This window comes from Haliotis asinina, chromosome 15 (genome assembly GCF_037392515.1).
Source record: "Haliotis asinina isolate JCU_RB_2024 chromosome 15, JCU_Hal_asi_v2, whole genome shotgun sequence".
Taxonomy (NCBI): domain Eukaryota; kingdom Metazoa; phylum Mollusca; class Gastropoda; order Lepetellida; family Haliotidae; genus Haliotis; species Haliotis asinina.
Genome location: NC_090294.1, coordinates 47,162,193 through 47,234,281, shown reverse-complemented (window position 1 = coordinate 47,234,281; position 72,089 = coordinate 47,162,193). Strand labels below are relative to the sequence as shown.

At 39.1% G+C, this 72,089-nt stretch overlaps 3 protein-coding genes across 7 annotated transcripts; 1 reads left to right on the top strand and 2 right to left on the bottom strand.

Annotated features, from left to right (window-relative positions):
• Positions 1-5,950: 5,950 nt before the first annotated feature.
• On the bottom strand, positions 5,951-8,326 carry LOC137265386 (uncharacterized). Its single transcript, XM_067800785.1, has one exon. It carries the CDS (start codon positions 7,933-7,935, stop codon positions 7,042-7,044), a length of 894 nt encoding a protein of 297 aa, XP_067656886.1. The 5' UTR covers positions 7,936-8,326; the 3' UTR covers positions 5,951-7,041.
• A 13,652-nt stretch (positions 8,327-21,978) lies between these two features.
• LOC137265382 (uncharacterized) lies at positions 21,979-43,084 on the bottom strand. Its single transcript, XM_067800778.1, has 6 exons — positions 42,887-43,084; positions 33,780-35,728; positions 32,825-32,939; positions 31,585-31,683; positions 25,205-25,370; positions 21,979-22,075 (listed from the first exon to the last, which is right to left on the bottom strand). The coding sequence occupies exons 2-6, from the start codon at positions 35,670-35,672 to the stop codon at positions 22,021-22,023; spliced, it is 2,328 nt and encodes a 775-aa protein (XP_067656879.1). The 5' UTR covers positions 35,673-35,728; positions 42,887-43,084; the 3' UTR covers positions 21,979-22,020.
• On the top strand, positions 38,382-71,037 carry LOC137265385 (uncharacterized). Of its 5 annotated transcripts, XM_067800781.1 has the most exons (11): positions 38,382-38,421; positions 41,766-41,857; positions 43,328-43,408; positions 51,869-52,035; positions 63,153-63,267; positions 63,522-63,682; positions 64,432-64,503; positions 64,947-65,108; positions 66,752-66,872; positions 68,162-68,286; positions 68,750-71,033. In XM_067800781.1, the coding sequence occupies exons 2-11, from the start codon at positions 41,786-41,788 to the stop codon at positions 68,982-68,984; spliced, it is 1,311 nt and encodes a 436-aa protein (XP_067656882.1). In that variant the 5' UTR covers positions 38,382-38,421; positions 41,766-41,785; the 3' UTR covers positions 68,985-71,033. The 5 variants fall into 5 exon arrangements, with proteins under 5 accessions (XP_067656882.1, XP_067656881.1, XP_067656883.1 ...); XM_067800780.1 differs by lacking the exons at positions 38,382-38,421; positions 41,766-41,857 and having other exon boundaries at positions 43,239-43,408; positions 68,750-71,037; XM_067800782.1 differs by lacking the exons at positions 38,382-38,421; positions 41,766-41,857; positions 43,328-43,408 and adding an exon at positions 46,505-46,670 and having other exon boundaries at positions 68,750-71,037.
• The last annotated feature ends 1,052 nt before the right edge of the window (positions 71,038-72,089 follow it).

The window sequence follows — 72,089 nt, the reverse complement described above, 5'->3', positions numbered from 1 at the left end:
TATATACCTGGCTAAAAATATACTAAATTCACTAAAATTCACTATAACATAAATATTCACTTTTAGCCGATAAAGCGATCAAAGTTCAAATTTACAATAAATTACAAAGCTTTCTCCGATATCGATCAAGGAAACAAAATTCTCAAATAAATCAACTATTATGAATTCTACCTGTCACCAAGTTGGTTTGCCCGACCGGGTCCATGTTACATATTGCTGCCTGGCGTCAAACATCATCTGTCAGTGAATGAGGACTGTGGTGTATACGACGCGAATAGATCCTTTGGCATTCACGGATTAGATCTTAGATATCGACGCTGCCTTAGACATTCAGTCCCTAGAAATGCAGTTATATTGAATACACAATGTCATTTAGAAAGTAAAGAACAGACTGTAGCAATTCAGAACATATTCTCGGAGTCAGGCAAAGTAGGTGATCTGGACTTTAATGTAAACCACGGTGGCTGAGTGGGTTTGATGGTTGACTTTATGGGCTGACGATTAGATTCTTTACTCTAAGAGTATGGTCTCGAATACCTGATGGAACTCAACCAACTAAAGAACTTGAGTCTATACTACGGAGAGGAAGTGTAATCTAAAATATACGGTTTATTTGGGTTATCTTGTTGATAAATATATTGCAATACTAGTTTATCTACACATACACGCCCATATACACACTCATACTCACAGACAGGCACGCGCACGCACGCCCATTACATACACGTGGTCCATCGTGTAAGATATATACACCTGGAAATTAATCAAGCAACACCCCAATTTTTTCTATTGGAGCAACTTTGAAGTGTTCTGACAATCAAAATATGCCGGGTTGATATAGTTTGACACTTTTTTATTCAACAGACGATCTCTGACAAACAACTTAAAGGGAAAAAGTATCAAGACTTTGCTTTATTGCAACGAAATCCAAATTCTTAAAACTGTCTTAAATTCATGAAAAAATGGACACAATTTACTATTCATCCACAGACGTTGTTGTCAGGTGTATTAACACAAATGTCACATGGAAAGAAAGAACAGTCATCTGAGAGTCTGCACACCGACTTTCATCAATATCTAGTGTGTCCTCCCTGCGCACGCACCACCGATTCCAGACGCCTCCTCATTCCTTGGATGAGTCTCCGGATCTGATTCTGGGGGATCCTGTTCCACTCCTCATGCAGGGCAGCCGTCAATTCGTTGAGATTATGGACTGGTGGGTCTCTCTGCCTCACACGACGGCCAATAAAGTCCCACAAATGTTCAATGGGGTTGAGGTCAGGGCTCATGGCAGGCCATGGAATTCTGTCAATTGCATTTTGCCGCAAAAAATCATTTACAGCATGCGCCCTGTGAGGTCTAGCATTGTCGTCCATAAATATGGGTCTCGTTGCCAGAGGATGGTTCTCAAAATGAGGTACCACAGCCCTGTCAAGAACCTCCTGTTGGTAACGAACACCGTTAAGGTTGCCACGGATGGTAATGATATCCAACTTGCAGTTCATGGAAATGCACCCCCATACCATAACGGAACCTCCCCCAAAGGCCACAGTCTCCTGGATGTTCCGTGGAGCCATTGCTGTGTTCCTCTGCCTCCAGACCCGAGTACGACCGTCCACCATGTGCAGCAAGAACCGGCTCTCATCTGAGAAATGGACCTTCCTCCAAGAGGCAATGTTCCAGTGCAAACGGTCATTACACCAGGCCAGTCGGGCTGCCTTATGGGCTGGAGACAGTCTGGGTCGCTTGATTGGCCTCCTTGCCCGGTATCCTGCAGCTTTCAGACGATTCCGAACAGTCCTGTTCGAGATGGGTCTCCCTGGAAGCCACTCCTGTCTCAACCGAGAGCTCGAGTCGAAGGACCTGCGCCGTACAAGTCTCAGTAAAGCTCTGTCCTCCCGGACTGTGGTCTTCCTGGGTCTTCCTGGTCTAGGCAGGTCTTTAACTTCATTAGTGGCCCGGTATTTTTTCAAAAGTTTTGAAATTATGGAATGATGTCGTCCGATTTGAGTCCCGATTTGTCTTAGAGACATACCAGCATTCCTCATGCCGATTATTTGCCAACGAGTGGCCTCTGATAATTTCCTACGTGCCATGACATTGAAATGAATGAAAAACCGAATGCAATCGACAACCTGCGCTTGTAAACACCCCAGGGAAAAAGTGCATTTTTCGAAAGTTGAGGTTAAAGCAATGCACGTGCGCTGTGCAAGCTTCACGCGCGTCATATCAACCCATGAAAAGCTCATGCTGTATGTCAATACATCAAAATTGAATAATCAATCATCAAAATTACTTCGTTAAACTTTGTTAAGTTTTTATGTGTCTTTGAATTTGGTGTTGCTTAATTAATTTCCATATGTATACATAAGAAAACCTCAGTTAAGGAGGCGGAAAAATTACAGGCGTGCAATTTAGCTATCAGACATTTCCCGAGGAGGAAGCTCGTGTGAACGTTTATATCCGTCTATCAAAACTTGATAAACAGTGTTCGTTGTAGACTGCCGTGGCTGCTTTTTATCGATCTCTAAAATCACCAATAATCCAGATAATCTTCTCCTGACACGCCGGCTCCGTGTTATAAATCTCCCCATACTGGCGTTTCTTTAATTTCGGTGCAATCTATGGGAATTGTTTGTTTCTCAGCAACCTGTCGGCGGGGTCGATACCGGGAAACAAACAAGTGCCTGGCAATTAATATTCTAAGTAGGAGTTGGATATCTCCAGTACAAAAACTTTGGTGGCATCGGAGAGAATACCTGTTTACCAGGAGATAACACTCGAGATATAGTAGTATTCAAACATGTTTTTTTTTCAGTTTTTATATAAGAAAACATATCTGAAATGTGTTGTGAATGTCTGGGAACTTAATCAAATGGTATTCTCAAATAGTAAGTACATTTATTTAGCATGAAAATAAAACGAGTGCACAACCAAATTGCTGTGTACTCAGGTAACTGTTCAATAATAAAAAAACAAGGGTTTTGTAAGAACTAATGCAAGTTCCTGTCGACTGAGGTAGCATTGTTATGTTGCTTTTGCAATATTCAAGCAACACCCAGGGAGGACCAGAAGGGGTGTTTATACACTGTATCAGTGTGATGAATCAAACCTGGGTCTATCGTTTCAAAGTTGTGTTTTGTTGGTTTAACTGATTCTGCGGTAGCGTCACCTGTTGATTAAAGACTGTCTCTAATTTTAATCGATGTTTGCTAGTACTTAAACCCACTGTGGGATGCCTTGTCTTTGGATTCATTGATTTTCTGTTAATTGACAAACACGGAGTTTGAGCTACTGCATTGATTGATTGATTGATTGATTGATTGATTGATTGATTGATTGATTGATTGATTGATGTCGCATTGAGCAGTATCCCAGCTATATAACGTCGGTCTTAAATATTCGGCTCGAACAGGACAGTCTATGATCAACAGGATGAGCACCGATCTAAGCAATTGGGGTGACATGTGTCAACAAGTCAGAAAGCTTGATCGCCCGTTCCCGTTGGTCACCTCATACAAGAGATTCCTTTCACTTCGTTCAGATGATGTAGGGTTATGAGACAGAAGACATATACATATGAATCGTATCGTGAGAAAATTAGAATAATTCATGGATTATAAAGTTGTTGTATTTAATTAGTCAATCATACCTTCTTTCCTCCCACTTCTAACTGACAATATTCAAAAGAGAAGAAATTCATCCAGTGATAATGATGTTTATTAGTGATCATGTTAAAAAAGACACGTGCAGTTACCCGCGATACATTCATATAATTTATGTGCGTATTGGAAAATCTACCTGAGGGTGTGTGGTTCAGAAGGATACCGGTATCGGCACAGTGAATGTGTTAACGTACGAGGGGTTAGGCACACATGCAAATGGCGAATAGAAGGCCGCCATGAATGGCTTTTGGAGTCCTGTAAATCTCTCATTTTCAAACCTTAGAAACAGGTTCATACACGTAAACGTACCTATTGTGAGTTTAGTTTAAATATGCTACGAACTATTAAAATGGCTGCGTCATATCTCACGCTGTGTTTTCTGAGCTGCAGACACGTGAATAAGAATTCCTGAGAATGGTTTTAAATTTTCAAGAAAGTTTCCTACAGTGCTACATTGCCAGCATGCTTGATGGCCAGTGAAGGATTGGTCCAGTCTTTGGTGATTTTTGTGTCCTATACGTGGCATGCATTCAGTAAAAGACTGATAAAAATAATTGTATCCTTTCTGGTTTGTCAGTTTTTACGCTTAGTTATTGTTAGTGGGTAACCCGGTGGGGACAGAAGCAGTTGCACATATATACCATTGCTTACTGAAAAGGTCGTTTGGATGTTATGTATGGTTAGGGATTGAGTGACGTGACACTAAACAATAGGGCTGGAAGGTATCCCATATTCTGTAGATGTATCGTATACATTTCATATAGGACATTAAATTACATCATAGCAAATACAGGATCTCGTGATGAGAAATACAAACGAGTGCTGTCCTTGAGGAAACCTGACGTCCTACAATAATGAGGCTGACAACCACATGTCATTTCAGTTTGATCATGACATATCATACTTAACACAGTGACATATCATACTTAACACAGTGGCTAATTACTACTCTTGCTGTTTGATCATGACATATCATACATAACATAGTGACATATCATACTTAACACAGTGGCTAATTACCACCCTTGCTGTTTGATCATGACATATACTTAACACAGTGGCTCTTTACTACTCTTGCTGTTTGATCATGACATATCATACTTCTACCCCGGGACCTTCACGGGTCTTGTGTACTAAAAGGTAATCACGTTATTTTTATAGTGTTAGATATTAAACAAAACATGACAATTCGCCTCAACAGTCAGATTCAAGTCCTGTATATTTAACAGTTCATCTTATTGTTGGGTACACTTTCAGCGCATGCTGACACAATGGCAGCTCATGGTGCACGCATTTGCAAGTTTGTGTTTTATAAATGCTTATTTTCCAAGAGCAAATATCCTTACGATATTTCCCCCTTTCCAGATTTTACAGACGTCATTGCGGGTATATACAACATACACTGAGCTAGAATACACGACAGTAGTAAAAGAACATTTTGTTAGGACATTTGGGCACACCGAACATGTGACGAACAGTAGTTAAGATGAAAAGTTCATGAAGATGATGTTTATAATGGAGGTCTGCTGGACGCCGGCTCAAGTATACAGCGTAGAAACGTTTTTATAACGAGTGTAAATCTTTTGCATACATCAAGTTTTGGGTGTGAGATTTCTCTACCGGACATTTAACGTTCTTGTTTTACAGACTGTCTTGGTCAATATATCAAGGTGAAGCGCGTTAAGTTTAAAATGGCGTTTAACACTGTTACCTTTACATAGCGACATCAACATGAAAGATATATACAGCACTTGCTTGGTGACGGTGTTGACATCTACATTAAAACATCGCTTCTGTCTATCCGTAAAACATGGCTCGTCTTGCAGATTAGAAACGTTTGTTTTTCTAAGATGGCAGTGAAGTTGGCTTTCAATTATTTTCCTAAAACTGTCTTGAGCAAATTTGGGTGCTGCTTCTACAGTTAATCTGTTCATAAACTCCCGGTAAAACAGAAAGCACGCGCTCAAGTCGAGCGTAAATGAAACCAGCACGTAATGTTTAATCGATGGTGATGTATTTAATGTGTGGTGAATTAAAGTGACGTAGGGTTTGGGGAACTGCATTTCCGCTGTTCAGGCAGTTTTCAACTCAGTAACTCAGTGTTGATAACTTTGGTTATATTTTAACAAAAAAATATTTTTTAATAAGAAACCCAGGTCTAGAATGTAAGATTTCCTTAGTCGCGCAGTTTAGGTCAATATTACACATGACATCTAATACAAGATCTGATACATGACTGAAAGTTGGCAGCGGGCAGGGTTGCAATGTCAAAACAAACAAAAACATTTTTCATCATAGTTTTACTATAAATGTTTCAATTATTTTTGGTTCGTTTTTAAAGCTGAGTTGATCGTCAGTAAAATAAGAATGAAAACTGGTTGGACTAAACATTCCATGATAAGATCTATTGACAACAAATTAAATACAACGATAATTTCATTTGCCCGTTGTGATTCTCAACAGGTATATGTTTGGGGGATATAAACATTAAGATAGGCATACAGTTATATAATATTTATAACGTATAACAGGTAACATTTACTACATAGCACATGGAAAGTCAGTGAACGGTATAACATTACATAACTACGCACATGTACACCCTGTGTGAAGTGGCCTATTGTGAACCATTACCACAATCATAACAGTGACGCGCGACGACAGAACAGAACCGGTCTATCTGTTCATCTGAACCTTTCCACACGACTAGTCACAATGGGTGGTAATAAAACACGGACGTTACACGACACATTGTGGTTGACTTGTTGACATACAATATTGCGTACAAGATATTGTGGTTTAAAAGCGAATTGCAGTGTAACCACTATATAGTTTCTGTGGTTTTGCATCATCGTAGACAAAACAGTTGGACGAATTGTTCCAGTTATTGTGATCGGTCAGTGTTAATCCCGATTCGTAGGTTACTACGTTGAATTTAAAAAAATGAACTAAATTGAAATGTTGTTCTGCTTTGGTGAGTGAGTATGGATTCATACTTACTATAATTCCAGAAATATCAGGGCAGGGGACACCAGAAATGGGCTTCACACATTGTACCCATGTGGGGAATCGAACCTTCGGCGAACGTTTAAGTCATTAGGCTACCCCACCGTCCCATTGTTCTGCACTGAGGTATGTGCACATACTTACGATACTGACGCTTAAAGCGCGCGTCCCTCGGCGAGAGTCACCGATTAGACAAAGCGCCAACTGTCGAGTCCCGAATGCCCTTATGAAAAGACCCGAATCCCTCAGACCAGAAAGGGTCGGCGGTCTCATCCATGGAGACAAGAGAATCGTAGCGACACACTGACTTAATGTGTTGTGGTTTAAGTATTTCTACAATACTATCATGTACACTGATGACTTAACTATGTCATGTTTGTCTAAGCCTCCTAGATCCCACGGCAGATTTCCTCCCTTCCTCGTAAATCCAAGTCTCGTACGCTGCTGGTGCAGGGACGGTATCCTCCCTAGCGACGTTGCCAAGTCGGTACAGTGGACTGTGGTAGGACCGTTTTTCTGTCGGTATCTGCTTCACCCACTGTTCCGTACGGGTCCTGGATGGAACCTTCATCTTATCCAGCTCCTCGATGACACCTGGTGTCAATGGTCTATGTTTCATCCACTTCTGACTTTTGTTCTCCTTGATCTTCTTGGACTTATCCCACATGTGTGATAACGTCTGCATTATATCCTCCCCGTTATAAATCACATCATCCGAGGACGATAAAGAAGCACTGTCGTCCTTTTTATGAGAATACAATAAACTTGTATTAAGGTCGTGTATGAGCTCCGGTAGGTTAACACCACTCTTGTCCTGACTAGAAGATTTAGAAATCCTGGAATTAACACAATGTTGTAGTTCCAAGTTGGGTGAATCCAAACTCCCGTCAGCGTCTTCCCAGTCATCATCAGTTCTCGGTGTCCTGCTGTGCCGTTGTCTAGGGTCATACTGTAATCCTATCAAGTCCTTTTTCCTTATGGAAATGTCCGGGCCGGACTGTCTCAGTGCAGATGGAACCTTCCTCTCAATACACGGGTAGGACACACTCCGAGATCGTGACACCATCACTGGTCTTTTTGCGGAGAGGGTGTCCACTAAATTACGTCTGGCCCTCTCCTTGTTTCTTGGACGTTTGTCGGAATCCTCGCTGGACACCATGGTTCTTGATAGAGGTGACTGATCTCTGCTGAGGTCGGGAAGGTACCTCTGGGTGTCAAGGAGAACTACTTTCTTGGGTGTCCGCCGACCCGTCCAGTCGGACATAGTCTTCCGTTCTCACTGGACAAGACTCCCCTTCCCATGAACATGACAACACCTGCTCCAACGACAGCAGTATTCACATCCTACACATACGCAGTCAGGAATTCAACTGACAAACGCTAGGCGTTAGTGTCTGTCCACACGGTATAGCTACTGCCCGTGTAATCTAACTATAAGCACGACAAATCGTTCACCTGGTCTCTCTATCTTCTCTTCGTCCATATTTCAGCTGCCAAGTCGACAGTGGTGAAATAAAGTTATATATTTTCTATTGCTAGTTCTTAACTCGGTGTGACCCCATTTGTTCGGTGAGAAAGCGCAGCTGAGCGGACTGTTCGATCGGGGGAAGTGTCCTGTGATCGACTGGGCGATTACATGTGATCCGCTCCCCGCCTATCTGACAATCACCCTTGGAATTCACCTCCCTATTTACCACGCTCTCAACTTTCACGGCGCTTGCGAAAACCAATGCAAACACCACAAGTGACTCGCGCATGCGCATGTGTCATTTCAAAACTGTCGTCTGCGTTGTTACTTCATTTCATTAGCGATACAACGACCAGACATGAGCATGTAGTTCTCATTGATCAATACAGAAAACCTTGTGAATTATTTTGAAATTTGAAAGCAGTTTTATACTGTTGAAATGAGGACCACATTGAAATCAAGACGCCAACTGTGATTTCAATGGGAGATATCAACACCATATCAACATATTGACATAAAGACTTGTTTGCTGTGTCGAGAACGTTAACACTGTGTTCGTGCTCTTAAGTAAAACCATTTTCACAATGACAAATACCCCGCGAGGTAAACAACGAGAATCAGGTTTCGAGACACGAGACTAGCTTCCAACTTGGATCACTTTTTACACCTTCCATTTGCAGTAGAAGCACAAACGACAATGGTTTGATCGTTCACCCTCATTAAACTCCGAGTCAACAGCAGAGGCGTACCCCTCCAGGACTACCAAACAACCCCCAGTATATATCAGCCATTGTGCTGTTTACAATGGAGCCTGGACCGAAATTGGATTAATGTTTCTCTGCGGGTATATTTGCGTGAAAGTAATTTAGATATAGAACACCGAGAAAGGTAATGCCACGAAAACAGGGGTGTGTGACGTGGTATGTACCGCTGTCACTATGGGAGACACAACGCTACATTAATCGGGTACAATTTGCTAGTTCAGTAATGGAATCAGGGAGTAGCTTGATATATAAAAACACTGCCCGGGACAATTTATTCCTATTACTAGCAGACCAGCAGATATTTCAGTGAAACCTAAACTCGGGTACAACAATTCATATGTATTAAAACGGTAATGTCCACGTCGTTCCTGATATGAGACAAAGCACGCACGTACGCACGCACGCACGCACGCACGCACGCAAGCGCACACACACACAGTTACTACCTTGCGAACTCGAAACCTTAGTATGTCACATAGAAAGTAAACGTTGAATGACAACATAACCTTTTCAAGTTTGTCTTAGGGTCTACCAAATTATCGATGAATGAGTGTTATAACAAGGAAGGAGGAGGAAGGAAATATTTACCAATTTGGCCACCTTTAGGTCCACGCTGGTCCACTGTGATGCTCCAGCATCAGAATATCGGCAACTGAGCCCGCATACGTACCCAAGAAATCCCATGCAAACACAGAATATATGGCAATTCCTGAAATTTCCGAAAATGAAGAATATTTGTTGATGCCTTTTTATTACATTTTAACAAGTTAATTTTAGAACTGTTTTTCTTTTTAGAAATAAAAATAAAAAATAATGAAAATTTTTTTTAAAAAAACATCAATGTAATTGGATGATGAAAACCACTGGTTCCGAGCTTAAAAGTGTTAATTTTATCTTAGGGTTAGTAGTAGTTAGGATTTGTAGTTTGGACAATATTATATAACCAGTAGCATATATCTATAAATGTAAGGTCTCAGTCAGCATTAGCGATTTAAAGAAGCATCCCTGTCGTTTCATACAGGTGAAAATTACTTTAATGATATTTTGATGTGGTGTTATTGATAGGATTATGATAATCGTATTATGCCTTTAAAACGATCTCGTTAATGGGTTAGTTCTTGTATGAATAAACTAACGTCAAACCGTCCTGACGAAAGGTATTTCAATGACTGCTAACGGTGAGCGACAAATCCCATTAAGAACACATTACAAAACAGGGTATTATTGTGGCAGTAAAGGCAGGGCATGGCGCTTGTCAGTACAAAGTGATAACCTGATTGAACGGGAAACGATGCAGCGGCGGGTTAGTGCGGGTCTGTGATCGATCACTTATCGATCTGTCTGTATATGATTGGTCTAATTGCCAGTGGTGTTTCTCTTTCTCAAACACAGCGTAGTATTGGGTCACAATCACTGGATGAGTAAAGCTATAGCTTGTTTCCAAATAAGCGATAGCCACGACAAGACTGTGTGTATGTATACTGCCAGGAGATATAAAGCAACTATCTGTTGACCTCTCTGGGCAAGGATTGAGTATTACCAAGTATCTTAAGTTTAACTTAACAGCATTTGAGTTCCTACGGATCGTGAAACATTCTCATAAGTTCCAATGGGTGAACCGGAATCACCCAACTCCCGATGGGTGAAGCTTTTTCCTGTGACCACATGGGTAAAACGTTTCTCGTAATCTATTTGGGTGAAACTTTCCATAGTATCTCTATAGGTGAACCTATTTGATTCCCAGTGAGTGAAACCTTCCCTTGGTTCCCCATGGGTGAAACCATGCCCGGATTTCTAATGCCTATATCTTCTCCAGAATCCTGTCAGGTTAATCCTCACAGTGTAAAGCTTCACTTGAGTCGCCAGGGTGTCCCAACGATACAAGGGTCTGCACAAACAGCGAGTCCCGGAAACAGACAGCATTCGGTGTCTCTTGAATATACAACAGTATAAATATAGTGCTGGGAATGGTCTGATCCCACGACCGTAAGGCGGGTGACGTAGGCCTACTCGACAGGGATCAAATACCTTCTGTTGGCGGCAAGTGTGTAAGGAAATCTCTGCAATGTCATTTACTGTCAAATAACGTTTACAGTGAGATATATCCTATATCATTAGATGTTACTCATAGATGGGGGAGGGTATCAGTGTGCGTGTTAAGGCCATAAACCCTTCAGAACACCAGTCTGTGACATGAATCACTGTTACCTATTCAAAGTACTAGGTGTTTGTGGGGTGAGTGTATCCTTCCCACTATTGGCACCTATCACAAATGCATGCAAGTCAGTTATTTATTTGAAGAAACATTGGAACATATGGTACTGGGCATTAAGTTGTGGTCCTCTCTAAAATAAACTGACGAGCAAAAGAAAGTCCATATGTGTAATTGTTGCTGCAATCCCAAATATATGTTCTAACTAGTAAAAACTTATTGAAGAACAGTGATTGTAGAGACAATAGCCATCAGGTTTCATTTGCCAAAATGCAACCCAAAGTATTTGTAGTGTTTTGCACGCAGGTTCACAAAATTGTGATTATTGTCCCATTCACGAGCACTTTTCGTACAGAGAGAAAATTCTAACATTGTGGTCGGCGCAACAGGGACGAAAAAAATGTCACAAATGGATACTTCCAACAGCCATGTTGCAAGGACCTTGGGTTGCACAAGACAAACCATAATTCGACTGTTTAACCGTTTCAGAATGACAGGCCAGACAAGTGATCGACCCGTAAGTGGACATCCCAGAGTCACGACAAACCAGGAGGGTCGCTATCCACGAGTTATTCACCTACGCAGCCGGATGTTGTCGGTGACGCCATCAGCTGCCTCATCATTGAGTCACTGCGTGATCCGATTCACAGTGACCTGGGCCCTGTTTCACAGAGCTCTCGTAAGCTTAATATCTCTTTCCTCGTAGCACCTGTCCGTCCTATACTGTAACATAAAGAGTGCGACGAACGCTACGAGAAAAGTTACGAGATCTTAGGCTTACGAGAGTTTTGTAACACGGGGCCCTGATGACTTCGTGCTGTTGGCCAACTAACCGCTGCGTGGAATGGCCTTGATCTTCCACCGTCTGCAGTGGTCATCACTACATGACTGTTTATTGTTACAATGTCATCTTGCTGATACAACACCTGTGTTGCAGTGTGCTTCAACATGCATTTTCCATTTCATCGAAAGGTTTTCTTATTTTGATCTTATTTGAAGAACCACAACCTGTGTACTTTCTTTTGCTCGTCAGTTTACTAATAATAATGATTAGTATCTTTGCGTTATATTTCTGCACTTTTGATAAAGTAATGTAGATAAAAGTATTGCATGTTCACTTCTGTTGCATGTAGTCAAATTTTTCAACAGGACTGGTGTCGACTTTTCTCCAATGTTAAATGTTATTAATGTTGTAACAGACGTTGCAGAAAGGCAGATATGGTCGTCACAACACCTTCATCGACCCGAACTACAGCCTTACCCTGTCAGATCTAACGTGGGCGTTATCGTTCAGGCCGACATGTGCCGACTGAACACATGGAAGTATGATAAATGGTTGTTGAGGTGCCAGACCTGAAACGGGTGTCGTGTTCTGATTCATCCGGGGTATGGGTTATTGTATAAGAGGTCTATCGCGCCATACCCATGCAGATGTGGTGAACGAAGAATAATACCGCATTTCCTCAAATAATCGCTTGGTCTATCAAACATCAGGGAGTATTTACGCACGGACTTCCCTCTAGTATTATCAGGACAATTCAACGCGGGAGTGGGAGGGAGGTATAGAATGTCAGAAAGAAATACACATCTATGCAATTTATCAAGGAAATACCGTAGTCTTAAATAGCATCCAGTCTGACGCTCGAACTGCTTGGAGTACATATACACATAGGTATTGATGTGTCGTGGCTTTATAGCAAGTTCACAGTCCAGGCGGTATAGATACAGAACAAACCTCTACGCCTCTGAGCTGTGTTGACAGTGAACTTCTCCACAAATCTGGAATCAGAGGAGAACTATTACCGATGGCATTAATTCACTTTCATATTTTATTCACATTACTCCAGTTCCATAAGCAGTACGCGTACTAGAATAACCCTGCTTGATTAATCGGGAGGAAACGGGATGATAGTGGAGACGTCATTCACCTTGACCTTGGTATGTAGTTCACCCTGAATCTTTTTCCAAAATTATGTGCCTAATGGCATTGACCTACAGAAACGTGGCTGCAACTACAGGTGAATAAAGGCGAAAAACCCAGTGAAGATACCGTCTTTATCATCTCTATCAAGTGGATGTGATATCAGTTCTAAACTCACAATCAAAAGAAAATTGTCACCCACTTTAGTGGTCTTAAGTGGACTCTAAAGTATGAACGAACATTCAAGTTACGTACATGTAGATGTAAACAAACATTTATATTCCATTCATGCGTTGTCAGTCTTGGACAATATCGAGGTGATGGACATATTAAATCACCATTAACAGTTACTGTCAAACACTGGGGAAATGTCGGTTTTCTTTTACACATAACCTGTAAAAGCAAGTGTGGTCATTATCCTGGTGAGTCCTGTGACTGGCGACTTGAGAGACGTCATCAATACGGCGTGTGACCTCCTCTGGAGAGAATGCATGCTGCACAACGCCTTCTCATCGATGACATCAGCCGGTATGCACATCAGGTATCGTTTAGGCATTCTCCGGGTCCTGAAGATCAGCTAGCTGATTGGGACGTCACAGCTCTCCATCAAGATGATGAGGTGTTCTATGAGACACATGTCGGGGGAACGTGAGGGCCAAGGCAAGACGGTTACATTGTCGTCCTGAGTGATCCTGGATTGTGGGGACGTCTTGTCAGGGTTGTTGTTGCAGGAATGACACTGCTACCGGTCTCAGGACGTTGTCAGTATACCATTGCCGTGGATAAAAATTCTTGCGCCATCCGGTCAAATCCAGTCCAACACCATGAGACCACCTCCTTCTTTGGAATCGACGTCTTGGAAACAATATGGAGCCAATCTTACTTTTCTACGCCGGTACCCCTATGCGTGTGTGGTGGTGGGGGTTGGGGTAGGGAAGAGAGGAGGAGAAAGAGAGCTGCACGTACGGATGTACTAAAATTTTGTTCAGCCATGACTGAAACTCAGGTGTAAATGAAGCTTGCACCCCTTCCTCAAAATTCTGTATCCGCCCCAGCACTTACAAGAATAGTCAGCTTTTACCCTACGAAATGTTCTCCATGAACTCGACAGTAAACCAAAAGGCTGTTATGTAAGTGATTTTAGTTTTATGCTGCACTCAGCAATATTCCAGATATATGGCAAGGGTCTGTAAATAAATGAGTCTGTTCCATACAATCCAGTGATCAAAAACATGAGCACCAACCTACACAACTGGCAAAAGATGAGGTGTCAACAAAGTCGTGTAGTTTGAGTATTTCACATACAGGAAACCTATTTGGAGTCTGTATATAACATAAGATATGAAAGAATAAAGATTTTTTGACATGCATTACAAAAATAAACTCAAACAAAATATAATATAAGTATTCTAACATATTTATTTTGCTGAGATAGATTGATAAACACATACAGGGGCAATAACAGACACACAGATATACCTACAAATTTACCTGTCTATCCAGGTAGGTCAAGACACATGTACAACATGTTTAACAAGTAGACCCATACACCTGTACAGACAGGTATAACAAACACATATATGCACGCACGCACGCACACACACACACACAAGACTTAACAAGAAGACACAGGTACACCTGCCAGGTATTAACATAAGTATAAACATCAGATATGTCGGGACTTGTAATGAACAACCACAGCCAACCTGTTGGCCCACTTGTTGCTTCAAACAATGCAGCAAAAGGTCAACACAACATTGCCAGCAGCATCAGGGTATTCTCAGCAAGATAAGATGAGGTATATCACAATAACAAAGTAATATCAAGTATTCATGATCTACAAGATGTAACATACATATATCTAACAATATGCCATCGATAGCTACAAAGTGTAAAGTCCATTTCTTGTGTCCAAGTTGGGAATCGAACCTAGTCATTGGCATGACCAGTGAATGCTTTAACCTCAACCCTACCCCACCATCTTGTATTCAAGGTTACTCCTTGGCCAAATGTACGAAATGTGCCAATCTTTCAGGATCTCACAGAAGCAGTGAAAGTGTCATGTCACCATTGGTACAACACATCCCACCTTCAAGAAGTTCTGCTGTAGCCATAGAATGTAACATGTTACTATAAACAAACAAGTTTGTCCCTGCTGTTTAACCCAGATACAGTCTTATGTAGTACTGCTGTAGAAGAGGAAACAGCAATATATATATATATACACAGAGAGAGAGAGAGAGAGAGAGAGAGAAAATACAGTTCCATTTTATGTTAACCCTGGAAGAGGCAAGACAGTCAGAATTAGTTACAGACCAAGGACCAAGAAACGGAGGTAAATGCAGTGAAGAATGTAGATGCTTCACAGAACAGACAGAGCCACAGCAGGTCTAACTTCACCAAACCAGAACGTCATGATAACAGAGCAGGGGAGGCAATTCTCCCAGTAACAGGTGACCAGATAGGGGAAGTAATTGATCTTGACAATCTGACAGACAGGCTTGTGGTAGGTGTCCATGTTTTCATCAGATGTCTGGCTTCAAGACTTTAAGAAAGATGTGAAATTCTTTTCACATAATAGGACATTTCCATGTATTCTGTGGAGGTAGACAAGTGCATAATTTTGACACTAGTCCTTGTACATATGGTCACCATGACAATGATTCTACCTGCGACCTGTAGATTGTGATGATAATGACAAGCCATGGTTTACCCTTTTCAAGAATCCTGTGACAGTGACACATTACATACTGAGTGAAACAATAAGAAACACTGGAAAATTCAAGCGTTCCCTATATGTTCCATTTTCCATCACCTGCTTTGAATAGTGCTGTGGGAGGAAATCTGTGAATAAATAAAGGAATTGTAATCACAAGATGGTGGACTGTCAACTGTTTAGGTATTCAAGGCATTTCAGATAATATAACAATTCCTGTTATTTGGCACTGTTTGGAGTAGCATTCCTAATTGCATTTTACTGAGGTATTAACACTTACCAAGGTTTTTCTTTATTATTAAAATGTTTATCTCACACTCCACAACAATTCCTGGTTCTTAACAAACTTCACTGTAAAGGAAACTGTGAAGAGTTATGGACTGAAAGATTGGAGGCTTTAAGTTCCTTTGGAGCAGTTGAAACTGTTACCCAGTTACACTACCTATCCTCAGACAGAACAACAAGCATAACGTGCCAGTTCCACAGATTGTCTTTCTTCATTCAAAAACATTACACAAGTATTGATGCTCAAATTGTTAAGAAAATAGATTTTACAAATAGGAACTATAACATGATTTTTATGGCATCTCAGAAGTTTCAAATATTGACCAAGACGATGTTGAGGGATGAACAATACAGGATAGCTGTGACAGGTATTGTGAAGAATGTATCAAAGATGTCCAAAAACAGATTCATCATCCATTGGATTTGAAGGACTTCTCTCTCACCAGAGAGTGGTATCTTTTCATATCTCTTCCTGTTCAAATATTGCTTTGCCAATTGTTTATCAGCAAGGATAGTGTCGACTGGTCACAAAATGCACAGCAGCTGTACCAAAAGAAGTTGCAAAGATTGTACTGTCTAACTGACATCAGTCTCAGTGCCTGTGTCAGAAACATGTCAGCATGATAGGAGGGATGAACGCAGCTGAACTTCTCACCAGTCATCAATCCTATTCTGCAGTGCTTTCAGTAACCATCGAGAGTGGTATTTCACAGAGCATATGTTCAGCTGCAAGGTGGCTATAAACAGACGCTGATGCAGACAAATGCTTCTATCAACCCTTCATCAAGCAGTACCATATCCTCTATGCTAAGTTGTCAGCAAAATGTTTTTGCTGTTTATTTGTAAGGAAATGTTTTACTTTCATATGTTACATATCTTCTTTTTAATCAAAACATATATTCTAAGATTCTATAATTTATTTGATGATATGTAGATAGTAACATTCAATATTTAGATCACATTAAGGTATGAACATCAGTGTTAGTGCCAGGCAGTATACTGGAGATTGATGACTGTGTCATATCCGAGACAGCAAGTACTCCTGTGAAAACAGAAAAATCACTAGCAGTGGTAAGTTGCATGAGACTGTATTTCATCAATCTCTATATACAGGAAAATAAACTCATGAATTCTTTAGATTTTAAGATAACAATACTATCATACTAATACTCTACGAGTGGTCAGAATTATATTTTACATCACCTGAGCAATATTTCAGTCATACGTGTAAAACAGAATTTGCACCCCCTTAATGCTCCCTATTGTTTGAACATTTAATATGGATCTGATTATGCAGTCCACATTAATACCCTTTAAATTAGCCTAATTCTGCTTTCTAATCCTGTTTTTATAGTTTTAGTCTCTGATTAAATTGCTGCCCAGATGGCAGGTCAATTGACCATGTGCTCTGAAGTTTTCCATGTCACAGATTCCATTTCCTAGCCGCTGTCCAGTCCATATGCTGACCTAGCCACCAGGACCCAATCCTACTACCCACTTTTACCTCTTTTTAAAGGTCCCGCGTGGCAGATATCGATTCCACCCCACAGGTCAGCACCATCAGTGACACTGATTCCCAGACTAGTCACACTCATAGTAGTGTGTGTGATTCAGAGCCTAGCAGGCCTGAATCATGTGATGATGGAGCCAAATGACAAGTACACCAAGCTTCCTTTGATACTGATATAGCAGCTAAGGAAGCTTAGTTGCAAGGGATCTGGTCAACACCAGAATGAAGGAACACCAGACCTCCATCAGCAAACTCGACCAGAAATCGGCCATCTCTGAGCACATTCTCAAGAACCCTGGACATTCAATTCGATGGGAAGACACTAGGATACTATCTACCACCAACAACAACTGGCGCTAAAGGAAACTGCAAGAGGCCATCGAGATCCGGAGACAGAAACCAGCAATCAACCGTGACCAAGGAGTGTACCTACCAAATGCCTGATAAATTAATCTCATCTATCTGTGTACATTCTATCTATGTAATTCATGTATAACCAATCTACCCGTGTACATCCTTATCTACTTGTGTTTGTACATCATCAACCCTCATGTAAACATCCTCAGGTAAACATGTTCATCAACTCGCAGGTAAATCATGTACATCATCCTTAATCCCCAATCATGTGTTATGTAAACATCATCCTATCATGCGTAATGTATCACCTTAATCCCCAATCATGTGTTATGTATACATCATCCTATTATGCATAATGTATCACCTTAATCCCCAATCATGTGTTATGTATACATCATCCTATCATGTGTAATGTATCACCTTAATCCCCAATCATGTGTTATGTATACATCATCCTATCATGCGTAATGTATCACCTTAATCCCCAATCATGTGTTATGTATACATCATCCTATCATGCGTAATGTATCACCTTAATCCCCAATCATGTGTTATGTAAACATCATCCTATCATGCGTAATGTATCACCATTGGCCTCCATCCTTATCCCCAATCATGTACATCGTCCTTATCCCCTATCTGTGTTATGTAAACATGTCCTATCATCTGTAATGTATTACCATTGGCTTCCATCATTGTTATCATAACTGTCGGCTTCCTATCAGTGCTTGTTTACACTGGCTTCCATTAATTCATTCCACTTGTTACTTTGTTATTGTTTTATCTGTACATATAAATATAGCTCTGTACCCCATTCTCAATCACCTGATGAAGGAGTAAGCATTAACTCCCAAACGTTGTGTCCTCATATAAAGAAATTGATATCCATAAAAATCTCCATTCTTATGCATTTCACTTCTAAATGCCCTTCAAAGAATTGCTACTGTGATCATATACAGGTGAGAGGCTCACCATGTTGGGGGTCATTGATGTTGTTGTTGGGTACAAAAACAAAGATGTGTCGTCACACATTCCGACTGTTGATGCAGATCATGCTAGTCTTTTGGGTCAAGTCTTGATTTTGTCGCCGTCTTCATATCAAAACCTAACACTGCACATGATGTCACCAATGCACATCCTGAAATCTTTGAAGATGGTATTGGTGAATTCAACCGAGGCTAAAATCCATGTGGATCCTGATGCCAAGCCATGTTTTTTTAAACCAAGGTCTGTACCTTATGCCTGGAGAAAAACGGTGGAAAACAAACTTGACAAATTGGTCCGAGAAGGTTGAGCCTATATTATACTATTAGATTTATAATTTTCAGATTCCACAGATGATGACTAGTCAAATACAGTCCACAGATGATGACTAGTCAAATACAGTCCACAGATGCTTCCAAGATGGATTGGAGTTTGTGCGTATTTTGCCAGAAATGCTCAAAGGATCCTCTTGTTTGCCCTCCCAATGCTAACAATCAATCTGGAAACGGTTACGCCACAATGGCTAGTAAACTTACATTCCTTTTCCGAACTTCGACACCTACCAATGCACACAAATTTGAGTTGTTTTGGAGGTGTTCCAAATATTTTCACAACCTCTGAATCTAACATAACACGCTGGCACAAGTCATGTATTCTCAAATTCAACAATAAGTATAACATGCTGCAGAAGGCAAACAAAAGACGATTATCAAATCAACTTGAAACTTCAAACAGTGAATGCGGTGACTGCATCTTATTATAGTAACAAAACCCCAGATGACAGCAACCCATGCTTTGTGAACAATCAGTGACCACTTCTGAAAGCACTTCATGAATTACACGTACTACCTGTCAAATCTTCAGTCAACCCAGAAGTTGCAGAAAGACCGTAAGAAGCTGAGCAAGGGCAAGGTCATGATGATCAATGATCCCCAACTAGTCTGATTTGTCGCACATGTCACCAAGATCAACACTTGAGAGCACTGTTGTGCCGTGAGTGTGGGCTTACGGGATTCACTCAATAATTGTTCAAGTCGCATAAAATTTCTCAGTGCACCCTCATCGGCTGTGTTCTATTTCTAAAAAAAACTTCCTTCAAAAACAGACAGTTGTCAATTAACGTTATTTTGTGCCTGCAATACTCGAAAAAAACCACCACGATGGTTACGCTGCCATTTTGAATAAAACTCATGAGAGAAAGAGACCTTCAAATGAAGAAACATTACCATCAGTCCACAATTCCCCCACAAAAACTGACTTGCATGCTGACACGAAGCGGAAACCCAAAGTCTGATTTTACCAGGCCCACTGGTTACATCAATATTAGTGGGTTTATTTTCATTTTGGAATGAAATGCAAATTGTGTTGTGAGAGAAAATCAAAACTGAGCAATCCATTTGTGACAGATGATGGTCGTTGAAACTTTCCTACAAGCACTCTGGAGAGACATTTTGAATCCGCTGATCACAAACATTATTAACATGCAGTTTTAGCCGAGAGCCACTTTGGGATCAAGAAGACCCTGTCTTGACTGTATAGGAAAGCATCACAGCTCTGGACTAGTGAATTTTGAGCATGTTCAATCTGTCACAGTTTATGACTGATTCAAACATTAAATGAATTTATTGTTATCTGTTCTATTTCTTTGTACTGAAATTTTCAAATTTCCAGGACCCACTAAATTTTCTGGTGTCCATTCAAATCACACATCTAGGGGCACTTGGGCCCCTATTTTATCAAACCTATGAACAACAATTTGGACAGGACCTGGGTGTGCAGTCAGCTAGACGAAACTAGGATTATTCTACATCATTTGTCGTCAATGGCTTCATATATTTTCTAATTGTGATACAACTGCATAAACATTTTGAATTTTGAAATACTGACAAGAAATGATCAAAACCAAAACTATAATGCAAAATGAAAGACAATGTCATCCTCTTCTCTCACACCCCTAGTGTGTGTAACTATGAAATTAGGGTGTTAGTGAGAGTGAGGTTATTTACACAGATTTAACAAGATCAAATTTGTGCAGAGTAAAACAAAAATGGCAATGTCTTCCAAAACAAAGAAGTTGTTTGCTGAAACTTTGTGTATACAGAGGACATTTTTCTCGTGAGATATTTTTTTCCAAATCATACCATCAAGTCTTAAACTCATCTCAAGACTTTGATGAAATGTTCCACAGTCACATTTATTACCATTCCAAGAATGTTGGGACACAGGACCTGTAGCTGTCAAGGTTTTTTTTGTAAAGAAACAAGTAACAAAAGTGTGACCAGACTGCTATCTCAGAAAGAAAACTACCTGCAGTCTTCAGTCCTTTACCAGTAAACAGACGGTGACTTCAGTCTTTCAGCCAATTAACAGTCTACAGCTTTAACAACTGAACACACTGAGGAAAGTCTAGGACCTTTGGAGCTTAGCCTATAAACAATCTCAGACTCAGACCTTAAATTGTCAATGGTCTTAGTCAGAAGACAGCAGTGTAGTCAGTACAGAGTTAGCTCATCTGAAATCTTGAGAATAGTCAGAATCATGACATCCAGTCTAGCAGACGGACACTTGCAACAAACATACACTCGAGGCTACACATGATCAGGCCCGATCAGCAGCTGCTTTTAACAGAACCATAACATCCAATCCAGTCTAGCAGACGGACACTTGCAACTAACATACAATCGATGATAGACATGAGGGCCAAACAGCTGCTGCTTTCCACAGAATCATAACATCTAACAACATCCTGTCTAGCAGAGATGGAGGCTTGCAACAAACATACACTCTGGGCTACACATGGTGAGGCCCAGTCAACTGCTGCGTTCCACAGAATCATAACATCTAACAACATCCTGTCTAGCAGAGATGGAGGCTTGCAACAAACATACACTCTGGGCTACACATGGTGAGGCCCAGTCAACTGCTGCGTTCCACAGAATCATAACATCTAACAGTTAACATCCTGTCTAGCAGAGATGGAGGCTTGCAACAAACATACACTCTGGGCTGCACATGGTGAGGTCCAATTAACTGCTGCTTTCCACAGAATCATAACATCTAACAACATCCTGTCTATCAGAGACAGACGCTTGCAACAAACATACACTCCAGACAACACATGGTGAGGCCCAATCAACTGCTGCTTTCCACAGAATCATCTTGTTCCATGGAACTGTCTTCTTTATTCCTGAAAGTAAAAGTATTTTCCTTAATAGGTTAAATATAAACTTAACAGAAATACCTAACTATCTCAGTGTTTCTAAGTCTTATTTCTGTGTTGCTTAACACAGTACTCAGCAATATTCCAACTATATGACAGCACTCTGAAAAGATAAGAAACCAAAAACAAAAGAAACCCCTTAGCCAGGTCTGAAATTGACAATTCAAGATCATGAGCATCAATCTACTATGATACGATGACATGTGTCAACCATGTCACCAAGCCTGACCATCTGATCCTGCTGGCCACCTCTTACAACAAGCACGGGTTGCTGAAGGCCCAGTCTAATCCAGATCTTCACAAGTTTCTAAACGACAAAAGGAAAGACTCATCCGTGTATACTATTCTGCTGGTCTCACACTTCAAAAACACATCAGACATTATACGCCATGTTAACAGTGTGGCAGAAAGCCAATACTTTCATAATTTTAACCACACATGGATATAAAACTTTCTGCTATCACAATGTTATACACTTTACATGTTATGCTGTCTTATCAGAAAATTGAAGAACAAGTTCACACACATATATTTTTGATTTCTAACATGCATCAAAATTCCCTTGAATAGAGAAATTGGTTTGACTAGAATATTCTGCTTTCAATGCCAGAGAAACATTCAGATATGTTATTATTAGGTCACATGTAAAATTTCCAGGAAATATACGGCAGTATATCATCCTGGATGATAATCACATTTATTCGTAAAACAGTCGAAGTTCAAAACATCATAATGTAGCAAAATATTCAACTTTATCTATGATCTTCAAAATATTTATCATACAGAATTATTGCATACACTAACTGACACATGCAATCATGTTTGTACTTCATATATACTAGGCACATAAAGAAACTGTGTATACAAAAATATAAAATCTAAATTTATCAAACCTGTATAGACACATAAGGATTTAAACTAAAAAAATAGTGACATGTAACCAACATGCCTGCACATGTCACGTTCCGTGATGTCAGTGGTTTCGAGCTTGAGAGATGCAGTTCCGGGAAGGAGAAACAAAGCAAATTAATGCCACAAAAATACTGTCACTTTGGAAACCTCAACCCCTGCCTTTGCGATCATTCAACAAATTAAACGGCTATTGAAACACACAACGTGCCAAGGCTAATGTCTGCACAATGTCATGAGGCCACTAGGATTGTCCGTGGGGGAATGTCTCAACGACAATTGCCTGCACATTTCCATTGCCACAAGACCACCATCACAGGTGAGAAGCTACCAGAACACAAATGACGTCATCGATCGGCCATGCGCTCGACGTCCACGTGTAACAACGCCAAGACAGGCCAGATGGATAAGGGTGACCTAGTTTCAGGATTCAGACTGCACTGATGACTGTCTGGACCATCCTAGGACTTCGCTGTATTTAAATCCAAAACAGTTTGACAACATTTACGTCATCACTGCATCAGATCACAACATTCCAGCATACGACCTATCCTGACACAACGTCATCAACAAGCTCACCGAATGTGGTGCCAAAATCATGTCCGCAGAGCCTTGTTTTGTGGAGAAATGTTGTTTTTACAGATGAGTCCAGGTCTAACATTTCCCATAGTGATAGATATCAATGTGCATATAGACACGTGGGAGAACGTTATGCACAGGCCTGTATCTTGGAGAGGAATCGCTTTGGTGGTGGTGGTGGTGGTTCCATGATGATTTGGAGTGAAGTAACAGGACGCAAAAGAACTCCTTTGGTGATTGTTCAGGGTAACTTAACTGGTATGGGCTATAGGGATCAGATTCTTCGACCCGACCATTTCCTTTTCTGTAACATCATGGCCCTGGATTAACATTCCAACAGGACGATGCCTGCCCTCATACAGCAAGGGTTCCTATGGATTTCTTGCAACACCACAATGTTGACTTACTGCCTTGGCCTGCAAATTCACTGGATCTCTCCCCGATACAGCATGTTTGAGACAAGATGGATTGACGTCTACACCGTCCCCAGACCTTGACCTTACAGCAGAACTTTGGAGAATCTGGTGTGACATCCCACAAGCCTTCCTTGCACATTTGATAGGCTTTGTGCATCGTCGATGCACTGCTGCTCTCAATGCCGATGGTGGACATACCCCTTATTGAACTTGTGACATGGTTGTTTGACCACTGTCCCGCTTGTGGACTCCTGACGTCATTGTGATTGACTTTTCAATTGAAATTTTCCCGACTTGTTATGGTCTCATGATCCCTCCCTTAAAGTTTATATGTACCTTTGACACTGTCATCATCCTTATCAACTGGGATTATTTTTTGACAATGCATAGTTTCTTTATGTGGCTAATATATAAATAGTAAAATATTTATCTGAAATTAGGGTGACTTAACCGTTTGTGTTTATTTGCATGACAAATGCTTAAGGCACTTTTATATTCAAGGTCTCTTTAGGCCCCACACTTACCATGTTATATGAAGAGGTTCTTCTTTGAGTGGCAATTAGAAGCTGGTATGACAAACAGGAACAATCTTTTATGGATAGACCCCTTTTCTATTGCATGAGATGCAAGGTTTCAGTGTAGATGCTAATGCTTGATAAAAGTGTTAGCATCTACACCAAAATGTTGTATTCATTGCAATGACTAAGTTGTTTATCAAAAAAAAACTGTTCCTCTTCATACAATGAAGAGGCAGTAAAAGCTTCCCAAACACCCAGAAACTGAAATACCTCGGAACTTCACCATGCAAGGCAGCATAATTATTATTGGGGAGGTAAAGTAAAGCAAATAATGCTTGTGAAAATGTATTGTCAGAAAGAAACAGATCTTGGCTGATAACGAATTAGTAAGGGAAAATATATACAACTTCTAATATGCCTGTCAAAGAAGAACGAATTGGTATTGAGAAATAAGAAGATGGAAGACTGTCCAACACTGGAGATGTTATACTAAAACTATCAACTTAACAATTAATTGGGACTGTAGAACTTTTTATCATATCATAAATGTAGTGGACAAACATGACGACACTTCCGAACAATCTGTCTCTCCCAGCCCCAAACCAGACACACACAAAACCCTTATGAAAAGTTTAGAGGTACAGTTCTCTCAGATGAATGCTATGGGCTCTTACTTCTCGTCTGCCAGTTTCTGATTGAGTGACTTCAAGATGATGTCTTTGTGCTGTGTCTGCATGTGACGGATCAACGTCGCTTCCTTCGCGTATTGTCGACGACAGTGACCGCATGATAACATGCTCTCTTGGCTGTGTACTGCCCGGATGTGACGTTTTAAATCACCTACAACAGAAACAGATGGCTTTATGACATGTTCTTCAGGCTACACGTGATGTATGCCCTGCAAATCAAATCCAACCTATCAAAGCTCACTCACTCACTCTATCAGAGCATTGTGGAACACTTGAATCCCTTTAAGTTCCCTTCATTGAAGAGGATGTAAAATCAACACTCAGCTATGAGTAGTCTCCCTTTAGCCTGTGCATTGGCGTGCAAAGTAGTCACATGACCAGCCATACTTGCCACTCTATACGTATCAAACAGCCCAACACCCGAATTTACAGTAAAATCCAGCATGTCATGAGAGGGGAGAATGGGAGGGATGAGTTTATGAGTCAGGATAAGTATAAAATATCAATTTTAATCAGAAAATAACATATTTTCCTTATCCTGACTCAAGCTTATTATGCCTGACAGAATCTGACGGAATCGGTGGTGGATCATGCAACTTCTTGGATTCTCGGGCTGTCTTTATTTCATGTCCTTTAAACCTCCATGGGAATTTGAAAACGGCACTGTTGACTTCAAACTTTCAACTTTCCTTCTGTAGCTTGGGGGGACCATACTTCACAAACTTGTCAAGTTAATGACAGTGTCTTGTGACATCTTCATGTGGTTTTTGATATACTAGTGTCCTACTACTTATCTCATATAGCAGCTTAACTGTTTGACGCATGTGTCACGAGAAGATGCAATCCATTCTTCAGGTACAAGTAATCACTATGCTAGTTGATGAATGCCAGTGACGTCTTCATATCGAATTAAAAAAACAGCCCTTCATGATTGTTGTTATCGAGCAGTTTCCACGTAGAGCAAGTGTGGACGCTAGGGCTCATACTTCATGTAGATTGGAGGCTTGTTGTGGCACCAGGCCTGCTGCTTTGTATGCTCGTAATGTAGCAGTTCTCACCCAGACCGAAATATTGTATTCCTTGAAACGTCTGTAGGCGGCTCAGTTGATAACAGAATAAACAGGCACTTGGATTTCTTTCTCCTTGTCTTTATTCATTGCAAGTAGATTTTCAACGCTCTGACGGGACACAAGGATAACCTTGGCCAAACTTACGTTTGTGGCAGACTGTAAACTTTTGCTGACATGTGGTGAAGCCTTGGATTATGCACTTGCACACAGATCTCTGCACAGGTCTTCATGTATGTCATCATCTTCAACTAGTCGTCGAGATTCAGATCAGCCATCACTCAAGTCTTCGTCATCATTAAGATTTTCTTGAAGGATGTAAACTTGGCCAAAGTGCATCAAAGTGGCTGTAGCGATGCTGCGCAGGGCCACTCACACCAGAGTTGAAGACTTGAAGACTGTGGAAGCCTTCTCTTATAAAAAAGTGTTGCTCCATCTTCTCAGAGAACTTTTAGACAAATAAGCCCGTGTTGAAGTTCTGCGATGATTCCTGCACTTGTCACTGCGATAAAGGGGAGTTGACACAGCTACAGGTTCTTGTATGTTGTGTCTGCGGTGGCTGTAGGTTTTGAGCCAAGTTCTGCCACAGGTGTAGAAACTGTAGCTGCAGCAGGCTGAGATGTGTACCTGAAGTTTGTAACCTCCGTCAGGAGGATCAGGGGGTCATCAAAAACGTCTGCTCCATCTAGATGGACGATATCAGAAGAGAATGACTTCGACTTCTGTGATGAACCAGCTTGACGAAGTCTTTTGGGTTGTCATCTTCCTTCCTCCCCATAGACAGTGGGCTAGTGATGATAACATCTTGGTAGGTGATAACCTCTTCTGGGTGGAGACACAACCTGCCACTGTAGCAGAGGACTGCCCCTGGGCGCCGCTAGGCGATTCACTAAAATTATGAATATCAGCAGCAGTTAACACGCAATTACTAGTGCTTTTATCAGTGTTTTTACCCAACATAACTTGGCTATGCTTTCTAATATGATCCTTTGCACTCATTAGAACAATAAAACACAACTACTGAACACTGTAATAGTTAATTTATTTTTGTGTTTTTTTTTCAAAGGATGCAAAGGGAGCTGAAAGAGCAAACTGTAGTTCAAGATATGCAGATCAACCGCAGACAACCGGTATTTACAATCCAAGCCAGTTTTAGTCAAATATTAACAAACACAAAATGATGAAACACAAAATAAACTACTCAATTTGGTAATAATTCTGCTACATGATGAAAATATACAGACCAAAAACCAGATACAGCTGAAAATGAGATGATTTAAATTAAAAAACTAGAAGGATACGGAACTGTATTGAGACCCACGTGCCTTCACATCTGTCGTCTAGGGCGATGGAGAGAGTGACAAGCATGGCCGGTCATGAGACTGATTTGCGCGCCAATGCACAGGCTAAACAGAGGCTACTTGTGGGTGAGTGTTGATTTTACGTCCTCTTCAATGAAGGGTACTTCAAGGGATCCTAGAGTTCCACAATGTTCGGATAGAGGAATGAGGCAAGCATGTTAAGCATGAGTCAGGATAAGGAAAAATTACATCCTTGTACAACATTAATAATTCATGTATTCATAATACCTCCGTTTTTAAAGGTGAATTTGTTGGGTTTTTTTCAGTTGCACCCAGCGATGATAGGATATTTTTTGGGAGAAGCATATAAGTTTGGGGGTACTGCTATTCAGGAAACACTAGGAAATCTCCAGAAACTGGTTCTTGGACATGTTTTAGATCATTTTACATTATTTACTTGTATAACATCAACAGAACTTGAAAAGCAATGAAACATATACTGGGATGAATAAATGTATTGTATCGAGGACCTGGTATCATGATACAATGTACTGCCAGAACTTTACAACCATTAACAAGGTTGTCATGTGACCTGGACTGTGTCATCATAACCCATGGATTGAAATCTGCCAATAACTTGCCTGGGAAAATGTGGAATATTGTGGACATGAATTAGTTGTACTGCCACTTAAAAACAGTGCTGTTTCTAACGGTTCTGTACTTATTTGAAGCAGCTCTACTACCATAGGAAACGGTAGAGCCCCGACATAGCCCTACATTTACATTTTGGGGTCAGGTTGACTCTGCAAATTTGTTAGGGTAGTCAAAATAAAAATTTGGGAGTCAAAAAGTCAACAATTATAATACTGTTCCTGCATAAAACATATGAAACAGTCCTGTTCCCACACATAACCAGCTCAGAGGACAGACTATCACATACTGTATGGGTGAGAGTTGTACCTAGCTTGGGTATTTTCTTGTTAACACAGATCAAATGAGTACCTCACTAACAATTCTTTACCCGAGCCAGTAGCAGCTAGTTACAAAGATAAACAAGAGTCATCAGAAGATGACATATCCCCCCGGCCTCCACATGTTTGAAAGCACAAATAATCTGCGAGTTACTCATTGTTTTTTAGACTAAGTTTGAATTGTTTCCATGGAAATCATGAAAATTATAAATGCCATATATCTGTAACCAGCAAAGTCACGATTTCAAGATGTCTCATACATCTGCCAAGATCTGTTGAAAGATATGAAATGGTTTTCGAGTTGTGCTCTGGGAACGAAGCCCACCCCTCCATTTTGAGACTAAGTCCGAAATGTTTATGGAAACCAAGAAAATAATAAATCACAAAAACCTTTAAAAAGCAAAAGGCACCACTTTGGGGTCTGCCACACATGTCTAGAAAGTTTTACTAAAAGATAGTAAGAAGTTTTTGAGTTCTGCTCTGGAAATGAAATGCACCTCTCACTTTTCAGACTAGGTCCAAAACGTTTCCATGTAAACAGAGAAAATAATAAATCACAAGATCCTGTACAAAATAATAAATCACAAGATCCTGTAAATAGCAAAAGGCACAACTATAGATTCTGATCAATATCTCTTTCAAATTTGGCAGAAAAACATTGAATGGTTTTTGAGTTCTGCTCTGGAAACGAAGACCATCCCTCCATTTTGAGACTATGTCCGAAACGTTTCATGGAAACCAAGAAAATAATAAATCACAAAAACCTGTACATAGCAAAAGGCACCACTTTAGGTTCTGATTGATATATCAACCACGTTTTGCAGCAAAATATTGAACAGTTTTTGAGTTCTGCTCCGGAAACGAAGCCCACCCCACCATAAGACTAACACCAAAATGTTCCATGGAAAAACAAAAAAAAATATAAATGCCATAAATCTGTAAATAGCAGAAGGCACAACTATAGGTTGAGATTGCTATATCTATCAAATTTGGTCTAAAAATATTGAACAGTTCCTGAGTTGTGCTCCAGAAACAAAATGATTACGGACGCAAAATGATGGGGGACAGATGGATGGACAGAGAAAGTGTCGACTATATCCCTCCGCATTACATGCCGGGGGGATAGAAAGGGATGAAAAGGATGTGGTCTGAAAAAAAATAAGAACAGTCTTAGAACACAGTCTGATATACAACCCTATAAAATTGCTAAACAAGCAATTCATATACTTGGAACAGCTGTCATGCCATTACAAAGTCATTGTTAGATATACTGGGAGGCTTCATTGTCTTTTAGGAAAACAGGTCTGACGCCAGTGAAGCATGAATCACCTCACATGGTTGGACCAATACCTGGGCCTGCTAGCTCCTGAATATTTGTACTGCTTTGTTAGGCCATAATAAAGTTATTGTAGGACTGTACCTTGTTGTTTAACGCTACACTCAGCAATTTTCCGTGAGAGCAAGAAAAACAAGTTCTATGCAGGGTTCGAGATAACAAAGGGATTAAAAAATCCCATCACCTGACCCCCGGGACAAGTCAGATGTCATTTCAGGCAATCAAATAATGGTATCTTACTTGTCCATGGACTGCTAGATAATTTCCATTTATGGTTTCAAACTGCAAATAATCTTGGGTTTCATTTCATATCTGCTCATAATGAAAATATTAAAGTTAGCAATAGTAAAAAGAAGAGATAGTAGAGTGAAATTATCAATCTTTGATAAATAGTCCAGTAAACATTAACATCACCCATTGTGTCATAAAATCAGACCAAGTGGAAAATTAGTCAGGATAAGTTACTTTCTTGAAGTCACTTGTCTTCTGGCAAGTGGCTTTTCAAAATATTTTTGAACCCCTGTGATATTTCAACATCAGGAGTACATACTCCTTATTTTTTTCTATATATGAGTACTGGAAAAAGTTAAGAGTACAAATGGTGTACTATTTGCACAGAGTGGAATTTAATGATGTATCAGCAATCTTTCATGTTTCACTTCACATACGCGCCACAACATTGCTGCTCTTATGTAAACAGGTCAATAGACAATAAAACCACACACTGTGTTTGTGCTATCATGGTTTTGTTACACAACAGTCAACTGTTCATTCAAAATGTTACAGTCATCGGGTCATTTCTAAATGAAATTGAAAGACTGAAACAATGCAAGTTAAATTCAATTTGCAGTCAGGTGTATACCACAACTTTAACACTGCAGTGCGTGTGCATCTGCTACTTCTAAATCATTTCCTTCTATATCAGGCATTTGTTTTTATCCATACATATATCGCTTGCTCGACAATGATGATATAATCTATACTGGAGCATCAAATTCATTGCAATAAAGAAGTTCACCTGAATAATGGAGTCTGGACCACACAATACTGTGATTGACAACATGAGCATTCTATCAGTGGAACTGGGATACAATGACATGCATCAACTAAGTCAGCAAATCAGGCCATCCGATCATTAGTGAGTGAGTTTGGTTTTACAAAAGCAAGATTCCAGCTATATGGTGGGCATCTGTAAATAATCGAGTCAGGACCAGAACATCAAATGATCAACAGCATGTGATCTGCGCATGTGGGCACATTTGTCAACCAAGTCCGTGTGCCTGACCACCCAAACATGTTAGTCACCTCTTACGACAAACATGAGTTCCTGAAGATCCATATTTTAACCCAGACTTTCAAGCAGCAGAAAGCACTGGGAGGCTCCAAGTCTATTCCCCGGAAGCATGGAAATGAGTATGGGCTTGTTTAGGGGAGGTAACTGCTACCACAATACCCTGCCAGACACTCCAGGGCCACCCACATAAAAGACAGTTGTCTGTTGTTAATTCTCTCTGTGCAAGCATGTAAGCATGCATGTGTGCACGCATAAATGTAGGCTTAGGTTAGCATGTGTATGTGTGAGTGCACGTGCAGCTCAGTTTGGTTGAGGGTATGTGGCTGGGTAAGAGAGTAGGGGTGTGGCTGCTTCCACTTAACACTGCCTTCATGACAGGGCTGCAGCGCTACCTACCTGATTGGTAGTAGTCTTTTGAGCACTGAGTACACTTGAATGGTCGATCTTTGCTGTGGAACCGCATGTGCACAACCAGGTCACTCTTCCGGATATAGCCTGCAAATACACAATGAATTACATGATGTTTGTTGTTTAATTCCGCTTTCACCAGTTTTCTGTCTACATGATGACATTTTGTAAGTAATCCAGTGAGAGACATCAGGAGCATCAATACAATGACATCTGTCAACCAAGTCATCAACCCTTGATATCTGATCCCGATCCCATTTGTCACCTCTTATGAAAAGCATGGGTTGTTGTAGTTCTTTATTAAACCAAGTCACCTTGTTTTACAATGTCAATAAATATCATGTGTTGGCCAATTTCTGGGTGTTATTGAGTATAGGAAGCAGCAGAATATTTCTCCATAACACTGTTGGTTCCAAATGAATTTGCATGCTTCAAATGCTCAGCAACACCAAGAAAATGACCAAGACACATGTTTATCTCCTAATTCTAACCTGGATCTTCAGGGATCCAGGACTACATGTTTGCTATGTACTAAGGTTCAACAGACTTCATACTGTAACCATAGTAACCTGTCCAGAATTAACAACTGAAGATATGAACCTATAGTATCATTATGAATACTTCTGTCAACACAAGTGAATTAAAGTAAAGGTTTCATGTACTTTATAAGGTCCAAACAAAAGAGGGACAATGAGGTGGCCTGTGGTTAAAGCATTCAGCTGGGGAAACAGAACATTAAAGGTCACATGCAACGCAAAACACAACTTTGCAGATTCTGATTCCTTTTGATGTGGACTTACAGTAACAAATTATCAAATATTGCAATCTCAGCTTATTAAGTTAAAAAACAATTCGAATAAAAAAAAACTCGTGAAATCTGAGTTGAAATGATTCACTAATTCTTCCTCGGCGCTGGGTGAAAAAGCTTCATGTTTCAACAGCTGTGCTGTTGTTTATTTGTTACAATGTCGATTTGTTTTTTCCTAATCAGCAATATATAGTATATGTCATGAATAAGTGATAATTGTGTTTTAATTATGTTTTTCCTTGGTTGCATGTGATCTTTAAGTTAAAGTTTAACAAGGTTACTACCTAAGGTTGCACAGGGTGTAAGTAGGTTTTATTACCTTAATTCAAACTGTGGGCTATTGAATTATATTGCTAGTGTACTCCTCCAAGAGGTGTATAACGCAAATGAGTCACACTAAAGCCTTGAACAGTGTCTTACCCTTGCCACACACTTGACACTTGTGAGGCTCCTGTTTTGTGTGAATCAGCATATGTCTCTTCATGTCACACCTCTGGATGAAGCTCCGCTCACAGGTCGGACACTTGTACTTGTTCTGGGAGCAGACACAAAACACTGCCAGTGCTTGCAGGGAAATAGCTAGGCTTCCAAACTAGGATAAGTAAACTGGGAAATAACTATTATTTTGCCCCAAATTTGGACTTCTATTAAATAAGGGTGAAACTGCATACTGCAGTATTAAGCAGGACCTGTTTAGTATACCGCAATGCAATCCCAAAATTCGGGGGGGGTTTTTTCTAATTATTTTGCTTTACTCAAATTGCATGAAACTGTCAGAAAAAGGAGAGGTTTGTGGAATTGAGAAGGGATGGAAGGAAGGAAGGACAGAGCTCAAACCTATATCCCCCCCAACCCCGACTTTGTGGCAGGGGAAATTATATTCTAAAACTTCCTGTCCTCGAAATACAGAAGCTTACATCCACAAAATTTCCCTAATTATTGCAGATGAAAATAAATGTATTATTTAACCAATGGATAAACTAATAAATATCGTTTTCCCTGACCATGACTTGGGTCCAGACCTATTAGTATGCATGTTGAAACATCAGTAAAGTTTGTATTTAGAATGGTGCAACCCAGAACGTTAATAACGACATCAGTTTGGTAATCAACCATGTACTTTTAGATTTAGCATACAAAATCCAACCAGGTGTGACATTTATCAATAACTTTGACCTTTCAACTGACTTATTATATTTGGGAATTTAATGATATCAAGTTTCTGACTCAATTCAACAGAACAAATAGGAAACCAGTTATAAATTGAGTGTTATATAAATCAACATTTGCTAAGGGCCAAAGTAGTCCTAGTCAGTAAATATTCTTAGCAAGTGTTGAATGGTACATATATATATATATATATGCATTTCCATACCTCATTGTTAACTTTGTGGATTTTCCGATGCCGTGTGTAATTCCCAAGAACATCAAACTGCGCACTACACAAGTCACACTTGAAGACTTTCTCCTTATCCACAACTCGTTTATACTTTTTCCTTGGTGGTGAAGTTTGTGGGACAATGTCAGCTAACTGAAGAGGTGGCTCCTCTTTGCCATGTCTCTGCCCATCCCCCTTCTCATCCTTCATATCAACAGCATCTGTATTTAACGAGTCATCCACGGAGTCATCAAGATCAACATCTGTAATCTCATGGCCGAGGTCTTCCGTCAGAGTTGTTGTGATGTTCTGACAATACAACACATCTTTGCTGGAAAACGCACTATTTCGAATAAGATGAACTAACACTGGTGTTGATTTCTCCTCACAAGTGATGGGCACAGTAACTTTTACCTCTTTGCCATCCATATCTTTTGGCAGAATCGGAACTTTATGAGATGGTAGTTCCTTCACCAGTCTCGACCCTTCCTGCAGTCCCTCAATTATCAGAGTTGAAGGAGCACAGTGTTTCCTCATCTCAACTGTTCTTGAAAGTTCTTTGGTATCATTTGGATTTTCTTTCTGTGCTTCTTTTGATGATGCCCTGTCCTCAATCTCCTGAAGCTCCTCGGATGATGAGCACTGGAGTATTGGCTGATCTGGGGTTAGAGTCAGTAGGCTGGTCAGAGGGAGGCAGTCTGAGAGCTGTTTTGTTTGTGTGACTCCTGCATTTGACGGCAAGTCCTGAAAACTAAACAGCTCTGAAAACGAACTGGACTCTGAACCTTCAGATTTTGAAAGAACCATACGTTTCACTGAGCTTTTGTCTATGTCACTGTCTGAGACAACCCGAGGTATTTCTGTTTGAATTAAGTTTGTTGAGCCTGAGGAATTGTTTTTCATTAGAATGTCTTCTAACCTTAGGAACGAGGTAGGATTAGCTTCATGTGTGTCTTGCGACTTCAACACCATGTGTGTCCCCTCATGTAGTGCACTTGACACCTCAGAAGCATCTGTCATGTTGGCAACAGTTTTAGAAGAACCTGAAGCCCCAAATGGAAAATGTATCCCATCCTTATTTGAGTGTTCTTTACCAAGCAGACTACTACCGAGAGAGGTCTGGCAATAAGATGAAGGCATCGGTACAGTCACAGAATCCGTGTGGGATGTACTACTCTTGCAGGTGTCAGCTGAACCCACCTTAACCACATCCTGCCCCGAAGCAGTAGCCATTGTGTGCACAGATGATGGTAGCGTGACCTGCTTCACAAGATTGAGAATATCTGGGTTGATGCTGATTGGTGGAGTGTTCAGCACCCAGATTCCTGCCGCTGCCGGCGTTACAGATACAGAGCTCATCCCTGACTGTGAAGACTCAGACTTCTTGGCATTTAGCACTGCGGACACTAGAGTCTGTGCTGTCATGTTGCCTATCACGACTGGTCCAGAATTGAGAGGACTGAGAAGCTGGACTCCAGGTACATGACCATGGCTGGAGGCTCCTGTTGAGGCAGCTGTCAATGATGGGATGGCTGATGTGACAGATATCGGCAAGGAATTATTACTGGCTGAAATAGCTGAAGCTGATGAGACAGACACATTGTCAAAACAAGATGGTGGGCTACACGACAGACCTGTCTCAAAATTTGGAGTTATTGATAGTTCAAGGTCATCTGCGTCGTCACCTTCTCTCACCAACGAATAGGAGGATCCTAACACTGAATCTGGGTCAAACTTTGAGGATTCACCAAAGTCCAAGCCAATATCTGAAGAGATCTGGTCTGCCTTGTCATCAGACAGGGATGGATTAAGCAGCCTCGAGATGTCAGTTGATGGACTGTCAGCAGCATCATGGAGACTGGACACCTCTGACAAACTGCTGCAGTTCATATTGGCAGCAAGCAGAGTTATCTCCCCTTTGTCATATCTGTTTCACATCCATAATTCTAGAACAGAAGAGGTCACACTTAGTAAATTAGATTCAGTAAAACAATTTTTGAGAAAATGCCCCACACAACATGCATTTCAGCATAAGTTGATACATCCAACAGTTCAAAAATTAAGCAGGATGGTCAGGAAATGTAAACAATGACCTAACATAAAATGACAAATGTCTCTTAGATATTTCATGGGATCGAAGTTGCAAATTTTGTGCTTGTAGATATATTAAAGAAGCCCTGTATTGTACATTCTCTTCCCACAGAGGTTACCTGTCATATCTTAATATGAACCTCTGTTCTAATGCAGCCATAATTTGCGGTTCTCATAAAATCCCCTAGCAGGAAAAAAATGGCAGCAGATTTATTTCCCTTTTTTCTGACCAATCAGAACATGTGTTACATCGACCTAGATTCAACTTGACAAATGCAAGCAATGTGGAGAAACATGGCTGAGTTCTGTCTAGAAGAAACATTTGAGTATGGCGCTCGGGAAGAGGTTCTAGTTTCCACGATGCATCCGGAAATTACCGAGATCTTGCGACGATCACTTTTGAAACAAGGTCACTGATTGCACTACTATATACTAAATCTGATTGCCTCCAATCACAAGTCTTGAACACTCGCAACATGAAAGGGTCGTATTAGAACAGAGGTTACATAGGAAGATATGACAAGTAACCTCTGTGGGAAGAGAATGTGTATTGTACTGATAAACAAAAATGTTCACGTAAATTCTCTTTTCCATTCCATTCCATTACTCTGCAATGACTGATTGTGCCCACTGCAGTTATGGGCAACATTCCAGCAATAACATGGCTGGGAACGGGTGAAGGGCTCGTGGTGCAATGACTGATTGTGCCCACTGCAGTTATGGGCAACATTCCAGCAATAACAGGGCTGGGAACGGGTGAAGCGCTCGTGGTGCAATGACTGATTGTGCCCATTGCAGTTATAGGCAACATTCCAGCAATAACATGGCTGGGAACGGGTGAAGGGCTCGTGGTGCAATGACTGATTGTGCCCACTGCAGTTATAGGCAACATTCCAGCAATAACATGGCTGGGAACGTGTGAAGGGCTCGTGGTGCAATGACTAATCGTGTCCACACTGGGTTTGCTTGTTAGTTGTATTACGCCGCACTCAGCAAATACACCAGCGATAAGTGGTGGCCTGTAAATAATCAAATCTGGACCAGACAATTCCGTCATCAACAATATGAGCATCAATCTACACAACTGGGATACAATGACGTGTCAACTAAGTCAAAGAGTCTGACCATCCGATCCCACTAGTCGCCTCATATGAAAAGCATAGTCGCCTTTCAGTTTTACAGCAAGCATGGGTTGCTGATGGCCTATTCTACCCAAGACCTCCACAGGTCAATAAACTATAAATGAACATGTTCATTGACAACTCAATTAAACATTCCAATACTGACTGCACTGTCTTAGTTGGAGTTTTCAGCATGAAACTTTGACATATGACACCTTCACCATGACACCTCAACAATGAACATTGATTGACTATAATGAGTAAGAGTCTATGACGGTGGCTAAAACATGTTGTTGATCTATATTTCAAGTTAATGACATATTTTACAATTATTGTTGAACATTAACAATTGTTTCAGTGCCCAGCCACCAATAACATGAGGACACTGTTATGTTGATTTGAAATTTTCAACCTGAACTAAACCATACCCTGTAAATACATTGTTATCTGCTGAATGATAGCCAGCGACAAAGATGGAACAACATTTTGTACAAAAGTGAAAGTGTTCATCGCTTTTTCTCGAAACATGGAAGTGTTTCAGACTGATATCAGCATTTTACAGCTGATGTGTATGGTTAAAAAGCAGAGAACTGAAACACTAAACATGAAAACGGATTCACTGAGCGAAAAGGTCACATTGCAATTAATTTAATGAAGCACTTTTGATTTTCTTACTACACAAATTTAAAGGTTTCGAACAATCATTCTAAACATGGAGTCTTTCTGTTTATCTTTAAGATGCCATGCAAACATAAACTTGTGATGTGTTCAGATTTACATTCAAAGATGTGCCAGCTAAACCCCTATGTACATGTACAGAGTGCCATCCATAAATGGCCAAAGAGCGTGGTCTACAATAAACACTGTAATACAATCAATATGAGTATACTACTCACAACTTAATTTCAGTGCCAAAAGTCATGCCATCAATTAAATTGTCCTATAGGTGATGCTTTGTCTGCTAATGGCCATCAACCGAGTGGCATCTCTCATCTAAATGGTGTTTTCAATAATGAAACATTCAATCTCAGCAACCTGTGGCATCCTCGTTCTGTTCAGCAACATCTATACAGTTACATGTAACAACACTGACAGATATAGGTTACAATTACCAAAACATTTACTGTTAGGAACAGTCCATTTTCACCTATTTATCAACAAAATAAACGGTTTAATTTACTAAATTTATCTATGTCATATTTTTCAATCCTTGGAAAAATATACTAGCCTTTGTTGTTAAAACGAATGTTAAAATTAAAAATTTTTTTTAGAATCATTTAGATTTAGTTTTACCTGGACACCCCTAGAGAATAATGGGTTCTTCCGAAGTGAATTCTTAAAATGCGCTTCTACCACTAAATGAGTTCTCGTGACATTTACCAAATCAGGCAACTTGGCGGAAGGTGACTCACTTCACCAGTGTTGAGGTAAGGAACAACAAGTGAGTTGATTCTGATAAGTCATATGTTTTGGAATATTCTTTCTATTTTGACACAACATGTACCATACAGTTCACAATAAAAGTGACATTAAAATCTATTTGATATTAGCACCTGTATCAGTATCATGCCATGAAATGTCAATTTCTGTACTTCACCTTAAATCATCAAACCAGAAGTGACAGTACATTTTGGAAACTGTATTTGCTTCTTCTGCGCTTTATTTTCTAAGATCTTTTCATTCCAATACAGTAGCTATGCTTAAAGTAAGACTCTCGTCGGAATAAATATGTCGGAAAGTTACAACGGTCGCGATAGAACCTGTTATCAATACACAGGGAAGCCAAACCAAAGTGTTGAATACAGTAGTTTCAAGGATCAAAATTATTAGTTTGACCATAAAATTAGTAGTCAACTAAATACTTAAAATCGTGATGGATTCTGAGGAAGACAAAATGGCGCTTATCATGAGTGAAGCTTTGAATTTACAGTCTAATATCATACACCTCCAGCAGCAGATTTCCAAATTATCGGAATTACATTTCTTCTTGCCGTCTCTTTTTACAATAACCATGCACAGTATCAGAGTCCTCCGAACAGAGGACAATATCAAAAACATGCACAGTATCAGAGTCCTCCGAACAGAGGACAATATCAAAAACATGCACAGTATCAGAGTCCTCCGAACAGAGGACAATATCAAAAACATGCACAGTATCCGAGTCCTCCGAACAGAGGACAATATCAAAAACATGCAGTTACAGACCATGCTTTATTGAAAATGATGATTTTTATGGCGAAGCATGTACAAGGTACATGACCACCCCACCCTCCATAATTTTAAGCATATTTTTTAAAATATCTTTACCTCCCAAAAACGTGCACAGAATTGATGACCCCACTACCTCCACACTCAAACAGGCACAGATACACGCACACAGACAGACGCAGACACACAGAGACACACACGCACACAGACGCAGACACACACACCACACACACACAACACACACAACACACACACACACACACACACACACACACACACACACACACAGAGGAGAAATAACTCCCATAGTGTCACTCCTACTGTACAAAGTCTATGTAGAACCCTGATTTCAAAAAGTTGTCAAACATAATGCTACATTTTGAATAACACATTCTCAGTAAAGTTAAAAAAAATTAGGTCCTTTGCAGAAATTGAACCCACATTCCCCGAGAGAGACATCAAATTAAACAAACTTGTTTATGCAACCGATTCAGCAAGTGAGGACCTTATTCAACCTAAACAACAATACTCAAACCTGTTGAGCCTGTTTCCTATATTTACTACCATAAACACCAAACAACTGTTGGGTTAAAATAACATATATCTTCGTGTCTAAAAGTATTGCAGTATACACATTTACATACAACATTCAGAAAAAGGTTCAAAGCACATTTCTTTGACATTGTCTATGCTCAATGACATGTTTATCTAGTAAAGCATCTTAGAGTGATCTAGACATAGATCAAATAGGGTGTTATAGAGGTGTGGCATATTATTATTAATATTATTAACACAAGTTGCCATTCATAATGTTCTCGATTTAAAAAAAGAAAAGAAATATATTTACAATTATCTTACTTGATAACTATTCATCTAGCTCTTCCCAGATGGCTATCAAACAAGAAAATGCCAAATAAAACACTGAAATACCATTAAACTAACATTGTAAGGAGTTAAATATAAACTTGATGACCGTATTGCCACATGGAACACGCGAAAATTTAAATGATGAATTTCTTAAATTAAGTACATTAAACTATGGTTTCTCATATAATTATGAGATTATATAATTGACAACCAACATCTTCAGTTTGTCATGAATTAAATGAACTTTTATGACACTGGCCACTTCTTTGTAACTTGACCTCCAGTGACCTTGACCTTACAGATTCATCACAAAACAATTAACATGATCTAGAATTGTCTAAGAGATAATGTATAGTTAGTTCCAACAAATTTAACTTCTAAATACTTACATTATTGTGGAAAGATGCTTATTATATTGACGATTTCATAACTTATCTTCACTCACATCCAATTATACATTCACAAATATGCCTATTGCTATATTGCTATATCAAGTACATAATACCTTAACTTCTGCAGTAGGCACATGACTCAGAAAATGTTGCATACTTCAATATGGCTGTTGAACTTTGAACCCGAGTAAGCTCATTTACATAGGTATCTGCAAATAACACGACAAACAAAATTACCGACAAAATTTAATGTGTGCAGTTTTGCGATTGCCTAGAGGTAACGATCTTTCAGCCATTCCAAAATGGAAATTCGTGCATTAGAGTACCTGACATAATTATAATGAAATTGTGATGACTTTCCATTTCTGACAAATGTAGGTCCTGTGGTCTATCAAGTCTGCTGGATTTGTTTGTTTCTGAAACACCACACTTAACCATTTTCCACAATCACTCAAACCCATTCAGAATGCTATAATAATGAGCCGCCAATCAGCTGGAATATTGCTGGATGTGGTGTAAAATTAAACTGACTTATTATGAGCAACTTGGTGAATAGACCTGTACCCCTTCATGAAATCAATTCATTATCCAAGGTCTATTGGATCTGAATATTTACCAGTTCAAAAATTAATTTTAAAGCCACTTTAACAAAGTAACTTGTCCTGACTAATTTTCCACTTGCCCTGATTTCTACGACATATAGATGATGATATAGTTCTGAGAGAATAAATCAACATGGTATTTGATGTTAATGCTTACTGGACTACTTATCGAAGAATGATAAACACCAAAGAAAAATAACCGTACTATATTATCATTGTGAAATTTATCTACAATTTGAGCAGATATGAAATGAAGTCAAAGTTTATTTGCAGTTCTAAACTGTAATTGCAAATTAACTAGTAGTCCATGGATGAGTAAGATACCATTATTTGACTGCCTGAAATGAAAACTGACTTGTCCCGAGTGTCTGGCAATGGGATTACTTTAGCCTGTTTACAAACATGTTTCAGAATGTCTAAACTTGGAACTAGTTTGTTCTAACACATAGAGAGACACACAAAATGGAAAGTATCCCAGCCTTGCAGTAGTGTTACTTGTGTCAATAGATAAATGATATTGTTTGTGAAATACATTTTCTTTTTTAATGTTGTATGAAAAATATCATTTAAATGTTTCAACTTAAGCAGTCACTACATAATAACACTAAAGTATTCCTGAATGAACATTTGTATTCATTATGACATTTTCTTAAAACATGCTATATTCGGGCATCAATAGTATGCATTGGAAACTTCTTCCAGAAACTGGTCATCCCATCAACATGGAACACCAAACTACACGCCAGTTTCCAGGGCTCAACCTGCGGAGACGACAGATTGAAACACCCAACACTGTAAGTTCATATTCTTTGTATTGCTGCTGATGTGACAGTCACGAACAATCCAGCTTTATCACTGAGGCCAATTTCAGCCTTTTCATCAGTAAGGAGTAAGGCTGCAACAACTCACCCAGACCTCAGTTCACTTTGATTTTCGATGTTGCACTCTCCATTTTATCATTGGCTGAGCGGGTTAGGTGGCTGACTTTGTGTGCTGGCGATTAGGTGCCTGACTTTGACCCATCCCGGATGGGACTCAACCAAAAAAGTACTAGAATTTGTACTTTACTGAGGAAGTGATATCCCAAATATGACATATGTTGCACATTACAATACTCTTTCAGATTGGGTTGGGTTAGGGTAGTTCAGCATATAACTAAACGACTTCGCATTGTACCAAGGTGTGCTTGGCTGGAATACGAGTTTATTCATATGAACTAGGGTTAGGGTAGCCTTAACCTCCTCCTGAGAACTTGTGGTGCTGTATTCTAAAGTTCTCCCTAAACTCACTCACAGTCACTGATAAAATTTCATAGAATGCAAACATGTTATTCAGCAGAATTGCAGGGTACCATTTTCAAAATCATTACACGTGGTTTAAGGTATTTTCATTTATACGAATCCAGTCATGTCACAGGTAAGAGTTCCCCTAAGCCCTACCTGCATCAAAAACCAAAATTACAAACTGACATGCATACCTCACCCTAAATATACACTCAATGAACAGGAATTAAAAAAAAACAATCATGAACTTATTTCAGTGTTGGAATATTATACTGGGGAAGGACTCTCCTTGAGCAAATCTACATTGTCTAAAAAGAGGTCGGTTCGGGTGCAACTCTTTCCATGTCACGTGATGTATTAGATCTGGTCGTATCTCTGCACAAATGACGAGGACCTTTTCATCAACCCCCACCAACAGCGCCCGATATCACTTGCGTTGAAGTGATCAGTGTTGTTACTCAAGCCACAAACAATTCATATGACCGTGTAGAATGGCACATAGAAAACACACATATTTACACAATCTGCAGCACTCGGTACCTTTTTCAACTTGTAGATAGGTTTGTTTTGATGTTTTCTTCGCGGAATAAGTTTTGGATTCAAAGCTTCTGGCGGCAAGTCCCAAATGGCATGGAAGAGGCCTTGTGCATTAAAACGCAACGCATCGTGATTGGGTTTGACATGTCCAGTTACAATATTCGCTGCGGCATGTTTCAGGAAAACGCAAACCAAATGTTAATTGCTACTGATGAATGCATTTGAGAAAAGAAAATCCGCGAAAACATCCTTTGCGTGGCGGAAGTATCCATTTGGTAGGGGAAGTAACTCTTGTCGATCACGATGTCACAAGCCACTAGGTAAGAGCTCAACTCGCTTCAAAGCAGATAGACTTGTCCCATGGCTCTACCAAATACTACTAGTCGTACCGCTTTTCACACCCATTTTCACAAGAGTTTCAATGGTCATATAATACATTTTCAGGACAAAAGTTGTGATGGGGACCCTTGGGCCCCACCCCTGGATCGGCCAATGTCATGCACCCATGAGCAATCCTTTGTAGAGGTAAGTCGAGATGAGAAATATATATTTGAGAAATTATCGTTTACACTATCAATTATTTCCTTAGAATCTCGAGCATGTCTACAAAGCCTGTTAAAATTATGATTTGGAGTATTTTGAGAACTCGTATATATCTGCCGAAATTCGCTGTCCATTACATGTATATTTAGATGTCACATTTCAATACATATTTAACATATATGAATCTTTTGGATTAAGGCGTAAGTAAACATTTGTATTAAACAACTCTAGAAACAAAAAAATCAAGCTCCAATTTTGTGAAAACATATGCTCTTTTTTCAACCATTTGTTTTCTTATTGTTTTTACTTGTATATCAATGGAGACAACTTAAAGGTCTAAATGAAGCATTTCATTTTACAGGAACTTATATAATATTAAATAACCTATTTTTAAGGCAGTCCGTGTGACTGAATCGTCTTACATTGATAAGTTACTGTGTACTCAACACATGCTTCGTTTTTCACGTGTTCCTTATCGCGAGTAGTTGAGCAGCATAAGTGTAAAGATTATTAATAAAATGACAGACTGTTTTGCTCGGGATCTTTAATTCGCTTGCTTGGTTAGGTGTTTATCACCGCAGTCAGCAACAGTCCAGATTTATGGCAGCGGTCTGTATATAATCGTATCTGGATCCGACAATCCAGTGATCAAAAGCATGAGCATTGATACGATACGATGACATGTGTAAACCCAGTCACCCGATCTCGTTAGTCGCCTTTTACGACAAGCATGCGTTTCTGAAGATTAATGCTGGTCCGGATCTCCACGGAATCGGGATATTTGAGGAACTGGCTGTTAGCACAGTCTAGAGAGTCTGCATAGATGGGTCTATTGCGCTTTCGGATATAGAGAAAACAACTGAACCTTTCAAAATGAAACTGACAAGGTCTTATACGCCACAAATTGTTTCTTGTATGTCAATTTGTGCTGTGGGCCATGCAGAGAGGTTCATTTTTGAAGATGTTGTGTTCTCTCGCTCTAATGATACATTTTCACATGTATGGATAAACAATCGAGAGGTTGGATACTATCGTGCCCTATACATTTTTGAAAGAACGTTTTGCCAAATGGGAACACTAATAATAGACTCCGTCCACATTTTGAGCTTGTACTGTATGTAGGCTTTCAAACTACTCTATCAATGATAGCCCAGCTACTGATGAAGTGGCTCGTCCATAACGCCGAAGACCCGGGTTTGATTCCGCACACGTACATGTAAAGTGGTATGTACCGTCGTGAATGTCTCATGAAACAGGCCTGCAGTCTCGGAATTTCATGGAGGGTGGAGTGTAGTTGTTGATGGTTGTGTAGTAGAGGGTTCGGGGAGTAATTGTAAGTCCATATTAACAGAGACTAGATAGTATTATATAGTCTCGAAAATTATTCAGTATTGGGAGGGTGGGGTGGGGTTGCTTTGGGTTGCTAAAATCCTCAGCAGAAATTTACTGTATATGTAAATTTTTGCGCTGACAAGTTTAAAGATGATATTTGCATGACGATCGACATGGCATTTGTTCTACAAATAAATGTATAGAATATTACCTGAATGAGACATGATTAGATTAATTTCATGAGCATCTCCTGTGAATTGTTTTCGAGAATTTTCTGTTAGACCTAATCTAATGATATTTAGTTCATTCACATGCACTTTATAAACGAACGCCAGCGAGAATGGTAGATTACTAGTACACTATTAGCGTCATATGCATTGCATCAGGCTTAGCCATATAATAAATTCTATGTTATGGGGCCTATGTATCACCCACTCTTTGAGAAGTCTTAGCTTTACATGATATACAAATGTGTATTTACACCAGCAGTTTTATTTTGTCACTGTTCGTGTGAATCTTTGGTATTACATGTTTATACTATGCGTTCTCTTTGTATGCATGTGTGTGCACATGTGTGACAGTTGTATCTTGTCAAAAAACAAGCATCATTTCTTATGGTGTTTCAAGGGCAAGGATTTCCCTGGACCCTTGCCCCCACCCGTAATAGGGATTCAGCAATAAAATATCAAAATAAAAAATGGAAAAAATGATCAATTACAATGGTGGAAGTTAGCGTTATTTTAGTAAGAGTTCATGTTTAGCGGCTACGTTTTCTAAATCATGCAGTCAGCTCAAATGCTGTGGTAGCAAAGAAATGATAAACTGACGGCACACCAAATATTGGTTTTACCAGGCGATATCACAGATTTAAAATGGCAACCTTGGTTCAATTATTGACACACTGAAATCAGACTAACATCCAGCTTCAGTTCCTCTTTGAAACGGACTTAACTCAGACTACAGGTTCTTATCTACACGGCCGAGTTCCACAAAGAGTTTAGCGCTTGGACTTCCCCTAGCCTTTGTTAACATATCCTTGGTTTACCCAGGTGTTAAAACACATTTGTGCAGAGGGTCCCATCACGCAAGCCTAAGGGTATTTTGTGGAGCCTTAGGTGTCCTCAAATAAATCAGGGTTGGAGGGGTATCGCAGTGGTTAAAGCGTTCGTCACGCCCAAAACCGGGTTCGATTCCCGACGTGGATACAATGAATGAAGACATTTCTTTTGTCCCCGCTTAATATTGCAAACTAGACTCGCTCATTCACTAATCCACCCACCCACACACGCGCGCGCGCACGAACACACACACACACGCACACATACGTCCACTCACTCACCCATTCACAAAACATTGCTCCTGTAAAACACCCATGTATCAATCATTCCGAGATTGCTGCTCCTGTAAGAAAGATAGACTTACGCTTCGTCCCTGAATATATATAATTTTGATAGAAACAGATTAACCCATTGAAATTGAAAATGAGCCATGTGAGTTGGGAGATTCACGAACGTGGGGGGAATCTTGACTTGTTTTATTTAGGGCTTTAGCATTGCAGGTACTAGGGAGGGCTCGGCAGTAGGAAAAATAATGTGGTTCAAGGACTGTGAGGGAGACTGATAAAAAAGCTACGAAACGTGATGTGTGCTGAGAACCCGCACTGCAGTACGGTGACCCTACTTATTATAGTGCTTGGGACAAGGCATACAGAAGTGCCATGAGTGAGTGCTCGAGTGAATCAGCCGCCATAACATCACATGAGTTGTGGTCGTGTTGTATGTTTCCGGGAACATCACCTTTACATTTTACAACGATCTCGGGTCTGGTCGAAAGAGCCACACTAACTCAAACGTTTTGGGGTCAGTGTGTTCCCGTCAGAGTATGTATATACAACGCTCTCAACCATATACACGTGAGTCTTACTTCCCATCTCTATAGACCAACATATGTTACTATTAATTTCTACAACAACTACAGTCATTGTGTATCTTTCATTATGAAATGCTTATGTCATGTAGGAAACATATTCTAGGAATTCTTATCTGGGCAACCTAACTGCGTGATTTATAGGTCAAGTAAGTAAAATGCATATTCTCTTTAGCACATTCTATATGCTGTTCTCGGTACGACGTGGATTCCCTTCTTGTAACCATGGAGACAGTGTACGAAATGAGACCCGTCCCACTGTATGGCAGGCCGTTTTCACATTTATTAAGGAATTACGACCGCCCGAGACGGGATAGAGTTTTGACGGACGGTGTACATTTAAAGCTTAAAGACCTGATGAAGGAGTAAGCATTAACTCCGAAACGTTGTGTTCTCTCATAAAGAAGTTGATATCCATAAAAATCTTCATTCTTATTTAAAGCTATAGTCAGCCCGACAGTCTAGTGCAAAATGTCGATGCTCCATACATCTGAGTGAATTCTTGGTGTCTGGACTGGTTAAATCCATTTGGGACTGGTAACATTTGAAGTCACCAGCCCAAATGTCTGACTGGGTTTGGGGCTTATTTCATACACTGTGTCACTCAGTGTTGGCACATGGCAGACACCAGTGAGGAAGGCCCGGTGTGTGTGCGTGCGTGCATGCGTGCGTAAGTATCACACAATGCTCCATCAGCTGTAGTGCAATTTAGCGTTCAACTAAAAAACATATCAACCCAGTATAAAGTCATGGGTTAGTCAGTATGGCTTTCCGCCGTTTTGTCGTTGGTACTGTGCGTTTAGTATTTCATTTTATTGATGTGGTTTTACTTGGGGCTTCCAAAACGCAACAAAAAATATTGATAACACCATCAGACTTCAGTTAACCAAAAACGTATATCATTTTAGGGTTACGAGATTGTTTCCAGTTTTGATAACAAATGCGTTTTAATGCGTGTGGGTATGTATTGGACAGTGTGTCCCGGGTGACTGAGATAGCTCTCCCCTGTGTAGACTTTTGCCACTTCACTAGGCAGAAAGTAACCGATGATCGTCAGCTAGAATCCTGATTCACTCATATTTTGTATGTACGTTTGTCAGCTCCTTGCCCTCGCTTGTAGATTTCACCACGGCATGGTGTGAGAGAGAGTTTAGTTCTACGCCGCTCTCAGCAATGTTCCAGCTAAATGTGTTTACTGTTGATAAATAATCGAGTCCGCACCAGATAATCCCGTAATCAACAACACGAACATCGATCTTTCATGCAACTGGGATAAGATGACGCGTGTCAACCAAGTCAGAGAGAGCCTGACCACCAGATCCTGATAGTCGCCTAGTCCTTATGGGCTACTGCAGATCAATTCTAACCCGGATCTTTACGGGTTGCACAGTTCGTGGTAAACGTCTGAGACCCACATTGTATTACAGGCTTTTCCCTCACGTTAAATGAACTCTGATATATTTTTAAATATGGCCTATTATATACGATATATTTTTAAGCATGGACAGGAAATTGACGGTGTCCTCTCACTTAGACAGATTCTGCCAAAACTGAGAGGGATTTGGCTGAGTGATGTTAGTGATCACACTTAGTCCAGATGAACCATTGTTTGTTTCAACAAAATGCTCAATTACTGCGATTCGTGAAATTTGTATTTAAGTGACATGCACATGCATTGATATGGTAAGTCTGAATATATGCAAACATTTAGGCTTCAGGTTTCAAAAGGACGCAAACTGCTTTCACGTGATCTTTTTGGCTAGATTCTGGCGAAGCATAGAGACCATACAGAGATTATATTCCTCGGCTAAATGAGAGTGAACCGAACTTACTGTTTGAAACCCATACCTATATTTATTACGCACTCACATTCGGACACTCTATTTGGATTCCGTCTTCAGTGTTTCCACTGTATATATCTGTTACTGAATATTAGCGCAATTCACTAGCGCTTGCAAATAATAGAACCAGTTGCGTCATTTGGAGTCCGGTTAACCATACAGAAAATAACTGGTTAAATGCGCGAGAGAGAACCGTTATGAACAGACTTACAGGACTGATAAAATTGTTCATCGCAGATAGGAGGATCCTACTGAGAGGTAAAATGACACATTTAAGTATGGCTCTAATTGACGAAATTATGTGTTTTCCTTATATATAGAGAACGGGGCATTGCTGTCAAAAGTGTAGATAAGGGACGAAAGGGTATCTCCCAGGTAGCTCACTGGCTTCGGGTTGGCTTTTGATTACTTCCTTGATAAATAGTGTCATGGGTTGTCAGATTCTTACTTTTATAAACACATAATTTCAAAACATCGCACTTATTTAAACTAATGACAAAGCTCTCTTTTATTTTCTAAACGCGAGCCGTACTGTATCTCTTTCAAGAAACCAACTCCGACTGAGTCACGCAACACGTTGATACCAGTTTCACCACTCGTTATAGCCCGGATAAGTATAGTGCTGTCCGAAGACGCTTGATGTCGTACGACGTACTGAATGAACTGAAAGATTATTTTCGGGAGAGGAAGTAACGTATATCGACTTTATGTTTTTCGTGTTAGTGCCATATGTCCCGAAAACCTTTCAGCAAAGGCAGATTGTCAATGACTTCTTGGACACGCCCAAGACGGCTTTGCGTTGATGATTCTGTCACTGCTACAACTGACCTGTTGCTTGACGGGCATGTAGTCAAAAGGCGAAGGGACACACATCATCACTTGACACATCACCATACACATTCCAGTGCAGTCGTTCTACTGACATGGCGGGCCACAGATTCTTGAGCACACGTTATGAAGTGCAGCAAGGCTTAGTTCCCCATCCCCAACATACTTTGATCACTATGGTCACTTGTTACGAATTGGTGGCTTATGTAATGTTGACATTTTGAGTCATGAGACCAATCACAACATTGTAATTGACACCCATGACTGTTTAGACCTCATGTAATCAATACAGAAACAGTGGCCTACCTTTAGAATACAGCACCACAAACTTTGAATACATGTCATTATACTCTTTCATGTAATGGTAGGTGATTAGGGTTACGTTTAGGTTAACGTAACCCTATCATCGTCATGAGAAGTTGTGGTACTGTATTCTAAAGGTGCTCCAAAACAGTTGTATGGTTGACTAATAATATTCACAGCATAAACATGTAACCGCTGCTGTAAGTGTATTTGAATTACTGACTATTTGTAATCATTACACAAACAGTTGTATATTGTAAACACTTAACCAATTAAGATTTTTTAAATAAACAACACTGAGAAACTGATATGTTTAGGATGTTTAGGATTACTATTTCTAAATGCTTGGACCTTTTGACTTAAGCCTATGGCTTTTTGGACTTTACTTTGGCCCTATTGATTTTTGTCAATTATTGCCCTGTGGTCTGCTTTTTTTTCATAAGTCACATCCCATATAAAACAATACCTTAATGATTTCTGTTTAGATTTTATTTCTCAGGATGTAATTTATCACAGGGTGACTCACTCCATCATTTGAGACACTATAGATAATTTTATCCCTATTATATTATAAAATATTTTATTGGATGTCATATAAATGCAAAGTGATATTCCAATGTATGGGACTAAAATGATTTTTGGCTTAGTTTAATGTTTTATGGCTTTCCTTATGGCTTTCAGCTCATAAACTTTACAAACACACGGCCATATGTTTCTTACTGCTTTTTGCATGAAATGAATATTCCCTTTATGAAATATTTGATTATGACATATTGTAATATGAATATATTTTTTGTGATTTAACAGCATGACATGAAAGTAATAATTATGATCAGGTTTACACTCGTCCTCTGGATTAATTTCGTGCAAAACACTTCTCAGACTGGAACTAAATTACTGTTGGATTCTGGTTCTCTCATAGCATTTATCTAAACTTTTTTTTCATAAATACTGAATTGAAATAAAGTCTTAAAAATTTGTCAGTAATTGGAGCACCATCACCTGAGTTCCATTGTGTATATTATTTTGTGTTACTCATGATGTTGCAGAATAGTGTCACAGAAACTGCTTTAGAATTTTCAGCGATACTTAGCTTGAATATTTTTTGTGGCATATACTAGCATGGAACTATGGCCAAAAGATCACTCTTACTTTCCTTAGCTGAAAGCTAAAGATTTCAAGACATATAAACATCACTAAATGAGATCATTTTAAGGGGAGGGGATCATGAATAAAATGACACAGTTCTACTTTTTCAGGTAGTTCCTTTTAATTTTGGGCATTCTCAATTATAGGTCTTTTATTGTATCATTACAGTGGAAGCTGTTAAAACCGGCAGCTGTTCTTTTCAGCAAGTTGTCAACACCAGTACAAATTCTCAGCCCCATTCATGTCCTGTGGGTTCTGGATCTTGGCATGAAATAAGCCCCCGTCTGAATGTGTGTTTTTAGAATAATTAGTGCTGTCTAATCTGGTGCATGGTTAGAAGTCGGTCACCACACTTTGAAGCTACAAAGACAGTTTAATCTTAGTTCAGGATGGGTATACTTGTAAGTGTCTGCGGTAATTGAGAAAACCATGTGATACAACAACATATGTAAGAGAGACAAAACTGGTTCATTTCCATCTGTGGCTAACCGTGTAGGCTGTACAATCCTGATTATTTCTTTTGTCCCATTGAGTGCTGGTTTACACAACATCCACTGTATATAGGTATGTAGGCTGTAGTCGATCGACTATTTAGTCTGTAGTCAATCCCATGTGCATACTCAAAGTGCTTTGATTTTTTTTCCTCAATAACTCGGTCTCAGTCTCCAAAGCACATCATATTTTTCTTTCTCAACTCCCTTTCAATCATAGATCTCATGCAACCGTCAGACGCACCAAGCTAATGTGACTTTCCTGTAGAGAACGGAAAATGTGTTGCGTTAGCAGTGGATGTTTCAAGCAAATAACCTATTATTAAAGAAAAACAATCCTATCAACAATTTACAAGCCCGTTTTTGGCATTATCCAATAATATATGACAGGAAAGCCTCAGCCTAGTACTTAGTATGCTCATTACTAGATAAATGGGTTTGTGCAATTTTGAAACACGCAGAACTAAGTTAAATCAAATTTAATCATTCTTGCCAACATTGTAATCTAAAAGTTACACAGTACATAATATATATGAAATCTCATGTTTTTTTCATGCTTGCTGTGTATGCAGGAAAATGATGAGAGCGAGGCCAGTGAAGGTGATGTCATGATGTCTACTGCGGTCATCCCAGCAGGAGTAGGAGGTGTCACGAGTCAGAACATCCCAACACAGGACATCCCTCCAGTGGATGTCGACAGACCAGTCATCAACAACAACACCACCACCGTCACAGACAAGTATGTTCCTTTTTTAGTATATAAAAACGTCACAACCAGAATCCTTCTGAAATCATTAATACATTACTGGTCAGGTGTCTGTTTAGTAGAGGTGGTCTGACTTGCCTGCTGGTAATGAGAAGCACTTGTTTGTGACTGGGTTCACTGAATGTCGCAGTTCCAGTGTTCGCGATACTTTCATTTACCATCAGGGCCTACAGGCTTTATAATCTACACACCTTGAAAGAAATCAGCAGGCCCTTTTTTCAAGTCAAACCAACCAAAATAAAATAAACTACACAGTACAGGTTTCACACTGTTCTACAAAATGAATTAGCGTAACCTATTTTAGAGATGTGTATATTTGTTAAAGACATGTGATGACATTCCCATGTGCAAAGGAAGAAAAACTGTAAGTTATCGTAACATGATAGATCATGGATGATTCCTGATCGTTAATCAAGAAACAAGTATGGGAAAGATTACAGTTGAAAAAGAAACAGATAATTTACTGAAGGCCACAAAGGACAGCACGTATACTGAACCACAAAAGAAATGCAAGTTGATTTAAAAATGTCAATATTTATTGGGTTCTTGTTTTCTTTTACAAAAACCAAGTGAAACAAATGTCAATTCCCCAAATTTATTCTTCATGATATGTCCAATATGATGATATTGAAGTTTGCGGCTGTTAAAATTTGAAGTTTGAAGATTGACTGAAATAACAATATCTTAAGTTTCAGTCCACAGTGAACTACAGAAAATGGCTGACATCCATTCACTGACCAAGTTACCTCCAAAATCAAAATTGCCAAATCAGCATAATGCTACCCAAATATAACAATGAGTTGGAGTTCATACCATTTTGTTTGACCTTCTCACCATCCATCCAATCTAGTATGTGAGAGACTCTCACTGCCCAGCTCTCTCACCTATGTGCCTCTCAGTCACCCATGTGCTTCCCAGTCACCCATCCAGTAACCCAACTTGCCTTAGCGTAGGTAACTGAATCACCTCATAAATCTTTCTTCTTCTCCTCTCTCTTCTCTCTCTCTCTCTTCTCTCTCTCTCTCTCTCTCTCTCTCTCTGTGATATTGTCACATAGTCATAACCAAATGTTCTCATTCTTGCTGTAAAACTCCCACATTTTTACATATACATTAACTCACACATTCACAATCTGATACTAATACTGACGATTTGATTTACCATCAATGATTTTACGTCACTGTCATATATGTCAAATCAAAGATTTGTACCGTGACATTGCACCATTGCATGGGTGATAGAGCATTTTCTGCGAAGGCTTCGTCTTTCATAGTAGTGGAGATTTTTCTGGACATATAACCAGGGGATTATTGAGGATGTGAAGACTCTCACTTTGTGGAATCAGCAGCCATGATAGATCAAGTGCAGAGACCTGGTCATCATTTTGTAGTGCTTTCAAAACTTTCCTCTTCAATGATGCCAGCAACTCTAGTTTTTAATCCAAGGTTGACTTGTAACTGCCACTGAGCAGCAAAAGTTGTACAGAAGGCAGTATGGATGGATTTATTCCACCTAACGTGTACAAGAAATAAGTGATTCTTACAAAAAATGTTGTGGTTCTGATTACCTGACTGAGCTTTAAATTCGCATGTCGACCCTATTTTTTTAGCAGTAAGACTAAAACAAGCTTTAAGATAGAATTGTCTTTTCCGGCATTAGTCAACAGTCATTCTGGATGGGGAAGGTTGACATGATGGCCACAAGCTTGATTGAATAAACAAATACACATTGATGAGTTATTACTTTATTCTTTACTTCTCAAACAAAATGAAGAAAAAACCCTAGTTACCTACCCTAGATATTAAAGAGGTATATTCAGAACCACTGCTTTTTTTTATTTGGCCTAATATTTCTGACATGTGGAAGAGACCTAGTTAGGCCTGATGAAAATGTTGAAATAGTTTGGTGTCATCGTTGTGTTTCGAACATTGTTGGAGTGCATCAATGACTATTTTGCACGAGTTAATGTTGATAACATTAGGAAGAGTGATTTTATGGACATTGATTTCTTTGTTATGAGGAACACAACATTTCCTAGGATATCCTTACTCCTTCATCACATGAGATGTGTTATTATTTAGCAAGTTTACAAATGTATCCATTTTATCGCTCATCAGTTGAGTAAGCACTGCAAAACGATTCAAGACAGGCTATTAATTTAACTCACCTTGATCCATAGTCACGTGATCATAAGTAGATGTTTAAACATTACAGTGCCAGGGTTGTTAGAATGGCTGCCTCATAAATATGTAACAATGCTAATTAAGACCTTGGTGTTTCATTTGCCCAGAGACATTAATTAGTAACAATGTGTGTAGTAATTGTAACAACATGTGTATTGTTTTAAGCTCAGCAAGATAATGGAGTCTACTTGACCAAGTATTGTTTATAGTCAATTGTCATGCTTGTGTAGGCTGTTAGGTTATGGGGAGGGGGCAGTACTGTAAGTCAGTTTGTTTATGTTTGTCAAGGACAGATTTGTTTTACTAATACTTCAGATTAATTTCTTTGTTTGTTTAACATTGTCAAGATTGTTAAGACTGGCTACTGTGTAGCAAAGCTAATTATGATATTTTGTAATTAACCTGAGGCACTGATTGATTGCGACAGCTTCTACATTTTGAGTCAAGTAAGATAAGTCAGTGACACTATTTGTTATCGCTGGCCTAAGAGGATTTCAATCAATACACAGACATTCATGTTCATTTAGGTCAGGTTAGACCAGATTTACACATGTTTTTCACATCTGATTTTGTTTGTATGGTTTTAATTCTTTATTAGTTATTGGTATTCAACTTCTAAGCCATAATCAATTTCTCTGAATTTGATTTAAAAAGCATTTTTATTTCATGAAGGACATGTAATATACATTAAACAGAAAATGATCAAACAGGCTGCATCAACCTGTATAAATACTTGTCCTACACATAATCTTATAATGAAAGAGAGTATAAATCCATTTTAGAAATAAAGAAGTCAGTAATATCTCTGAATTTGGATATTGATGAAAAACAGTTGAATAATAAAGAAGAAACATAACTCCTATCCAATTGTTATGACATCATATAAACATGACCAGTGATATATTATGATTTTTAAATTATTTGCTTTTTAAAGATCATTCAGTGATATTGTATGTAATTTCTGAACATTAATCGTGATTGTAAAACAGTTTTGAAGAAGTTGTCAAACTAGTTCCTCATATTAGTTTCTAAATGCCAGTTAAAGGAGGTAAACCTTTGGGCTGGATGGATGAACTTTCTAAATAGTTTTTATCAGTGTTTTTTATATCAATGTGAAATTAACATGACAATACATTACAATATGCCTACTTATGTATGCACCTGTGTTCAACTTCTATGTTGATTTTTTAAACGAAATATTGCCATGTTTTATTTTAACCTGAAAACTAGTTGGGCGTGCATTTACTATAAAGATAATTTAGGTGTGCCTTGAGGCAAATAATTGTGCCCATACCTTTTGATGAAGAAGTCAAATTAAAAAGAACATTACTGTTCATCACTTCCCACATGGGTTTCCGATTTACCCTTTGACTCACAAACATACAAAATGATCATGTTAACCACCAGTGATGACTACACGACCAAGGTTTCTACAAAAGTGGCACAGGTGTAGTGATGTGTATCACATCATCTCTTCAGAAAAAAATGTGTATCATATCATCACTCAGGTGTAGTATATGTGTATCATATCATCACTCAGGTGTAGCAGTGTGTATCATATCATCACTCAGGTGTAGTAGTTTGTATCATATCATCACTCAGATGTAACAGCGTGTATCATATCATTCATCATATCATCACTCAGGTGTAGTAGTGTGTATCATATCATCACTCAGGTGTAACAGTGTGTATCATATCATTCATCATATCATCACTCAGGTGTAACAGTGTATATCATATCATCACTCAGGTGTAGTAGTGTGTATCATATCATCACTCAGGTGTAGTAGTGTGTATCATATCATCACTCAGATGTAACAGCGTGTATCATATCATTCATCATATCATCACTCAGGTGTAGCAGTGTATATCATATCATCACGCAGGTGTAGTAGTGTGTATCATATCATCACTCAGGTGTAGTAGTGTGTATCATATCATCACGCAGGTGTAGTAGTGTGTATCATATCATCACTCAGGTGTAGTAGTGTGTATCATATCATCACTCAGATGTAACAGTGTGTATCATATCATTCATCATATCATCACTCAGGTGTAGCAGTGTGTATCATATCATTCATCATATCATCACTCAGGTGTAGCAGTGTATATCATATCATCACTCAGGTGTAGCAGTGTGTATCATATCATCACTCAGGTGTAGCAGTGTGTATCATATCATCACTCAGGTGTAGTAGTGTGTATCATATCATCACTCAGGTGTAGTAGTGTGTATCATATCATCACTCAGATGTAACAGCATGTATCATATCATTCATCATATCATCACTCAGGTGTAGCAGTGTATATCATATCATCACTCAGGTGTAGCAGTGTGTATCATATCACTCAGGTGTAGTAAATATGTATCATATCATCACTCAGGTGTAACAGTGTGTATCATATCATCACTCAGGTGTAGTAAATGTGTATCATATCATCACTCAGGTGTAACAGTGTGTATCATATCACTCAGGTGTAACAGTGTGTATCATATCATCACTCAGGTGTAACAGTGTGTATCATATCACGCAGGTGTAGTAGCGTGTATCATATCATTCATCATATCATCACTCAGGTGTAACAGTGTGTATCATATCATCACGCAGGTGTAGTAGTGTGTATCATATCATCACTCAGGTGTAGTAAATGTGTCATCACTCAGGTGTAGCAATCAGTATCAGATTGAGATGTCACTATCGCATCATCACTGAAGTACTCCGATGTAGCAATCAGCATCATATCGTAACTTCATTGTGGCAATCAGCATCGTGTCATAGCTCAGGTGTGGCAATGTGTATCATGACTTGTTTGATGCATGTCACCATCATGATCATATTGTAATAGAATCAGTTAATTCACAAGAAGTCTGTTAGTCACAGGATTGTCTGGTTTCACCTTGATGACTTACAAATCAGCATCATATGGCAGGAATGCTGCATGGCTGAGTTAGGTAATAAACAAACCCCCCAAAATTGATAAATTCCCAGCAAATACACATTCTTCAGTATGTTATACCTGTTACCAGTTTAGTTTGAGTTGTAACAAAGATCAACAGAATGTTCTAAGATGTGCTCATGCAGTGACTGTCAGAGTTATGAATGTAATGGCTGACAGTCACAGAATGATGCAATCAAAAGATTCACACATACCAGGACTGATAGAATCCAGAAGAAACTGTGGTGATGTAATAATATCTAGTGAAGAACTTGCAGTTAGCATGTTTAACATTGGCTCACCGAATGCACCTTGGTCTGACATGGATTCTGTTATCAAGGGCTACCTTTGACCTTTGTGTATCAGGTGATAACTCCGTGTATTTCTGGTGGACGTCAACAGACTGGACTGTCAGTGTAGGGGATCGTGCCTCACCTCACGGCTGGTGTACGGTGTGACTGGCTCCTTGGTGCCAGTTGCTGACAACTCACTACTCTAGGACTTGATCTTCAAGCTGTGGTACTCTTTCACAGCATTGTTTCACTGTTATAATCCTTGACAGCTGACGATCCAAAAGCATGTTTGTTTTCATAAGGATTACATGCTAGATTGACCAGTCTCCATTTAACCCTTCATCCCATTGTCTTTCCAATGGCATAATGGACACATGGCTGTGGTGTTTGTTTTAAAAGAAGCATCGTCAACGAGGAAGCAGAGCTTTGTTTGAAGACATTGTACCTTGTTTAGAGACATGGATGCCAATATAAGCACTCCAAGCTCTCAGTGACAGAAATACTTCCTTGTGACCAGAGCTTGTAAGCAGAAGTGGTTCTCCCTACAGTGGAAGCAGATAGCTGTTTGTTTTTGACTGTTGCCTCACTGAGCATGTCCCTGGTTTTGTGTGTCTTCAAATAATGACAGTAGGCTCTCATTCATCTTTCAAAATGACCTCCAAAGAGGGAGATATGGTTACATATACCATAGATACAGAGTAAGTACATCCAAGAACTGGCTTCATCTGGTTCCTACCTACATCATCATGAAATCTGAAGTCATTACGTTTCAATAACCTATCTCTTTTTGTAACTGAAATTGGGGGATGTTTCCTTGGGGTAGATCATTTGACTAGAGTAAGAAACTTTTGCAAAAGCAATTCTTCTATTTTTTTTGTCATTGAATTCTTTATACCTGTTACAAGAAATACTTATGGGAAGGGAAAGGCAAACATAAAACATTTAGAATGGGGGGAGAGCAGACATCAGGATGCAGTATCTTTTTCTTTTTACTAATCACCTGAAAACAAGATGAAAGGGACTGGACACAAGTTACCCAACTTAAAATACCGCTCCCAAATATTTGCATTTATTCATTTTCAATTCATTACAGTTTGAGAAGGAATAGAGGGAAAAGTATCAGGAAGATGAAGAGAGAAAGAGACATAACTTATGTGATCACTCATTTGTAAATGTGTTCATTCTGTTAATAGTCACATCAGGACTTCCAAGCAGCATTAATGACAATGTGAAAGTCAGGTTTCACAGTACTTTTCAAATTTATTATTAATATCTCTTTGAATAGGAAGGGATGCACGTTTTCACAAGCATTTCCACAGAATCCTTCATGTTGAAATGATTGAGATCATAGTCATCACTAGTCATTTATCTCAACTTTGTGTGTATAACATTATATGTTCTTATTCCAAACAAGTACTATGATGAAGGGACAGGCTGCTAACACTTGAGCACAACTTGAAGCTTTGTAACCAAGGACAATTCATTTGGTATCAGAAATATCATTCCATGATCTAATTGTTGGTGGAAAACAAGAATCATACGAAAGCCTTAACCTTGTAGAAGGTAAGATATTGTTAGCAAGACAAAGGTTGTAATTAGATCTTGATCCCACATTTTCTGCAATTAATCTTTTAAGTAGAGAGGAGCTGAATTATTTTGAATTTTATAAAACAGACAAAGCTGTCTCCTTTTTCTTCGTTCATTTAGTCTTTCTCATACTTCTGATTTTTCCTCCTATTTAATAGTTAATAATAGTGTACAAACCATTTCTTATTCGTCTCGACATCCTCAAATTAGGCAGGATTGTGTTTCCCCATGAGAAAAAGAAAGAAGCACATAATTATAAAATAGACATGGTTTGGTATATATTAAATCCCCACTCAAGTTAAATTTGTTCAAATTAAACTTTACCAATTAAGAATTGTAAACCAAAAGTCACTGTGTTCTGTAATCTGATTGGTTGAAAAACATGATCAAATGGTTTTAGATTCCCGGAAACTGCCAGATTAGTTACTGCGTACCGACATGTAGAAATCTCGCAAACAATTGTTTTGTTAAGTCATCAACAGTGGTGACATCATTCAAATCATATTATGACTTTAAGTTAGAATGACGTCACAAATGAGCAACTCCAGATGCTACCATGGGAACCAGCTGAAACAGCCTGCTGATGACACTTCACTGCTGCACCTGTACTCGATGTAAATGAGTGCAGACAGGAAAACCCTTTGGGTTACTTTTGTGTTTACAATGTCGATAAAAATCATGTGTTGGCCAATTTCCAGGTGTTATTGAGTATTTGAAGCACAGGGATATTTCATTTGGAACCAACAACGTTAGCTAGGAATATTTCATTTCGAAACGATGCCGTTGGTTCCAAATGCAATATTCCCGTGCTTCAAATACTCAATAACACCCGGAAACTGGTCAACACATGATGTTTATCTCCTAATTAAACCAATTTCCGAATACCAACCAAAGCATCCCATTGTTACGTAAACAGTAATGCCACTGACAAGTTGCCATATCCTTCAGTCAGTCATCTCCCTTCTTTTCATAAAAGGCCCATGTCCTGATGGGCCTGTGTGTGAAATATGCACTATGACAAAAACCATATTTTAAATCTCCAAACTGTCATCATCATATGTTTCAACGTTGACACTTGGTCAAACAAAGTTAAGTAAATGTCATAGATACTTGAATCTTCAGGCAAGTGGAACGTCACACTTTCAACGTAATGAATGTACGAAAGGTATGATGGTAAGCAGGTTATCACTGAACAACATCCAACATTTTGACCAGTTAAAGATAACACAATCAATATACACTTCATGCTGTCATCAATGTGGTGTTATCAAACTTGTGTCAACAGATGTAGGGAAAAAGAAGTTTGTCAGTGATTTACTATATTGATTAATTAGCTCACCTAATCTCACCAGCTGACTGGAAATGAACTAAGTTTATGTCATAGCACCTTGTTTAGTTGTCTCTCGTCCAACTGATATATGTTGTATCTAACATAAATCCACATTGTTCAAAGAATTGAAACTATTTTATCAAGGTGAGACTGCACTTTATGGGTCCGTGGAAGTAAGGGTTAGGATTAGGTTGGGCATAGGGTAGAGTTAGGGGAACAGTGATGTTAGGGTTAGGGGAAGGGTTAATTGGGGAAGACTGAGGCCTGTAAAGTGCAGGTGTCCCTTTTATCAATAATATTTGCAATGGTGGCCATGTTGAAAATTTTATTTTATCCTGTTACTTAGCATTTTCTGTGTGTATACAATTGTTTAATTAACTATGTATAATTAGAAACACATATGATATGATACCTCAATTAGATTCCATTCTAATTATATTAAGTTTGGTAAGGAGATATACAACAAAATAGATTTTGACCTGTTCGGGATAATGTAATCGAAATACACACTTCACGCTGTGTTATCATAACCTTGAGTACAAATGTCAACAGGTGTCAGGAAATAGCAACAAATTGATTTCACTCATGATTGAAGTGTCGTATTCATATGTGTTGTTGCTGAAATCTGGATATTGTGTTAAGTGGTATCTCCTGGAATACATAGCTAATGAAATTTTCCAAATATCCTAAAACTAAAAATATCGGCATTAATCAATGAAGCAAATTGGACACTAATTAAGTCAGAGATAATGTAACCCAGACCTGAGCAGTATCTTCTTTCAAGTGGATTATTTTATCACATGGGTACATATAAACATCATCTACATAGAAATACATAAATTCCAAAGCATTTAGTTTCTGGTGAACTAGTTATTCATTTTAAGTCAGTGTTTCTGATTTGCACCTCACTGGTGGTTCATGTCATCTCCTGATGGCTCATGTTCAATTATTGCCTTGGGGCCATTAAACTCTATGACAACACAAATTAATTGTGGCCATAGAATGATATTTTATACCAGCAGGTGTTTGTAAAGGTCTGCTCACAGGTATATAGTCAGACGGAATTGTGCAGCAAGTGTAAAATTCTGAACGCATGTTGATATCACGGGATTGCATGGTCATGGTGATTTCTATATAACTGATGACAGAAACAGTAAAAGAGGAATTGGTATTAAAAATACTTTTCTATTATTGCATTTTGTGCAGTGTTCAAAAACAAAGTTAAAATACATTGTTGAAATGCTTCTGCAACAAATTTGAATGAACTACTATGCCTTTGCAATTTACTTGGTGCATTTAGCACGACGTGATACCTATCAACATCTGATCCTCAGTATCCCGTGCTTAACGTAAGAGGCGACTAATGAGATTGTCCTGTTGACATATGTCATTGTATCCCAGATTGATTCTATTGTTGATCACTGGATTGTCTGGTCCAGATTTGATTATTAACAGACCATGACTGTGTAGCTAGACCATTGCTGAGTGTAGCATTAAATATATTAGACATCAAGCAAACAAATAGCAAGACAATAGTTAGTGAGTAAGCTCAGGATTTAGCTTTGCCTTAACTGACAGTTCAGACTAAATCATCAGTTTGATGTGGTATGATTAATGAAAGGCTAATCAGGGCTAATTTTGGTTTGAACCCACTTAGAATGGTGTTGACAAATCAGGAATGTTTGGTCAGGGGTTTATCTTGATGTGAACCCATCAGTGACAGTGGCATGATTGGGGCATCTCTGCCCCTTACACAGCATCAGCTGATACACTGCATCTTTGTTTCAACTACATGTGATGTTTTCAGTGTGTAATAAACCCTTACTCTCTGTTTTCGTGACAAATTCTTAATACAGTGGAAGCAGTCTAAACCGGCACTCACTGGGACTGAAGAAATAATCCAGTTTAGACAATGTGCTGGATTATGGAGCTGATGATATATGTACAAGCCAAGGATGGGACTGAGAATATATGGCAGTGTTTACAACTTGCCAGATTAGACAGATGCCGGTTTTGACAGCTTATACTGTACTTAACTCTCTGTTTTAATGACAGTTCTTCATACTTTACTCTGTTTTCCTGACAATTCTTAATACACAACTCTATTTTTTTGGGGTGGTTGGGTAGCCTAGTGGTTAAAGCGTTATATCATCATGCCGAAGACATGGGTTCGAATCCCCACGTGGGTACAAGAAAGCCATTTCTGGTGTCCCTATTGTGATATTGTTGGTATATTGTTTAAATGGCATAAAACATCATTCACTCACTCACTCACCTTCTGTTTTTATTACAACTCTTAATACTTTACTCTGTTTTCCTGGCAATACTTACTACTTTACTCTCTGTTTTATTGGCAGAACTTACTTCACTCTCTGTTTTCCTGGCAATGCTTACTACTTTACTCTCTGGTTTATTGACAGAACTTACTTCACTCTCTGTTTTCCTTGCAATACTTACTACTTTACTCTCTGTTTTATTGGCAGAACTTACTTCACTCTCTGTTTTCCTGGTAATGCTTACTACTTTACACTCTCTTTATTGACAGAACTTACTTCACTCTCTGTTTTCCTGGCAATGCTTACTACTTTACTCTCTGGTTTACTGACAGAACTTACTTCACTCTCTGTTTTCCTGGCAATACTTACTACTTTACACTCTCTTTATTGACAGAACTTACTTCACTCACTGTTTTCCTGATAGTACTTACTACTTTACTCTGTTTTATTGACAATGCTGAATACTTTACTCTCTGTCCTTTAGGGAGTGTAATAGCCACTTGCTGCAGAATGGTAAGGTCCACCAAAATGGCTCTGTCCAGCACGAAGTATTGGTTACAGAAACGGAAGAGAAGGAGAAAACAGAGAAGTCTCCTAAGGTGAGATACAGATGTGTTCATGGGAGAGACGGGCAGGGAGACATGTCTACCATTTGTTGAGGGATTGCTGGCTTGTAACTGATTTAGGAGAAACTAGTGCATTGTTAAGGATTTGTTACAAATGTAATGTGTTCGATGGGTAGATAATGTTAGTAATTATGCGTTGAGAAATTTATGCATTTTTGAAGAGACAGTTGCTTTCTTTTTTAATCGTCATATTAAATACAGATGTTCATGAACAATATTGTTTCCAGATAGTGATGCAAGACCACACGACAGAGAAGGTGGTATTTGTGGTGTCTGTGGCAACAGTCAGCTTTGTTGCACACTGTATGATCTCTGCTCAGTACCTCATCCCATACTTCTACTCCATCACAGCTCCGATAGTGCTGCTGATACGGTGTATCATGTACATGTGAGTCCCTTAGCTCATTTGTTGTACCCTCTCCCGTCCCCCTCAGTCTAGTCTCACTCACTTCTTGTACCCCCCCACCTCACTCAGTCTAGGGGACATTCGGGTAAACTAGTGGATGAAATGTTTTCACTCGTCAGGCCACAGACTCGAGTTTGAAAAAACTACATGGGTACATTGTGTGAAGCCCATTACTGGTGTCCTTTGCATGTTAGTGCTGGAATATTGCTAAAAGTGGTGTAAAAAACATACTCACTCAGTCACTCTTGTACTCTTGTTCCTTCTCATGTCCTCCCTTACCACCTCTGGCCAGGACATCAAGGACTGGTCAATCCTGCTGATATCAAGCCTGTACATTATGATATCAGACTCTGAGTAGTTCTAATTCCAAATTAGAGCTGATATAATTTCAGGATAGACCTCTGATTTTCTAGCACAGTATGTTTATCTCCATTCTACCATATTAAGATTTTGAAAAAAATACAGTGTTGGAAAATCAGAGGTATATAACATGATTATATTCCCCTGACTGACTTTGATTAACCAATCACAATCTAGTAAATGCGGAGATCATGGTAGAATGAATATCAAATAATAATTTGTAGCCTGACGTGAGTGTTGACCTCAGTATCCAGCTTGTGAAATTTGATACTGGCTACCAAATTTTAAAACAGACTAGTACCCTTGTCAGTACCCTTGAGATTTGTTGAATACCCATTATGAATATTTACCTCAGTTATTTTGCTTTACAGGTTGTGCAAATGGCAGTATTTTTTACTAGATTTCTGTTATTATGGAAACATCATGTGCTATGTCTTTATTTGGTAAGTACCAAGTAACAAGTGAAGTTACTGCTGCTTTAAAATGTAAAATAAAAATACATTCATTTTTTTAAAGTTTAACAATTTCACAATAAGTCTATTTTGTTATACAACATGACTCTTTGGACTAGTTTAACCTCTCATTTTTTCTGATGCACAGAAATCCTTTATTGGCACCAACTGCCATGTCAGAATTTAATAACAAATTGTAAACAATTTCTTAGTGTGGCATTTTAGAAGTTGGCATGTACAATACTGATAAATTTATGGCTGCATTTGTAGATTACAAAGTTATATTAATTTTTGAATGCAGCATTTTGGTACAGATTGTTGTACTGTTGTCTTGCAGCAAAAACTGAACCAAAGCATCGCACTCGAAAACAAATAAAGGACTTGTTATCCACAAATGTGTGCATATTGTGAACATGAATCGTTGTTGTTTCCAGGGCGTTTCCCCAGCAGCCGCAGTACTTCGCTGTTTTGTTTGCACTGTCCAACGGCCCCATCATGTGGTCAATTATCTTGTTCCGAAACTCCCTCGTTTTCCACAGCTTTGATAAGACTGTCTCCATATATATCCACATCCTGCCAGGCCTGTTGTCTTTCGCGTAAGTCTAGCTGCAGTACTTTTGTTTTATATCACCATGTCACTTAGACAAGCGATGCGCTGGAGAAAGTAGCTCTTAGTGCATTTAGTCGGCATTTAGTCAATCAAATCAATGAAATTAGTGAATTAAATTCAGGTCAACAGTTATGAAAATAATCATTGTATGTTTGTCTATGTTTTTCAGTAATGGGACTTGAAATCTCAACTCCCAGGGGATCATACCACTCTTGAAGCCATACGGCACATCAAGTTTGTCTTTTGGGGGTTATTTTTTAATGTGTTTCTCAACAATCAAGCTGTATTGGGGCAGTGGAGGTAGCCTTGTGGTTCATTCGTCACTCTGAAGAGCCAGGTTTTATTCTTTACATAGGTATATTGTGTGGTTGCCATTTCTAAATCACTTTATCTGTGACATTTCTGGAGCGTAGCTGTATAAATCCATACTCACTCCCTCACTCACAATCAAGCTGTTTGACAGTATACTGTCAATCATCCAGCCCAGTCATAAGCAATGACCAACATAGTGAAAAGAAAATGACATGCAGTTAACAATTTCAGTCATTTGGGTCTGACTAATCCACTTGATAGCTTTAATACATGATGGCCATTTATTGGAGGGAACCAGTGCTCTTTCTTGGTTTGTTGCCCCAAAGTAGTGGTGACCAGCAAGGACATGTTCAACTTGACCATAAGCATCTAGACCGTAAGCATCTTGACCATGTTCAGCTTGACCATAAGCATCTTGACCATGTTCAGCTTGACCATAAGCATCTTGACCATGTTCAGCTTGACCATAAGCATCTTGACCATCTTCAGCTTGACCATAAGCATCTTGACCATGTTCAGCTTGACCATAAGCATCTTGACCATGTTCAGCTTGACCATAAGCATCTTGACCATGTTCAGCTTGACCATAAGCATCTTGACCATCTTCAGCTTGACCATAAGCATCTTGACCATCTTCAGCTTGACCAAAAGCATCTTGACCATGTTCAGCTTGACAATAAGCATCTTGACCGTAAGCATCTTGACCATGTTCAGCTTGACCAAAAGCATCTTGACCATGTTCAACTTGACCATAAGCATCTTGACCATGTTCAACTTGACCATAAGCTTTCTTGACCATAAGCATCTTGACCATGTTCAACTTGATCATAAGCATCTTGACCATCTTCAGCTTGACCATCTTCAGCTTGACCATAAGCATCTTGACCATAAGCTGTGTCTTAGTAACCAGTGCTTGTTGTAAGAGGTGACAAACGGATGTCAGGCACACTGGCTTGGTTGACAGCTGTCTTCGTATCCCAGTTTACAGATCAATGCTCATAATCTTCATTATCTAGATGTTTGGTCCAAACTCGATTATTTACAAACTGTCGCCATACGGCTGAAAGATTGTTGAGGGCATGGTTAAACAACAAACAAATCCTAGAATATTTTTTGTGTGGTGTTTCTTTAATGTTCCCAACTTATTGCAGCAGAACTTCTGCCTCTAAAATTCTGAATAAATATGAAATAATCTTTGAATAATTACTGTATGTTACACACCAATCAGAATTCAACATAACACTGTCAATCTCCAGCATTCTTTTCTTGTCATGTTTACTGTGAATATTCAAGTAATGAGACTACTGTCTGTTTCAGAATACGATGGTTCCCAGAAGAAACATCTCGGTTGTGGTACATGAGGATGATGCCTGACTTTGCTGACTGGTCCTTTGCTTGGCTGATCGGCGTGCCCATAGGGTGCTACATGGTTCATGGTGTAAGTAACTGGTCCACCTGTCACAACAACATGCAGGTTAAGTTGAAGCGGTTGCTGAATTTCTTCGAGAGGCATGATAGAAGTTCTATGGGTAGTCAACTTCTTCATTAATTAGTGTGATATTTTGGCATAGGTTCTAACACTGTTATCATGCAAGTGATACAACAATTTGAAACGCGGAGAAAATATACATAACTGCTTACTGAGTATATACAGTTAATAAGGTTAATGTACATTGGATATCTGAAAGTGATTGGAGCAGAGTGGGCTGATGTACATTCTGGTAGATTGTGATTAGAGTAGAGTCTATACAGTTGATGAGTTTGATGTACAGTTGTAAGTAGATAATTAAGGGTGAAGTACACAGTTGTGATGACACAATGTGGAAGCCAGGTGCACAAGGAGGAGGAGGTATGGGTGGATTACCGGCAGTGGTCTTTGGTTAGAAGGTGACAGTGCAAGGAGATGAAATAGCCTTTATCATAGTGTGGTTGAAGCGTTGGATATTTATTGCTTCAAGGAGTTTCAAGGGCTAGCTTCGTGTGGTCAGCAATGGCAGATTTGGAGTCGTTTTTCTGGACTGTGTGTTTGTGTTCTTTAATTCAAAGTGGGAGTGGATTGGATGTTTCACCAATATAGGAGTTTCTACATTCACTTTTGGTGAATGCTGTAATCAGTAGTCAAGGAGAAACAGTGATATGTCAGTTTCACATACAGATGATGTGGTGTCACACAATTGATGTGAAGGTGTCACACAATTGATGTGTAGGTGTCACACAGGTGATGTGTAAGTGTCACACACAGGTGATGTGTAGGTGTCACACACAGGTGATGTTTAGGTGTCACACAGGTGGTGTGTAGGTGTCACACTAGTGATGTGTCTGTGTCACACACAGGTGATGTGTCTGCATCATTCACAAGTAATGTTATCATCACACAGATCCTTATATTGCCTTTGGTCATGTGGACAACAGGGGATTCAAACCACGCACCTTCTGATCCAAACATGCTACAAATGTATTGTGATGCAATTTCATTCCTGGAACATTTCCCAGGAGACTTGTCAGTTTTAATATTATGATATAGTGAATCATCTCAAGTTTTGGATATCAACCCTCGATAATAAATTTTATATGAAAGTAACTATGAGAAATTTAACTGCTCAGATAGCAATATTTACAGTGTCCAAAACTTAATGACCCTGAAGCATTTTTTATCATGATGTATCTTGGGTGCCTGCAAAAGTGTGGTTTCAATGAATCTTAAAATGCATCATGTTTCATTTTCAGGTGTTTAACACAGTGCTGGTGCGAGTTATTCTGAAACCTCCACCAGAATATCAAACCATCTTCCGCCTCCTCACAGCCAAAAAGGATAGTACAAGTTACAAGTTGTTTGACTTGTGTGGACCAAAGTAAGCTTAACCACTTAATAGTGTGATTCCTTTTAGGTTACACTTCTGTACGTTAACTTTGTTTAGGGTACATACGTTTCTGTACACAGAAACATACCCGGGGAACATATATGTAGTACCTGGGGCATAACCCTCTAGTTCACCAGAAGTGATCCTAAGAGCCTGTTTCAGGCTAGCAGACTCCAAAGTATGTTTGGCATTTTGGGCACTGATGTTATTAGATATGTTCCAGGTGTATTGTGAATAGTTTAAGCTCATTTCAATCTGGAAGGACCAAGGTGATTTTGTGCTGATTTTAGCATCATGTCATAATGGAAATAGTGTGTATTTGTCACAATAAAATTGAAGTGGGAAATTAATCAGTGATCTGACATTTGAGAATAAATGGATAGTTTGTCCTTATCTGATTCACCAATTTGTAAACATGCCACTCAAAAAAAGTGATCTGACATTGTTGTTGCAGGCATCAATACCTCGTGTACCAGGTGAGTTACATGATCTTCTGTCTCCTGTGTCTGCTCCTCACCATACTGTGGTACAACTTCTTCATCGCCCACTGCGTCTTCCTCTCCTTTGTCGTGCTGATAGCCACCTACAATGGTGGTTGCTACTACTTGGATGTATTCAGTGTCTACTTGTTGAAACAACACTTCAGACAGGAAAAGAATATAAAAGCAACCAACTGTGATACAGCATGATATGTTTGTGGATGACTGCTCGTCATGTCTGAGTGACCTTGAACTTTAGACAGTCTTTTCTCTCACCATCCAGAATATTAGTTTCGGGGATGTGATTTTGATGAAGGCGTTTTATCTATGAGATTAATCCAGAGTTTCCTGAAGTCTCTACTCAGTATTTTTTCCATCTGTTATTCACTGATGAACTGAAAGAAATTGTGCAAGAGTGACAGTGAAAGTAGATTTACTTGTTCCAGACTTGTGAACTAAGAAAATGATCTTGTTTGGAACTGAAGTCAAGTTCTGGAGACAACTTTTTTATTGCAGTTTCTTCCTTTGGGGAATATCAGTGACAAATTGTGACTGGGGATCTCTGCTATTTTTCTGACAACAGATCGGGTCCATATTGACCATATTGGTCGTGGGATGCTGAATCTAGGTCTGAATTTTGGTACCTGGTTCTGATAATTTGTATGAACACTTGACCCTAAAATATAGTTGATGAGTTCAGAGGTACCAATTATGTTAGAGTTCAATTATTTATGTTTTTTGTATAATGTAAAGTAATATTTTATTTAAGTTGAAGCTCTTGATTAAACATAAAAAACTCAGAAAATGTTACATTTTATGAACATTGGTGAAGCAATCAGCAAAATAATACAGTTTTAACAAAATTCAGCTAAAAAAGATGTCATTGTCATCTCCACTAGATGGGAATTTGGACATGATGAATATTATTTTCAATGATACAGCGTGTCAGTTGCTTAAACTGATACCATGAGATGGCCATGTTGTGACATGTAAGATATGTTATTTATGGCTACACTTTCATAGTAAAGTACAGATTCTAGTACCATTGTTGCTTGGATGGATGCTGCAGTTAGTTTGCTTACTCTGTGTGCTGGCAGTTGCGTGATTGACGATGTGAGTTCGATTTCTGGATGGTACTCAACCCAACAGATGTACATGTACATAAGAATCTGTACTTTAGTGAATTGTAAATATTACAAGATGGGCCACTTTCTAGATGGCATTGTCAATTCATGTTGTGACATGTTTTAGAACATGGTCTAAATATTGATTCAGTTTATTGCCTAAATATTTGCATATTACCTCATCCATAATGTTCACTGGTTGAGTGCCTCATACCACCCTGTGTTGTTTTATGTTCATTTCCACATATGTCAGTGTTCAACCTAAACGTGAAGATACGGGTTAGAACTGAACCTCAGTAACCCATGCTTGTCATAAGAAGTGACTAACGGGATCAGGCAGTCAGGCCTGCTGACCCATTTGTGTGGATCAATGCTCATGCTGTTGACAGCTGGTTTGTCTAGTTCAGACTTGATTGTTTACAAACTGCCACCATATAGCTGGAAGTTTGTTGAGCGCATGGCAAAACTAAACCCACTCATTTGCCCCAGATGCATGAAATTGATATTATCTTCTTTGAGTGGCATTGTAGAAGTTTGGAAGTACAATATGAAATAAACTTTATGGATGATAATTTCTGGTCTTCACGAGAGTGACATTTCAATACAAATTCTTTTACCGTTGTCAAGCAACTGTACAAGAATGTGTATCAAAAGGTCACAGTCATGAACAAAAGAAGTCGTCAGCCATAGAGTTTGTTTGAAGTTGATATTATTATGATGTGACCTGTATTTTTAGATAACAAGTCCATCCCAGATGGTCATGTGGTACAAAATATGTTCTCAGTACAAAATATTCACTGAAATATTCACTGTATTATGTATTTGAGTCATTTTTCATGATTTTTACAAACTATTCAAAATTATGCTAAATTTGTGTACTATTTTCATAAACCCTTTCCATGATGCTCATGTTTGTAAAACCCTCAGAGTTGTAATTAATACAAGTGTGTTGTGAATTTGATCTGATGCCTGTTGCACATCATACTCAGTAGTAGGGTGGTCAGTACAACAGCATTTGAAGACTGTCCATACTGTGACCATAATCCAAGTAGTAACACAGAGGAGTCATTTCCTACACTCTTATTTTAAAATTATAATCAAATTATTTGAAAATGTAATAAAGATTTAAAATAAATCAATAGTTGCCTGACTGCTTCATTTTTAGGTTATAAAAAGCGAAAAAGACAAAAAAGAAATCCCTCAGATAATTATTTTGATAATTACAACATAATTACATGTTTTACAAAGCTCTCTTAAGTCGTAAGATCTGATAACTTTTGTCATAGCTTTTGTTCCTCCTATACTGTAACATAGGACCAGGGGTACAACAATTTTTTTAAAAGCCACTTGCCTTGTGGCTAGTGATTTTTCCACTTTATTATCCTACTTTATTATCACTGTGAAATTTAATAGCTACATTTTGAGAAGATTTGAAATGAAATCCAAGTTGATTTGCAGTTTGAACCCTTGTGCAGAAATTATCTAGTAGCCTGTGGACATGTAAGATACCATTATTTGATTGCCATAATGAAAATTGATTTGTCTGGGGTGTCAGGCGATGGGAGTTTTAAAACCCTGAGGAGGTACGAATGCTATGAGGAAAATTACGAGAGCTTTGTGAAACAGGGCCCTGGATGAAAATCACCAAGGGAAATACCTACTGTCTTTAATTAATGATGTAATTTTCCTGAAAATATCAGAGTCTTCAATGTAAATCCACATGCATATCACTTAAACAATGCTGTTCACTCTTCATTGAAAACGCGACCATATAGCTGGAATATTGTTGAGTGTGGTGTAAAACTAAACTCACTAACTTATTGAAAATAGTACAAGCACAGTTTGTGACTTTAGCGGCTAGACCAAAGCCTGAGGCTGATAAAATTCTGATTAGTCCAAAAATCTCTGTTTATACTCCACAATGATGACAACAGTAAACTCAGTGGAAATGATTCTTAGTACCATAGACTAGTAGGCTCAGAATTATTTTGCACAGACTCAGAACTCTTTAACTTTTCCTACCTGAACCAACCAGCCTAGATGCATTCATCATGATCAGTCTGATGAATAAAAACCACAGTTCAGTTTTCAGATAAATGCTCATGATATTGATCATTGGATTGTCTTGTCCAGACTCAAATATTCACAGGCTGCCGCCATATAGCTGGTATTGTGCTGAGTGCGGTGAAAA

Bases quoted from the DNA above. Each gene is read 5' to 3' on its own strand.
- LOC137265386 (XM_067800785.1), bottom strand. From the start codon at position 7,935: ATGTCCGACTGGACGGGTCGGCGGACACCCAAGAAAGTAGTTCTCCTT.
- LOC137265382 (XM_067800778.1), bottom strand. From the start codon at position 35,672: ATGAACTGCAGCAGTTTGTCAGAGGTGTCCAGTCTCCATGATGCTGCT. The intron at 32,940-33,779 runs GTATGGAAATGC...GTCTGCTCCCAG, and splicing joins TCCACAAAGTTAACAATGAG to AACAAGTACAAGTGTCCGAC. The intron at 31,684-32,824 runs GTAAGACACTGT...GTGTATTTGCAG, and splicing joins GTGTCAAGTGTGTGGCAAGG to GCTATATCCGGAAGAGTGAC.
- LOC137265385 (XM_067800780.1), top strand. From the start codon at position 43,244: ATGGCTCTACCAAATACTACTAGTCGTACCGCTTTTCACACCCATTTT. The intron at 52,036-63,152 runs GTATGTTCCTTT...TCTGTCCTTTAG, and splicing joins ACCACCACCGTCACAGACAA to GGAGTGTAATAGCCACTTGC. The intron at 63,268-63,521 runs GTGAGATACAGA...TATTGTTTCCAG, and splicing joins AAACAGAGAAGTCTCCTAAG to ATAGTGATGCAAGACCACAC.